The sequence below is a fragment of the Fulmarus glacialis genome, unplaced genomic scaffold (assembly GCF_000690835.1).
Source record: "Fulmarus glacialis isolate BGI_N327 unplaced genomic scaffold, ASM69083v1 scaffold711, whole genome shotgun sequence".
Classification (NCBI taxonomy): Eukaryota; Metazoa; Chordata; class Aves; order Procellariiformes; family Procellariidae; genus Fulmarus; species Fulmarus glacialis.
This window is the reverse complement of record NW_009194443.1, coordinates 1-50,597: the sequence shown is the minus strand read 5'-3', so window position 1 is coordinate 50,597 and position 50,597 is coordinate 1. Positions and strand designations below refer to the sequence as shown.

The 50,597-nt window shown below is 40.1% G+C and overlaps 1 long non-coding RNA gene across 1 annotated transcript; it reads right to left on the bottom strand.

The window, feature by feature from the left end:
* Window positions 1-13,700: 13,700 nt before the first annotated feature.
* Window positions 13,701-43,951, bottom strand: LOC104084040. The gene is made up of 3 exons (XR_683606.1): window positions 43,838-43,951; window positions 26,841-26,954; window positions 13,701-13,753 (listed from the first exon to the last, which is right to left on the bottom strand). It is a non-coding gene; the product is annotated as an uncharacterized LOC104084040 (long non-coding RNA).
* Between the last annotated feature and the right edge of the window lie 6,646 nt (window positions 43,952-50,597).

The following is a 50,597-nucleotide window of genomic DNA, read 5'->3' as shown; positions in this document are numbered from 1 at the left end:
CCCCCCCCCGCCCAAAACCTGCATGAAGAATGCCAAGAACATGATCACCACTCATCCAGACAACAGAAGTAACAGTTCAAGTTCCCAGAGGTCAAAAGACAGCTAGGTGCCTCCATAGCACATACACCAGGGCAAAGCAGCAAGATCAAAGCCCCAACTCCTGCCAGGATGCTCTGCTAAACACGTCTAGAGGAAAATCTGATGTCTTTTAACATGCCCATGCAATTGTACTCAGCACAGAGATAGTATCTTGAACAAGCCTTTTAACTCAGATACTTCAGCCCATTCTTCTGTGTTTATGGCCTTTTAAAACCTGGAATACATGACAGCCATTATTAACTGCAGGCATGCTACAATTAAAGGTGGATTTGGAGGGATACAGCAGCGGAGGGAGAAGAGGAAAACCAAAAGAAAACCAAGGAGTTCACTATGGAAAACACTACAGAAATAGTTACTCAAAATAAACAAGGAGCCCCGAAGAGTACTTCTTCTGAAGACTCTCTGCTGTCTATCACAACCCTCATCTACAAAGCTCACTGCGGGGTTCCCTGATCCTCTGTACGAAGGTGCTGCAACACACAGTGGGACAATTGCGCTGCACCTGGGCAGACCGCTAACGGAACGACTGTCAGGTGCCTGAGCTGTGCGGAGCAACTGGAACAGCGAAGGATTTGTTACACAGTTTGCATTAATTGTACTGGTAAATACACAGCTAAAATACCAACAGGTTCTTGAAAAATACTCAGCAGAAATCCCATTGATTTCATGACTTTTCAGAAACCCCACTTACAACTGTGTGCATGTAGCAAGATTGCTAGTCCTTCATTTACTCAAAAACTGTTGGCACATACTTAATGTTTCAAAAGAACATTGGAATAAAGTTTAAAAAGGTCTAGCCTCAAATTACACTGAAGAGAAAGCTGATGGTATAAAGAAATCAACTATCCATCTACTTCATGAGTGCATTTGGAGACACAAGAACAGAGTAAGAACACACCACTTGGATTATTAAAGCAATATGCTTTAAGTGACAGAACTAACACAATTCTTTTAAAGCTGTTTAGTTTGTTAAGATACGTTGACATATTGGGGTTGAAGGACATGTAGGAAAAAATTCACTTAGCTAGTAATTTTAGTTACGGGAGTATTATCTGCTTATTAACTTGTGCGTGCCATAATGAGAACCACAGTATTACCTGCAGATCTCATAAAACTTCATTATCCCATTCCCATTACTTTGGATTTTGCATTATCATATGATTGGGTTTCCCTGGACACATCTAGGTTTTTCATCCTAAAATTTCTATGTTTAGCCTAAGATTCAGGCTCTCCCACACTAACTCATTTGTCTAGAATTTGCCAGCTTTGCAGGCAGAGCAGGCATACGCCATCCTTTTCCTCTGCTCCCACATTGTGACCTCTCCCTTCTTTGCTCTGTATCTTTTTGCTGCATCAGTAATAGACCTATTTCAACTCTGTCATCTCTAATCTTCTACTGCTTTAAAAACTTAAAAACAGTTCCAGAAGAACGGACACTGTTTATTGTGCAGGGCAGAGATGTTTGGTCTGGGCACACTGAAAACACCGAATCTACAATTTCTCACCATCCCATGCAGCCAGCAATCAAGGCTTTCTCTCCAGAGAAGGGGAGACTTAGAGTTCAAAAAAGGCATTGCTAACAAATAATGCTTCTAGACATGGAACCTTAAAAAATAATTCCAACACTGCTATAGAAAACAGCTATTTCTGCATACATGAGCCTTCTCAAGCATAGTTTTAGATTTTCAATCTGTGTCCTTTATAGCTTTATTGACCTCACAGTAAGTAAAGAGTTTTGGACAGAGAGATGAAAGGCAGATAAAAACATCACCCACACAAATAAATACAAGAATAGAACAATGATCCTTTACAGACTTTTTTCCCCACCTTTGTAGACTAAATGGCACCTGCAGAATAAATGGTTTCCTTTCAAGGGGCAACATATATAATTAATATCTGACTATTCCAAGTTTCCAGTATGTTTTCAAACCACAATCCAAATACATTTACTTCACGATAGATGAACATATATGCTCACATTCCTTCCAGATCCTCCGTTTAGTTTTATTTTCTTCCCTACAAAACTCCCCTCCAGCATGATTTGTATCATGCAGAGACTGTCAACCATGTATCAGTGTTAGCTTTTTGAAGACTATCCTTAGAGGTCATCATCATCCTTCTGTAATTAAATGTGGGGCCAATATATTTCCCATCCTCCTTTGATTTGAAAACATAACCCTCCCCAGAGTTGGAAACTCTGGCTTTTCCACTCTCTGAGTGAAAGCATACATTTGTCACCCATGCACAAAGATGTGAATTCTACCAGATCAAGAAAACACGAGGAACGCAGAACATACTTTCAACTGCTGAAGTCTGGCAGTCTGTAGTGCTAACTGAACCAAAAGGGGACTGTGCCAAGTCAGACATGGCAGTCAGGATTTCCCCTCTGTTTTTCTAACATCACCTTCAATGTTTGCTACTCCACATATTACAATACAAGAAAAAAAGAAAAATGCTGAAATGCCTCTGCATATGTAGCTGTTCTAAAGGGATGTCGAAAAGCACTCTGCTGTCCTTCATAAGGACTGAGGTCTGTTTGAAGCCTAGCTCCTAGCAAGGACTCTACAGGAAGACTGGCTGCTGAACTCTGCTCAGCTGTCTGCTTTGCCCTGACACATGGTTTGGGTTCTCATATTAGCATTAAATTCACTCAGTTTGAACTACGTTTGAATTTTGGTGTGTGTCAAGAGTTATCTTATAATCAATAACCAAAGGATCACATTGCACCTCCAGCAGTGGTTTGATGATCCACCAACTTTGTGTCACAGGCTTAAGGACGTTGCTCTCAAACACTATTCTTGTTTCTCACAACTGCTTTCTGTCCCTTTAGAGGCACTGAATGATTCTGCATGGGGGCTGATCTCGCTTACACAAAACAACACTTCTTTCCACCTCTCTATCAAGACTCTCCAAAAGGCGGATCAGTGCCCAGATCCCACACCAAGCACACATCTTCACACAATTGTTTTATATAACTGAGAGCAGCGTAGAGGCAAGAACTTGAGCGGCAGCTATCATACTGTACTGCCACTGCCTTGCCTGAGGAGCTTCTGCCTTCCACCTCTATCACTGCAAGTTGGGAGCAATATTTGGCTGCAAAGAATCAAATGAACAGAGAATTTGCTCCAACCAAAGACTTTGTCTTTACCCATTAATTTTTCCACACACTGAAAGAATAAAAAGAATTATCTCTCTTTTGGAAGAACATTTTTTCTTTCTTCCATTCTGACAGTTGCTAGACCACAATATCAGTCTAGCCCTTCTCCAGCTCACAATGATGCTCATCCTAGGTTATTGGATGTATATTTAGCTAAATAGAGTTAAATTTTAAATCACAATGTAAAAACAATTTACCATCCTGTAAAGCATGCTAGATGTCGTACAGAACAGAGAAAGGAGGGTTACACAATTTTGGTTCTAACCAAAATCTACCTGAAGTCTTTGCTTTTGCTCTCCAGACAGCACGACAGTGACACAACTCCAATACGTTGTCGTTCTTCCTTTGGTCAAGTCACAGTTACTGTAGTTACTGCTAATTTGAAACAAACACATTTGGCTGTAATACTAGAAGACCTCTAAAGCAAAACTCCCTTACTGCTTGAAGTGGTATCTGGCTTTTCAAGGACCACTAGCACCACTCCAACGTTCCCAGTGGGAGACAGCAACCGTTACAAATTTCCAACAATTTACATCTCCCAATCTCATTTTAGACCAGCACTGAGTCATTTTTCACACTGAGAACCCAGAGGTCTCTCTGGTTCTTTGCCTTAATTGAAATTGCTTCTGTAGTAAATACACTAAATAATTTAATTTGTTTTTTCTATGATGGAAAGACAGTATCTTCCAGAGTGAGCAAGATTAATGTCATTTGGGTCTGACCAGACAATCATAAGGGAGACTATCACACAAGAAACAAATACCCTGCTTTGTATGCAGATGTTCAGGGTTCAATCTATCTCCTCAGGAGCAGCCCCTGTTCAGCCTTCTATTATTGAGTTCAAAGCCAAGTCAGTAGTATTTGCCTTTAAAAATGTTTACGTTTATGTTTCCTGTGAGAGCTTGCTTTAGAAGATGCACATTTTAAACCAGTCTGTGAACCTGAAACTAGGGATCGGTGTCTGTGGCTGCAGGTTTGAATCTACAGAGCCCTAAACGGGACTTTGGGAACGACAACATTTAGGCAGGATTTAAAAATCCATAACTTGTTCTGTCCCCTAAAATTAGTAACCCCAGCACACTTCAAATGCAGACATTTCTCAAAGAAATAAGGAATATATTGAAGTGGGTTGCATTTAATCATTAGTTTGATCACGTATTTCATAGAAGTTACGTTTCTGTATGAAATGTTACTACTTCAGGTTTTGCTGAGAGTGACTCTCTGGAGTCGAGCTACTCAGTTCATACAAAACACAAAGAAACACTGGTTCTTTGTAACAGTGCATGGAAGAAATACATATTCACAACAACAAAGAAAGTGTAGGTACAACAGACATTCCTACTATACAGACAGATAAAAGACTCAAAGAGATTTGTTTAGGACTGCACAATATCCAGGCATCTTAATGTTTGATAATCTTTTCCTTCCAGCAAGTTAGGAAATCCTATCTATGAGCCCCAGCCCCAACAACAACTACGTCTATGGAGACACCTTACAGGAGCAGAGACACATTCACCATCGTAGACTTGTTTTCTTGTCCTTCACATCCAGACTTTCATAAAAGCCTGGTTTAAGTCACAGAAATAAGATTCAAGACAACTTAAGTTTCTAGTTTCAAATCCACACCTTTTGGGTTTTACTACTGTTAAGCCACTAAACTTCACGACTTTTTTTTTTTTTTTTTTGAGTGAAATCTTATTTCTTCCATTTATTCCTCAAGTCAGGTGTGTTATTGATAACTGCTACAAAGCATAATTTAGCATATACAGATGTGTCAGGAATAAATAAGGAAGTATGGATTTATTAGGATATTAACAAAAGTTCACAATGAGACACAAATTTTCTTGCAGTTTTAATCAGACTATCTAAAAATAAAAAGGGAGTATTTACCTCAGCATCTGGAAAACCTGCAGAGGAAAGCCAATTTGACGGTTTTCTTTACAGGTGTTATTGAAACTAAACTGTTGAGACAAAAAGAATCCATAAAGTGGAAACAATCCAGAAGCCTTATCAAACATGAACATACTAACCTTTACTGAACTTCTCAGAAAAATACCACACATCATAAGGAACAATACCGTATTTGTTTTGGGAATATATTACTTAATAGCTCTCTTCAAATGTATTTTCTGTTATTCTGCGGTCTTTCTCCTTGAATTCTCTCTCATGAAGAGGCACAAAGACTAATACAAATTAGAACAATCTATGATGATGAATACTTATTATTCTTTGATTATTCTTTAACTGATATTTAAATGAATGTATTCTATCACATAGCACTTACGTAAATACTGTGCTATCGGCATACTTTAACAGGTGTATTTGAACATGAGCATTAAAAAAGATGAATTAAGTGAAAACACTTATTCAGTAAGACTTCTCAGTATGGAAGTCTCTCTTTTTAAAGAGAAATACTACATATAATATCTTGTCTACTAAGCAGTGTGTTTCACAGAGTGTCGTCTCTAGAGTATTCGCAGCAAGAATTTCCCTTAACAGGCTGACTACATGCTGCAGACTAACCTGCAGGAATTAGGAACAGATCTGAAATTTCGACCAGTGGAATCTCGATTGTTTTTAGGAGCTTGATGATCTGATCTGTTCGCACAGTTCACACTTTCAGTCGCAAAAAAGCTACCAATCCCCGTGGAAGTTGCTATGTTATTGTTCTCATAGCTGGACTCCTCATGAACTTCTTTGAATACCTCCAAGACACACAGGCTGACAAAAGAGTACTCACAGTGAGGTACCTTTGGATGCACTGCAGCTCAAAAGGGAACACGTTCAGGACTGCATGCTGTAAGCTGAGAAAAGGTAACTTGTAAAGGGCAAATGCCATTCTAAGAGTTTGCTTTCTTTTCCCCCATGAATATATGCATGTTTTCACAGCTGCCTCCTTTCTTTCTTTCCATTTGTGACTTACCTCCTGTTCAGAGGGACAGATAGTTACTCAAAACAAGAGAAAATAAAACATCAAAATTCACACTGAGACAAAGCTCTAGTCTGTCTCTATCACCAAATTTTCAGTTGCTCTCAGCACAGATGGGGTCCCTAAAGCAGAAGACAGAAAACAGAAAACAGTGGTAGAAATCAACAGAAATCTTCTGTGGAGAATGCCGGTTCCAATCCAAGTGAAAGTGTGTTGCACACACTAGGAAAAGATACTGCCCAGGAAGTGCATGATAAGCTAATTCACTACACAAATCCACAGCAAAGTGAGCATTCAGGTAAGCATACCGGCCTCATGAAAATCCAAGGCACACAAAAAAAAGCAGAGCTAGCTTGTTGCTATAGCTGAGTCTCTGCAATCTTCCTAAGTGCTACAGTATTTTTATTATTACTATTTTATTTTATTTCAAGTATTAAACTGTTCGTATCTCAACCCATGAGTTTTCTTACTTTTGCTCTTCCAGTTCTCTCCCCCATCCCACCGGGGTGGGAGGAGGGTGAACGAGCGGCTGTGTTGTGCTTAGTTGCCGACTGGGGTTAAACCACGACTATGTTCCAAAAAGAGTTTTACTGCTACATCTCTTATAAAGTCAGAATTGGTACAACGGTAACACAGACCTGTCAAATGTCAAAAAAAACAGGCCTGATAAACCACCTGATATTTTGGCTAGACAGCTCAGCCATGCAACCTCCTTTATAAACATAGGTGTTAAAGTGCACAGCAGAGCAGTGAATGCCAAAAAGGAAGTAAATTTCAATTCCAGAAAAATAGTATCTATCTACATAGGTATGTCATGAGGCCCTGAAACTGATGTTAAAGACAAAGAGGAATTGCCAACCCAAGGATAATGAAAGTCTGACACAAGTATGATCGTGTTTCTTCTAAGAGTAGAAGACCAAACGCATCAACAGCAGACATCTCAGAGGAGGGGAACAGGAACAGCTCAAACAAGTAAGGCCCAGTGCGGAAGAGCATCTCTCATCCTGCACGCTCCTCAGATGCTCCATCTTGAGATGTTTGAAAGCTGACTCCTGACAAGTCTGCTGCATGCCAAGCCAACCTGACAGGGCTCAAGATACAGGACATAATTTTCCAAACTGCAGGTCTTGTAGAATTTTGTTCTCAGTAAACTCACGGGCAAGACAAATGGGCAAAGTCCACTGTGCCTTCCTTATGGTCCCCTTTTCTGCAGGCAATGTAAACATGGCTGTCACCAACTACAGGCATAAATTAATGCTACTTGCCACTAAGCAACAGTACTGACTATGCTTCCCTTTGGACAAGGGGAGGTGCTGACTCATTAGCAGAAACTAATGAAACTAACCCCATAATCTGAATGAGTTAGGAATGAATTACTCATTTATTTGCAGTATCCATTCTATAAATCTTTAGAAAAGAGAGCCATAGTTGCAACAAAGGTGTATCTTGCTGATGTATGTTCCAGAACATAATTATTTTATCTGTGTAATAAGAAAGCGTAAGTGTCCTAGCTGAAACCATGGTTCCGCTGCACTGGATACATACCTAACAGGGGAAGAGGTCGTTTCTGTCCTGCATAATATTGAATTTAATTAAACCAGACAAATAAAAGTGAGATGGAAGGTGCATTATTATCCCTGCTTCAAAGATATAAAACTACAAAACAGAAAACAAAGCAGCCAAGGCTACACAGTGAGAATCTGTTCTAAGAGCTGGGAAGAGAACCCAGAGATCACCTGAAATGTAGCCAGTCTTCTGCATCAAAAGCTGTTTCAGAAGGTAACAGCTAAAAGAAAGTGATGCCTTTATTTTAATGAAGAGTGTCAAGTGGACAGTTTTAGGATACTAACTCTAAGTACCACTGAATCAGACAGCCGCATGGAAACGTAGAAAGAATTTAGGAATACACAGATAAAAGGTTCTTAACCAGCTTCCAACTACATCAAGAACCACATTATACAGTCAGTTTCATATGTTTATTGAGTTTTATCTTTAAAAAGGCAGTTTGATTTTCCATTTTCCTTCCCTCTCTGCTGTCATTCTAACTGAAAACCTATTCCAAATGCCTAATAGTTCAGAATTTCCCCCTTATTTCAATAATTTATTCAACTTACACCTATATGTTTTCGTGCCAACACTGTCCTGTGGCTTCATAGCTCTTCTTGTTCTAAGTTGTTTACTTGTTAGTATTTACATACATTTCATAACTCTGCTCAGCTTTCATTTCATGAACAACCCACACCAAGCTCTTCTACTCTGCTCTCATAAAGCTGCCTACTCATTCTTATCAGCCACTTTCCTAAGTACAGGTACAGTATTTGTATTTCTTCTCCAGTCATATGAGACCATTTTGACTTGACTGATCTGCTGAAAATCTTTGGTGTGAGGCATGAGACTGACAATTCATATGCTATTTCTTTCCAAATGCAGGCATGTCGATCATTCAGTCCCTTCAAGCTGGAGGGATGCCATCAGCCTTGGCTGTAGTAATTTCCACTCTATACTCGTAATCCTTTTAGCTGCCTTGCTTTGCCTTGCCTTCACAGATAATGTGAACATTATTATTGGAAACTTAGGCAAAGTGTTCATCTAGCCTTACGGTTCCCCCATAATCTAGAGGTTATCCTTACTTTCTACCTTTTCCTCATTCCTACTGCAGCCTCATTTTTTCTGTCCTTTTCTCTCATTTCTGTAAGTTTGATTTGATAATACGCCAAAATACACTTTGCCTAATCTATACTATTACTTTGAAATAAGGCAGTAAAACATGTTAGATGATGTACCCTAATCGGGACACACCTTAGGTCTCAGTATCTTGTCCAGTGATATTTTAACACCACCATTTACCAGTACTCTCACTGCAAATATCTTTGTTAATCCGGGGTCCAATTTATTGGCAGCTTTGGTATCAGATCCACTAAGAACAGCCCTATTATTTTACAGTTATATTACAATAATTAAGGCTAAAGAAATAAACAAAACATAATCTAAAATCCTCAAATACCACGAAGTTTTAGTTTATGCTTCATATAAAATTAAGATTATTTAAGTAATACTGCTCTGGAAAAGCTAAATTAAAAGCACACCAGACAGAGCCTAAGGGACTGAAAACAAAGCAGTATCAAAAAGGGGTTGCTATCTCTGCTATCAAACATCTAACACTTAGCTGCCCATCCAAGCTATCACAGCACTTGCTTGCTGTAGTTCTCAGTGATTGCTAAAGTACCTTTTCTGCACAGTTCTGCCCTCAGGCTCCTTCCTCCCTCTCTCTCTCTCTTTACAGAGATACTGAACACTGTCCTTTTCTGACAAAGCTCCCTGTATGATCTCATCCTGTCGTCCCCTTGTCTGGCCTCAGCTTGGCCTCCTGACAAAAGCAAAAGCAGCTACAAGAGCAATGAAGTTTAGTAGCTCGATAAAGTATTTTTTAAAAAGTATTTCAGAACAGAAAATTATTCCCTCTGTCTTTTTTTTTTTTTTCTTTTAAATAAACACTCTGATCGGTGAACTCTGTTTTAGTCGAATAACAGACCTTAAAATAAAGCTACCAAATGATTTAAAATCTTCTATAAGAAGGACAAAAGCAGAAGAGATCATGCTCAGAAAAGGTCTAAGCAAGCACTATTCAGAAAGAAGGTCTTTATCAGGCTTAAGGAAGAAAAACCGGAATACCCAAACACCCATGCACTCAGATACTAAGAGCGACTGAGGTTGCTGCAGTTTGAAAGCAAATGAGCAGGCAGCTAACCTGCTGGGCCATTCCCTATAGGTGTCACAACAAGGCAAAGGAATTTGCCGTGGAAGGTTTGGGGAGCAGCTGTCACCGAAAGAGGCACATATATTTTTAAAGGCTTTGTCATTTGTCTTCAGGGTGGGAAATGCTGTACTTGACCTCCTGCTGAGGCAGCAGCCCAGATGCAGCAGCATGGGCTAGAAGAATGAAAGCAGGCACAGCTATTATTTCAGGTACAAACACCAGAAAGCAGAGACAAAAGGCACAGTCATTAAATCATCATTACTATTTAAAAGCACACATGACAACTTTTTAATACTTTTCATGCCACACGGGTCTCCCCTCAAGGCATTCTCCAAAACAATTTGTATTAGCTAATTGTTAACTATCTCAATGGCCAAGTAAAACAAGACAAAAAAGCAGGACATCAAACACTGTCTCGGCAACACCAAACGATACAGGATGGGAAATGCTAAGGAGCTGACAGCTCTTGGTCTGTTCCCCTGCCTTCTCCCCGTCTGAGGCTGTGCCACCTGAGGAGAAGGTTGCTGTCCCACCTGACTCCAGCCTCTCATCTCTCCCTGCTTCCCCCCCCATGCTTGCCTGTACTCTGATCTGCCATCTGCAGCTCCTGTAATTACTCAACATCTTCAGCTTAGCAGGGAGCTACCACCAAAACGGTTTAAACCAACTGGGATGAAACAGCGCGGGGCCAATTGCATGACCCAGGGGTGTGGGTTTCCCATAGACTTGAGCCAGTTTGGCAGCTGGCTGCTCTGCCCTCTAGCCTCAGGCTCCAGCCCTCTTCCATCAGGGATAACCAAGACCTTTAGGCACTGCCACGGGGACCCTCACTCTCCTGGGGCTCTGCAGAGAGCCAGCTCAGGGAGCCAGTCAAACAGAAAACAAGCCATACCAGCAAAAGCTCTTCTGCCAGTACAGGTCCCTGAGCAAGCTCAGGCTGGGAATCGCCAGAGAACAGGAGCAGGACTACCAATTGCACTGGTTCAGCTGCTTTTGCAAACCAGCAGGCTTGGGTGGTCCGCCTGCTCCACACAGCAGAGCTGCAAAGCCTGCCAGCCACCACTGCCAGACCACTCCAGGCATCCCAGCCTGCAGGACATCAGTCAACAAGCCTTGTCCTAAGCTGTAAAGAGGTACTAATCGTGGATGGCCCTTGAAAGGATTTGGTGCAAATATTTTCACCTACTCAAATGTGTTTTAATTAGAAAAGGTTTTTTTTCTTCTTACATTTCAGGATGTCAGACACTAAACAATATGGATTAAAAATGCTTCCAGAGCGATCCCTTTGACAGCATTAAATTCATACTTGGAGGAATAAATTCAAACCATTGTAAATTCCCCTTAAGCCTAAAGGAAGGGAAAAACAAATGCTTATTCATTAAAAATAATGCCATTTGATATCTACATCAGGGGACCTCTGTAGGAAAGCGACTGGAAGAAGTGTTGAAGGTGTCTTTCAACAGATGTAACGGAAAAAAGAATTAGTTACTCAGAACAACATGCAAGCATCCTTGACAACAACTTAAGCAAATCATGAAAGGCAGCTTTCAATGATGCACACTGTTCACAAAAAAAGCAAAGGACAATCTCAACATTTTTACAAAAACTGAATGAGGGAGCAGAGTCACTGTTGCTTTAGAAATCAGAAAATGTTAATGCATTCAGATGCGGAAATTAACTCTTTCAAAAGTCACGATGGTCTGAAAGGACCTCACATTTGTAATCCCAGCCTGACAGTCTTTCAAGTTGCCCATTCAATGACGTACCTCTTGCAGATCGTATGTGAACATGACATCCTTAGAGTAGGAGCTATATGTGATATTTCACAAAATATGTTATGGTATGCCCCCAAATATGAGTATTTAATACAGACAATAAAAGCACCAAAAAACACAATATGGATAGGCATGATGAAATCCCTGGAATAACTGGTGAAACAACTGTATACATGGTAAAACTAAAGTAGTTGTGAAACCAAATATTTAAGATCATTGCAAATAAATTAGATGTATATGCAACTGGGGAATAGGAAGCAAAGTGAAAGACTGAGAAAGTTTTTAGAATACGCTGGGAGAAGAGCACATGATTTCATTACCAGCTTTCCCAGTATTGTGTCAATTAACAATGGAAAGACTGAAATCTGTACAGATTGCTAGGGTAATGAATTGGGGGAAAAAAGCATATATTCCCAAAAAGTAATTACTGGTAGAAATCAAACACTGACACTGGGCTTTTCTAGGACGTGATGACTGACCAGCGGTTTTCAAGACTATCGCCTCATCCAAGCCCCAAAGGAAAAGGACGACAACATGAAAAGATCCAAAGACTCACAACCTTACCTTCACTAACACACTGATAAGAGACACACCTCAGGAAGAATTGGCGAGAGAGGGCATATGACTACTTTTAATAGGTATATTTTCAAAGGAAATAAAGCTTTTTCATGTCTCACTTAATGCACTTATAGCTGGAAATCCTCATTTGACAAGCTTTTCTTAAAAAAAAAAAAAAAAAAAATCAAGAAAAAGAGATACGATAGCTAACTATTGGAGAAATTCAGAAAAAAGGGAGATCGTGCTAGGTCAACTGAATGTTTTATTTTCCACACAGTTTTCCCAGATGAAAATCAGGCAGTTTATTCAACATCTAGTAAAATTAATGATCCCTTCCCATACAAAACATAAATTAGTAAGTCCAGTGAATATGCCTTGATGTGAAAGCCACTTTTGCACGAGGAACTGCTTAGAGCACTTTGGACAAAAGGTAGCCACGAGTAAAGAAGTTTGGGGCTGATAAAAACTCAAAAGGAACATGAAAAGAAAAGTTAACATCCAATCAGTTGACTACAAATTACTGTTTTGAAAGAAGGTAACCTTTTCTGATGTTCTAAAATGGGGACTGCATACCAGTTTAGTACTGAGTAGAAAAGTTATCCATGCTCAGTCTGGAATGGAACAGTTATCTGCCTGTTTTCCAAGCCAGTGCACATTATGTTGACATTCATCAGCTAAGAAAAGGAGAACCAGAATTAAATGCTCCAGTTAAATCAAACATGTGAGAAGCAGAAAGACTGTAAAGTGCATTTTCTACTTTTACTATACAGAGAAGTAACGGCAATACATCATGATCAAATATTGCTACTTGATCAGAGCCCTGTAACAGATTATTGCTGTAAAATACTGAAAAAATGGCTACTTAACACTATACCAATAGCATTGCCACCTACTCTTGGCTCAAAATTCTAAAGCTAATGACTAGATGTACGAGAAACTGTGGTACTACTTCATACAGACATATGCAGTCAAGGAATAAAAGTTTGGCAATAGATATATCAGGGAGTGCAGAATGAATGTGAAAGAGCTAGAGGTTGACACATGATAGAAAATCAATGGTTTATCAAGATGGAGGGACCTAAGTGTGTTCATTCCCACCATGAAATTATGAACATCAGTGCTTCTGGAAGTAACATTTCATCTGTAAGATCAAACAGGGCAATGAACAGCACTAGTTGGGGAAAATACAAATTTCCAAAGTCATGTATTCTCAGAACAGCGTGCCATTGAAATGCTAAAAGCAGCAGCAATGTTACCACCAAATACGTGTTTGGTTTTGGTTTTTAAAGAATGCAAGACAGTCGCAGGTAGCATTTATTCAGAATATGACCATTCAAGAATCAGTAATACACCAAAAAAAGGCTTTTCCTACCAGCTGATTTTGGAGTGAATTTGTCCCTGTTGGCTGCGCATACTGCCAGTAGCCTGTATCCAAGATCCAAGTCAAATCCTTGCTGAGCTGCCACTCGACTAACCACCTGCAAAGGGAAAGAAAGAAAGCTTCATTAGGGGTTACTTGAGCTCTTTGCAAAGTCACATTAACCTGCTTATCAGCACTAACGTTAGGCAACTGAATCTGCTGTGATAGCCACAGTACAAACATGGTGTGAGGCATTGCTCTCCAGTAGTTTCCAGTGCAAGTACAGCAAACTGAACACAGGAATCTTCTGGTGATCTGGTTATTTGACCACTCACCAGAAGAAAGGCATAGTAGTTCCATGAAAGTTGGAGAGACAAAGCTTTTCCGGAAGAAATAATGCAAGAGAAATGTATGTAAAGATTGTATAGAATATATTTCACTGTACTTGAGACTTCAGGGTGAGAAGTCCCTAAGTCCCTATCTCTGTGTCACAAGCAGTTCCTGGCCCTGTTCTCAAGAGCAGTGCCCAGGTCCTTCAGGTTAAAATGCCCTCCTCCACACTGATGAGCAGTGTTCTCCCATGCTGTGATCAGTGTCACAGTTGCTGCATTTCAACAATACCGTATTGGGAAGCACATTTACTACAGTTTTAGAATAAACAGGCCTGTGCAAGAAGTATTTGCCAAACACATTAAAGAGGGAAAAAAGATTTTTTTTCTTCTTTTTTTTTTTTTGACTTCTCCTGGAAATGGGAACTCATCTAGAAGGACTAGCAAAATTAGGCAAATGGAAGTCTGGGGTTAAAGATGAAAAGCAGTCAACTGTTTCTCCAGGCCAGCAACTCAGCTATCAGCCAAGAATGTATCCGCACGAAAATCTGCACAGTATAAACACAATACTGCGGTCATTCTGGCAAACTATGCTGAAGTTATACACAGCAGAGCTTTTATATTGCCTTCTAGTGGCACAGGATGTCTTCAGACTCAGAGGCATAGATAAAACAGATGATTCTTAACATTGCCATTACGGCTTTGCATTGAAACAATGGTCAAAGAACTCCACAAGACACAAAACACCATTTCCTTGTGTGAGCCAAAAGAAACTCCCTATCCTAAATAGCTTACAATGCACGAAAATATCCTTTTCCCACCTCTATCTCCATCTGAAAGCTTCTTTCTAAATTAATGACACTGCAATTATCTATGTCCAGGACTGGTTCGCCCCATAAAGCAACAGTATAGAACAGAGCGAAGAACCAACATATGTGATAACCTACAAATGGTAAATAAATGCACTATTCTGCCCTATCTTCTCAACACCATTACATGAATCTTATTATGCTGAACTTTTTCCAATATCCACTTTTCCTAATTAAAAATTAAGAACCAAATTTCTTTCTTAGGAAAGAATTAGCATGGATAAAGTTCCCGGGTAGATTTTTGTTGCTTCTGTTTTTTCTATTAATTTAGAAATTACAGATTCACATTAATTTATCAAGTGGGAGTGTGCCCTCCCTAGATTTTTTTTAACCCTCCCAATCTCAAAATTGAGCCGTAGAGACCTTCATGGAAAAGAAATGAGAATTTGGTATAATCAGTACAGTAATATATAACCCTAGAACACACCTACCGCTTTATCTCCTGTTTCTCTTTACAGTTGTAAGTTTTAGATAAGAAAGAAAAAATAATTTGCGAGAAAGAACACAATTCAAAAAACATTTCCAACTTTTAATCCTTTACACTTAAAAGTCTGATTGTTGTTAATATCCTGGCTAAGACTCTGGGTCCAAACTTGCAAAAATAAGATAAAATAAAAAAACACAGGCAAAAGAACAACAGCAGAACAACAAGATATCTCATATTTCATGCTAAGTTAGAAATAGGAGTGAAGACTGGTGGGCGGCTATGAGATCTGGAAGACACAGACTTGGAAATCTAACTGTTCCCCTTTCCTACTTCCAGTATTGCCATAGTTCAGCCACTGACAGGTAGACGTTAGGGAAGGGATCAGTAGGAAGTATGAGGAGTGGCTGAGGAAACTGGGGCTGTTTAGCCTGGAGAAGAGGAGGCTGAGGGGAGACCTCATCGCGCTCTACAACTACCTGAAAGGAGGTTGTAGCGCGGTGGGTGTTGGTATCTGCTCCCAAGTAACAAGCGATAGGACGAGAGGAAATGGCCTCAAGTTGCGCCAAGGGAGGGTTAGACTGGACATTAGGAACAATTTCTTTACTGAAAGAGTGGCCAAGCCTTGGAACAGGCTGCCCAGGGAAGTGGTAGAGTCACCATCCCTGGAAGTATTTAAAAGACGTGTAGATGAGGCGCTTAGGGACATGGTTCAGGGGGCCTGGTGGTGTTGGGTTGACGTTTGGACTCGATGATCTTAGAGGTCTTTTCCAACCTTTATGATTCTATGATTCTATTCTAAGTAGACAGAAAGCTCCTCTAAAAAAACCATCTTATTAAAGGCTCCTGAGGGCAATGTCTCATTAATGTGTAAACATTATTTAAACGAGGCATCATCTACTGTACCATCATAGAGGAACGCATTTCAGAGTGCTACTCAGGTCTGTAAGATAAAGGAGAAAGGGCCCTCCCATTTTCTGTTTTGGAAAAGCACATTATCATTGAACTATTTATTTTGAAACTGGACAGGAACGAAGGCAGATACACCTGCTCGTCAGTGAGCACATGGTTAACTTAAGAAACACATCGTCTGCTTATATGCTTGGTTCATTTTAAGTCATGAAGCTACGAATACTGAGACCCTGCTGGCCAGAGGCCAAATCACTACTCTCAACTGACATCTTGCTAATTACAGAAAAAATTCTACAAGGTAACTCAGGAAATACAGAGAATCATAAACTCTGAGCCCACGAAAGCCAATCTATGACTGCAATGTCTTCACTGAACAGATCGCAAAGTCTGGATCAGTATGAGTCCTAACGACAGGCTGAGGCCTAACCTGTTACACTCTCATTTGATATCAGTTTCCTTTTCTTAATTCCCTCCATCAGAGAAAGCGCTGCTCTGTACCTCACCGTGGCCAAAAGCAGAGCTTCCAGATGCCAGGGCACGCAGCCCTGACACTGACTGCACCCCGATCGCCATGGCATCGTCCTGCTAAAGCCTACCTCAAAGTGGGTGAAGCTATCCCTTAGCAAGCACTGCAAGCAGAAGACTAAACACAAGACGGCGGAATCTGAGCTTAGAGAAGTCAGCCAGTCAAACTATTACTTATTGCTCAAGTTTTTCATGAAAAATGTAAGGGAAAACAAATTGCAAATTCATTTTAGCAAAAAAAAAAAAAAAAAAAAAAAAAAAATCTAAATTTGAAAGAAAGTGCTTCCACTGACAAACTGCACAAAAAACCCTTCCTCCTCTCAAAAGAACAACAAAACCGTCAGCTACTTAATAGAAAACAGACATTTCTAATAAAATTTTCATTTTGCCAAAAGTCATTTTCCGCCTAAATTTTTCTTCTGTGCACTCCGCTAAATGCGGAAAGAGGCTCTGTAAAACAAACTTGTCTAACCGTGCTCAAGAGGGCCTTCTTTGGGCCCTTCTCCCCTGGCCCTTGGCTTTTGTACACACCACTCCTCAGCAATCCCCTCGGTCAACACAAATAGGGTGGTTCACTTTTTAATTCCAGTTTCTTCAAAGGCTTATGAATTTTTGCATTAACTGTATTTAAAGTTTAAAGTTTTTCTTTCAATTGTAACAGCGAAAGACTTACTTTTATTTCAAAATGAAAGTCGAACAGAAGAGATCATTTATCCTCCAAAGACCCTGTTTCAGGCTGCCTACAACTGAAGGCAGACATTGCGCACTCAGCACTTGGAGGGCTTTCCTCCAGTCAGCGTGTATGCCAGGGACCTCCTGGCCTTTTAAAAAAGCACTGAGATTTCGCAGAAACAAGATGACAAATGCATCATAGGAATATGACCCAGAAAACGCAAAGAACTAACTACAAGTCATTTAGTAAGTTTAATACATTCAAGTCAGCAGACCCTGCTGAAATTTACCTTAGAGTGCCTCAAAGGAACTAGCCCGGGCAAACCTTGTAAGTGCTAATGATTATCTTCAGCAATTCATTCAAGGCAGACACCTTGGAGGCACATCAAATCTCTGGGTTTAAGACTGTAAAAAGGTGAATCTCAGAAATTACAGGTACCCAGACAGATAACAAAACAAATTACTAAATAAATATTAAGTGAGTAATAGAGAACATCATCATGAATCCATCAGCACAGTACAGTTTTCTTCTTTGACTACTTAACTGGCCTTGTAAGTGTAAGGAAGATAGTGGATATAACATATCTTAACTCTAATATGCCTTTTGACATTGCCCTATATGACACTGTCGTAACAGAGAAACACAGCCCAGATGACAGAAGTATAAATTTTACTCAGATTATTAATTAACAGTCCTCTATCAAATCATAACCTGTCCTGGACAGAGGTCATTTTTATGTATTCAATTGTGACTTGGACAATTAAACAGAGTAAATTGCAAAACTTCTAGATGATAACATGCAGAAGAGTCTGCAAACACTTAAGAGGACAGGATAAGAGTTTAAAAATCAGTCCCTGGAGTTTGGGGGGTAAGGGGATTTATAATAGAACAGAAAACATCTATACGACATCCCAGCTTAGGGAAGAAGAGTAGACGCCATGCTCCCTTAAGTCCGTCCCAAGCCAAATCTCATTTTTCTGACTGGAGCCACCCAGCTCTGTCTGAACCCTGTGCCAGGAACTCTCTCAGGTTTGAAACCTCCTCTGATTTTGATCTTACTCAGGTAACAGTGCTGATCAGATAGGATCGAGTCAACACAGTTTCAATTATCCATTCAATGTTATGGCTAAATGATACGATACCACTTGCAAACATACTCAGGCTTTCTCTAACCGCTAATTCAAGTTGAGCACATCAGCAGAAATTCAGACAACACGCAGGCGGCACCATATGTTCAACCATGACTTCATTCTGCAACGCTGTAAGCATGTATCTTAGTTGACCTACGCATACATGCCGTAAAATTCAGTTGAAAAGTAGTGCATTAAAAAAAGAAATAACAGTCATAGTTGCCAGTGATACCACAATCATAAAGTGAGAAGATAGCCCTTTATCACAGTTGAGAGAGGTGCTTGGCCAGCCCAAGGTTCAACACTTAATATTTCTCTATGTTATTTTACAGTAACGGTTTAGACAGTTAGACCTTATAAAAGCTAACCTATTTCCTACATATGCTTGTAACACCTAACTTTTATTTTAAATTAGATATGGTGCTGACAACTATTTCAAGCTGTATCTTTAAAGGAATATATACCTTATTTGCAAACAAACATTATTGTAAAATTAACCATCAATAAGAAAATCTGATCACCCCAAGCCTTTGAAATCTTTAATCTGAATAATATTGCATTCATAACTGAGACATTGCATTCACTGCCTGTGACACAGCTCTGCAGAGTTCCAGATGCCTGAACTCTCAGGGTTGTTGACAGTGAGGGGAAAATGATGAGAGTTAGGTTTTAATAACGTGAAAAGCAGAGAAATTCTGCTACCAACTCCTTTTCTGTTTGCTGATTTTAACTGCAATCCTTCCCCCCCCCCATTCTTTTTTTTTTTCCTTTTCCTTTCTCCTTTTGCAAGGCTAAGGAGCTACACCATGGAAAGCTCCACTCCCTGCCCTTCTTGTCATCACACCGCGAAGTACTGGAACAATGTACCTCTTAACCTAACAGGCCTGTTAATCAAGAGAGCTATGTGACTGCTTATTACACAACTCCCTTCGCATTATGTTGCACTTTCAATGAATCTCTTAACTAGCAGCAGTCAAGAGCACCCCCCCCTGCTGGCATCAGAATGAATTTTACCAGTTCAATTTGCTGGCTGCTCAAAACTAAAAAAGCCAGCTGATTGCTAGTTCAGACAGCTCTGTGTTCAGCCACTTGTGCATACTTGAAATTATCTGAATGCAGTTTGAAGACTACAGCAGAAATTTTGTAATTAGAATTCTGCAATGTAGATGGTAATTTTTCCCCCTCAGTAACGCACAAAGATCAGATAAACAGGAAGCAAATTGAGGAAATTTGCAACATGAATAGTGATCTGCCTCAAACGGGGGAAAAAAAAGTGGGGAATTGGAAGAAGAAATCCTTGTGATCTGAAGCCCTGGTCTGATGAGACTCTTGCACTCCAGTTGCAGGGCTGCCTCAACAATACAGACAATCAAAGCAGGTGAGTAAAGTTCTATATCATTAACTAGTTTCTTCTTTGATGCTTGAAAACAGACATTAAGTAGGTTCTGCAAATGTATGAGACTCTATAGAGCCCTTGTATTCAAACTAGGCTTTTCTTAAAATATATTTCCCACCCCATTAGGTGGATAAGGACCATGTTTTCAAAATAAAATAAACCAGTATCCCTGCCATCTACTACTTTCCTTGGCACGTGCTGCAACAGTGAAGTAAACCATGCTGAATAAGGATATCTCCTCCTTTACATCCTCTTCCTCTCCTCTGCATGTCTCTAACCACCATAAACACAGAAGAGAAGGTCACTATACTCAACCCTCTCCATCTCAAATTTTCTCCCACAGGAAAGATACAGGGATTTTGCTTTAATTAAGCCAGCTGATCACTGGGTCACTGCAATACTGTTGCCACCTGAGTCCTGGCACACTTTGAACACTGATGTGGATGAAACACACAGCCATCACATGAAGCAAGTGATACAGGAATTCCAAAAGCATTTTAATCTGAACAGCAACACATCTCAGACAAGTATTTTAAAGTTGTACGATAACCCATGTCTTGACTAACGAAATTAAGTTTAAAAAAAGGGCTTTAGGACACCAAGAGGTCATATGACAGCCAGTAATACTGAGTTACTTGGTAGCACTGTGAGCTGCTCTGAAGCAGAGTGTTCTGTGCCTGCTGGCTGTACTCTTGACGGTACAGCACGTACACAGCCCTGGAGTGCTGCGATGCACTGCAAACACATAAAACCACATGCTTAGCAAATGCAGGGAGAGGACGATGGAAGCAGAATTTCTTCCACGTGAACTTTTTGCTTGGGAAGTCTTGGATACAAAGACTAAATGCAACATTTCTAGAGCTCTAATGGGCAGCTGCATCCTGCCATTTTCTGGGTATAGATATGCTGAACCAACTCTTCCATCTGTAATTACTTACATTCAGATCCTAACCTGATTTGAAATCTGATTTTTGAATGTCACATGTTGATTTTGATTACATACTTTTCTGCATTAAACAGAATGAACCCAGCCTGGCGTGAAGTCAATGTAGCAGAAGTTACCTTGTGAACACATTAGCATTAGCTCAACTTTGGTGTTTTTGCTGTCTGAGGCATCCTGTTGTGGAAACTTGACATTATTCAAAGATACCATTCTTGTCCTTTTTTTTTTTTTTTTTAAATCAATTATATTTTTCATTACATATTGGATGAGCTAAAAAAGATTTCTATATCATGAAACTGAGAGCAGCTATTTGCTATTTTTATTTTTCTTAAAATGACCTAAAAAATCTCAACAGTCTCAATTCCAGGATTTTCCAAAGAGAAATGTAATTCAAAAGATTATGGTACCATGTATCAGTATCACTAAAAACCGAACCTATAGCAGATACTTCCATCAGTTTAAGACAGATCCTTGTTATTTCAGCAACTCCCTTCAGCAGTACAGAGATCTACTAAGAGCTACAAGCAGCACAAAAGATTTAAATTAAATCCATAATCTTCAGATGAAGTACAACTAGGACTACAGCTTTGAATGTTGCTTTTCTTTAATTTAAAGAGAAACATTTCTTAAACAAACATGGGTGAGTTTCCCACATCTGATGACTGAGGTAGACCCAACATTTGGAGAGGAAATTTAGAACATTAAAGATGGGGGGTGGGGGGGAAGGGAAAGGCATTTTTAGTGACCATTTCAGCATAGCTTTTTGTGGTTAAACTGGGGTGGGAAGTGCCATCTCTTGGAAGGAAAGAGAGACCCAGGTCCTAACCACGCTGGTCAGAGACCCCAGTTTTCACTAGAGAAGCTCTGTTACATTCAGTGCTTTGGCCAAGAGCCAGCTCACGAACGCACACCCTGCTTACCTAAATTCCTCCTACTGTCCAAAACCATTGTGCTACTGGATTTTAACTTCTTAGACTAAGGCTCTAGGTACAGTTATAGAGTAACTGCACTCAGCTGTGCTTCCCTTGCCCTTTTTCCTTTTCAGGCACGCTGAAGATCCCCAAAGAACGATGAACTCGGCGCCTGGTAACGCTGAAGAGAACAAAGCTGTCTCTTTATCGTCCTTCGCTGAAGACAAGTCTGTAAATCTGTCCATTTTGCTCTCAGCTGTCCCCTCATTTCCATTTTTGCTGCAGCGCCAACACAAAAGATAGCCAATGCCCTCAGTAAGATCATGTTAAACTGCTTGGCAAGAGCATACCTATGGGATGAGACTAGAGTGCATCTGAGAAAAGGCAGAAGAGTGTGAGACAACCTAGTCCAACCAAACTAGGGTTATTTTTTTTTAACTGCTGTGTAGCAACTGAAGCCGTTTCTTTCAGAAGACAGTAAGGTAATGCCATATAACAGTTCATTTTTAGAGAATTATACTCTTAAATTTATCAAGACTATTAGCCTTACCATAATATAATCTCATCCCAAAGTGCTTTATAAACCATGAACACTAGAATCAGAAACTGTTTCAATCACAATAAAAACATAGCTATGTCTGGTTTGTGGAAAGTGGAGGTTATTTTAATCAGCTCCCCCTAACACTATGCAAGAAGTAATGTTACATACCAAAGAACACCGTATCCATTGCAATTTCAATAATTTACAGAATCAATGATTTCAATTATAATTCAAATTTCCAGCCTACAGACAGTTCTATTTGATTTGAAAATAACTACTGTTGAAAAATAATACCTAGCTTTCCTTGGCAAATTAGAAAAGAGTTTACTGTCTCTGAGAAAGATGATAATTTGCTTGCATGAGTTCCATCAAAGCTGTTTAAGGGAACCTTTCTGTAGCTGTAGCTTACAAGGAAGAAAACAGATTCAAAGCTTAGCCATCCCTTCTTGACTTTTTATTTATCTGTTGAAATGCATACTCTTTATAAACTATTACCCACTCACTTTGGTGATTTTCTATAATGGGTGAGCACGAAAAGGTAAGCTCTAGAATTAGTGTCTGCCAGAACTGTTTGAACATAATGGTGGTGCATGTGCAGTCACACACATTTTTGCTAGAAGGGGCACAGCTTTTGGGGCTTAGTTAATGAAAAAAATAATTACTTTTTATAGCACAAGCCATAGGTTTACCCGTGTACCTTCCTCTTTGACTGTTTGCACTGCACAGAATTATTCCAGTTTTATTCATAGGCCTTGACAGCATCAGCCTAAGTTCTTTATCACAAGCAGAAGTTATTTCACCTCTAAAAGTGCAATAATTTAAAGTATCCTATACAACAAATGCGAAGTATTTAACTAGCTAAACAAAGCCTGTTTACAGGCCTTATTAGACACCTCTCTGGTAAAATTTCAGCTGTTGTACCCAAATCCTGAGTTGTTCTTGAGATAAGAAAACCATTTGTATTATCCTGCCTACAATGTCACTGGAGCCCATAGTAGCAAATTTAACTCCAGTAATATCAAGTACTGCTGATACATAGAAATGATTATCTATTGCTAATAGCCAGTACGTATACTGTGCACATCTATTATTCTAAAAGAGAAAAAAAATCACCAAGCAAAAATGAACACTAGAAACATGTTGACGTTCAACATGCTCTATCTAGCTAACTCATGAAATTTTCAAGTCATCAAGATTTCCGTAAGTGCTGGCATTACAATTTCAGCACAGAAAATAGCCTGCAACAGCCTATTCTATGTATTATCATCAAAAACAGTGATTCCGTAAGTGAAGCTGTTCCTGCTGATGCCCAAGCAGAATATTTCTAAGACCATTCTGCATCCATTCAGGGTCTGTTAGACTAGCAACAGGAATAAAAACATACTGGTGTTACAAAATGAACCAGATATTACTGAGAGTGCAGGTATGAAGATGGTGTGTAGGATAAACAGAACTACTTTCTAAGAACCACTTCTTAAAATCAAAGCACAATTTCGAGATTTTGAGCATTTTATTTCCTTTTTATTAATAGGATTAAATCTAATTGGTTCTTTTTTGCAAGAATATTATAGATAAGACTTAAATGATGCAAAGAATCCGTTACACCAGACGTACCATTAAATTGGCTATTCATAATACAACAGATGTGTTTGATGCTCTGTCATTACATCCGATGAATTTAAACTTTGCAGTGTATGAATGGATGGTTTGTTCATTCCTGAGAGAGCTTGCCTTTCAGCAGTCATGACATATTAATATATTTCAATTTGGATTAGTATATACCGTGTTATCTGCTGTTAGGATATGATGATTTCATATCCCTTGATGGTTCCAGAACAGTTTAGCATACCACCTTTTCCCCTGGTCAGAGAGCTAACAGAACAGGATGTCATAAAAGAAAAAAAATCCTTCTGTACACTACAGAGGAGGAGCTTATAAGCAAGCAAGCATTTTTAGCACTTGTAGAATTTCTGGATTAAATGCACTCGCCTTTAGGAATCCACACAGCTCAAATGTTGTAATGATGGTAGAGACTACTTGCTTTAAAAAGCATATCCAAAAATATGGAAGTTTTAAGGGAATTTGTTTCTGAAGGTCTTTTTAAAGACTGGCAAAATAAAACAATAATCCTGTTTTAGTGGTTGAACAGACTTTCATACTGATTTTTCATTTTTCTTTTAGCATAATCCTCAAAGAACAACATTGATAAACTTTGTCAGTATTAAGAAAAATCGGCTCCTGATACTATAGAGCATGCAGCTAAGCAAGCTAATGTTAAATTTACTCATGATATTCCAGTATTTCAGCTACCTTTCACTTATTTGCAACTTTCTGAACAATTTCCCTGGAAACAGACTGAAGTTCTATTAAATGTTTGTTAAATAAAGGTAGATAAACACATTTTCCTGTAAGAGGACGACAAACCTCAACGCTGACCTTTGCTAAATTTTGAAGAAGAAAATATTATTTTAGAAAAAAGTTATATATGAGCAAGCTCAGATACAATGAATTTTTAAAAGAAAAAAAAAAAGGAGACCTTGCCCACTGTACTGCTACATATTAGGAAGAAATGGGATGTGTCACCCTCTTGGGGTATAACCATATAGTTAAGCCTGTATAATGGGAAGCAGGAGGAGGGATGTACACAGTGAGAAATTAGAGAATACCTTCCTTAGAGGGATTTTAAAATTAGGAACAAGAAACATTTCAGTTTATATAGATTCTGCAAATCCTGTGTATTTATCTAACACAAAACAAGCCAACTGGTTAAGTTCTTCTGTTTTTCCCTTGTTAGGAATATAATGAGATTTCAATATGTGATAAAGATGCTGCTGCCAGCCAGTCCTACACAGCAGATAGCACGCTCCCATAACAAGCTTGGGAAAAGGGGATTTCATGCCACCCTGTCCAGATTTCAGGGAGGAGTACGAAGCAAAGCAATACATGCTGTTCAAATCTTAACATTACTTAGATAATAAGGAGTTTTTTTTTCTTTCATTCTTGTCAGAAGAAAGATAGTATTTTCATTTCAAGAAACTTTGATAACCAGGTATTGTGTGTTTTACCTCACTATTTTTCAAGGAGCATTTCCTTCTTGCTTTCCCTATGCTCTGTGAAGACAGTAAATCACTAGCAGTCAGACCTTATTTTGACCCTGCACTTGGGCAGGGCTGCAGGTCTGCTTATGTAGAAAGAAAAGATTTAAACAGCAAGGAAATCGCAGGTCAGATTTACAATGTTCTAAGCAGAGGTCTGCAGAGAAATACTGTGCGCAAGCTGCCTAAGTGTACTTGAGCTAAACATCTCCTTTCCCAAATGCTAACATGAAAATGCTAGCAAAGTTTTAAAAAAGTATAAATAAAATATATTTATGGCCACATCAGATCCTATGTACAGTTTTTAATGACTGAGGTTATATACTGAAAATAACTTTCACTTCAAACAGAATCGTTGGACTCTACTAACACGTCTAACTTTCTTTAATTTTTTTTTTGATTGGAAGAATGATATGCACCTCCTTAGATCACTGGATTTATTCTAATTTTTTGACATAGAAATCTGAGGGATGCTATACACTTGAGCACATTAAGATGGAGCTATTCCTTAACATTTGGATTTCTGGCAACTAAATCTTAGTCTTAGTGTCTGTTTTATAAACATCAGCTACATAGTGCATGAAAATAATCCACGCACTTCTGCCCCCCCAACAAATACAATGATGGTCTCTTCATTAATAATTTTAAAATTTCTATCTCCTTTGTGACTATTTATATGAACTTATTCTGCAAATTGCAGTGAAGCTTTTGAACACTCCTACTTCAGTCAGAATTTAATTCCTCTAAAGTCTTGACTCCACGTAACAATTTTGTATTGGATCCTGCTGCTGGGTGCATGGGAAAGAAAACGTTCAAAACAAAAAAATGCTGTTGTGTACACAATAAAATATATTTTCAATGCATTATAATGAAGTTGCTTTAGGAATGCAGTGGTCTTAATAAAGAGTGAATGGAAAGAAAAGCACTGAAGTCAATAAAACTGTTGGAATTAGTATGTCAGGATTAGACCTGCAGTCAATATATGTAACAAAGTTAAGCCGAACAGGCATGTCAGAAACATTGTTTAGCTGGAACTACAGCATATACTTAGGATAGAAGACAAGTAGCCCTCCAATCCCACCAAAAATGAGCAAAGGAAAACAAATGCCTGAAAAGCCCATTAACTCCATAAGAACATAGCTCACTTAGCGATTTCAAACCATGAAAATAAATATTGTATGTGCATATCAAGTAACCTAGCCTGTACTCTTGTAAGTAATCTAACTACAAATGTTCTTCCCTTTTATGATTTAACTTCTTGTTACCTCATTTTGTTTCCTGTTAAGTAATGGAGTCAAATAAATAGTTGTTAGGATCTGGCTTCACATGTTTAAGATAAAACGACAAAAAATTCCGCAAAATGCAGATTCTGAAAATCAAGTTCCCTTGGCCACGACAGACTGCATACAGTATAAAACAGAGGATAGGAACCACTGCCACAGAGGGAGTGGACGTACCGTCAAACAACCCATCAGGCTCTGCTCAAATGGTCTCTGGAAGGCTCTGGGGTCTCCGCACCAGTCCAGGAGCTCTGTTGCTGCATTATGGAAGTTTGCAGGGTTCTGTAAGTGCTGGAAAGGGAAGATGAAGCAACATGGTAAATAACATACACAAGGGCTGACATAGTCTTTTCTACATCATATTAATGCAAAGTTTGGAAACTAGGAACAGCATATAATTTGGAAGCAAAACTTTAAATTGTACAGTGAACACAGAAAATCCTACTTTGTTCATATTAATACTTATGCAGATTTTCTAATTTTCTGATATGAACTCATTAGTTAGAGGCGAACTGTAGCTGAAATACCAGAGCTCCCCTGAATTCTTCCTTCCATAACATCACCTCTCCCACCTGCAAACCGTAATGGATTCTACTCAGAAACCAAAACTGTCCGAGCCCAAACTGAGGGAAATTTCAGTCTTACGTTCAAAGTCTTTGCTTTGGGCTTGTGCCCAATGGAGGATTACTCCTTGACTGAATTGTGGTGGGATACTGCCATGACCGGAAATGTTTTCATATGCACAGGAAGCGTGTAGAAATTTCAGAGTGGAATTCTACCTCTCCCGAAGAGGCTGGCACAATTTTGAGAGAATAATCTGGGTTTGTTTTGAAATTTGCATTGGCAATGCTATTTTTAAACTGTTATATTAATCTCTGCTTTTGTACTGAACAACCTGTAGTCCTCTTTTTAGAGGCATTTAGTAAACTTACCTGATACTATTATTCACACTGTCATCCCTCACTGTGCTACACAGCCAAAGTATTCAAACATTTTAGTAGGAGCAGAGGGAGGGCACAGGAAAGAGGGAATACAATTTACATGAATATTGCTACTAAATTCTCCAGTTCTGGTGATGCTAGATGTTTCAGTGAAAACTCCAGAAACAAGAATAAAAGAGTGTATTTTGGAATTGTCAGTATCTTTTTAAAGAACAGTTTTAGAATTCTTGGGATTGCTGAGAAAAACATGAAAATGAGCTGAGCGTTTTATCTGGAAGGCACAAACCCAAAGGCATAATTTTAAAAATACATCATTATTTTTGAATCAGTTGCATAATTTGGGAAAACATGACTGCTCATTTCCAAGCTATCTGGATTAATAATAATGTTCACAATCTATTTTTTTCCCCTCGTCCCATGTGCCTGAGAAGCCACATATATTAATTCTACGATAAATAAAGGAAAAAAAATTCCTCCCATGCCAGGTTTTGAGGAGTTCCTCGTCTGTGAGCTTTTGGATCACATTACTGTAATTCTTATTCAATGAAGGCTCCTGGTCAGAGGCCTTGTTTTAACAAGAGATGACTGACATGCGGGGCACGGGTTTTTAAAACAATAGCAGAATTTGAAAAAGCAGACAGGCATTGTGCAATGCGATTTTCTTCCTCCGCTCTACAAACACGGACTATAGCTCATGCTACCATCCAGTTTGATAGCTTTACCTAGGCTGCATTTCAGAACAACACTTCCTTGCCAGCTGATCATCTAGTTGTCGGAGGAGTCAAATTATTGCATATACAAATTAAAGAGAAGAATCTAAGTAAATAAATATAGGAAGCCATATTTTAAGGCTTCTTGTAAAAAACGTTCCATGAACAGAGCCAGCAGTTTGGGTTACGAATCTTGGAAGTAAAAGGGAAAAGGATGCCTTTTTGAAGGCTTCATTTAATCCTCCAGAGAAGTGATTGCCTGACACCAAATCTCTCAGTGTATACTGCTCCTTCCACACACCACTTTCATCTGCAGGGTAAACAGAAGCTGGTTCAAACCCCTCTACAATAGCACATGTGAGCTCTGCTACTATCAAACATATGATTTCCAGAGGCAGGAAAGGTGCGTAAGCTGGTGAACAAATCGCACAATACTGAACACATACTGCACCGGTAGGACACACATCACAGATCTCTCAGTAAGGAAAAAAAACCCAAAACCAAAATCCTCTTCCACACAGAAATAACATAAGGAAAAATTCACTGAAAGCTACTCAATTCTGTACTTGAAATAGTCTTTAATAATCCTTCCCTCCTTGGGAAATGAATTGAGATCTGCTGATTAAAAGCCCTAAATAAGAGCTAGATACTATTTATTTTCACCAGTGTTGCTGTTTGCCAGCGACACACATGACATCTTCCACTAACACTTACAATGAAATTTCCCCATTGAGAAAGAGACATTATACTTGAATCAGAACAATTTTAATAGGTTTAGGCTAACAAATTAAAAGCAGCGCAGGACCTTACTTAAAATTTTCAGTTTAGCACCACATAATGCCAATTTTTACTTACCATGACACCACTGAAAAGCAGTATCCCTTTCCTACAGTAAAGGTCCAACAGATACTAATTTTGCACTTCCCTGTCGAAGAAAAGGCTCCTTCTACCTGCCTGTGTCAAAGCAGGGGTGACCTCAATGACTTGATTTGTTTGTTCTGTAACTCTCCATCAAGTTACTTCATTGCATCAGGACTGAGCACTGAGACATACTAGCAAAACCCACATCTTAAATACAGAAATCCCGACTTCTTAAATGCAACTACGCAACTGAAACTAGTTTACAAACTTGTTAGGCAAGATAAGCAATTCTAGTAGTTCCATTATAGGCTAAAAAGCCCCAAACAAACCATAAGGAAAAGTTGTTAGAATACCAGTGGTTTCCATCTCTGTGGAGTAGATTTGAGTAGTTTTCTGGGACAAGAGAAAAGCTGGAAGCTGGTCCTGCAGGGACACTTCTAGCAATGGCACACGCAGTTCTGTCTGGAACATGTTTCTCATAGCTTTCTGCCTTTTTAATATTTTTAAATTAAGGTTTTCCTCTCATTTTTCTTTTTCAGATTACAGAGGGCAAGGCTACTTTTGTGGAAAACAAAGAGAAGGTCCAGCATGAACCAAAGCATGAAGGCAGGTGCAATTCCTTCCCTGAGTTATGCAAGAAGATATTCCAAATTCCTACTGTGATTTTTTATTTATTGACAGCTTAAACACTACACCCAGGGCAAAAATCCCCGATGTCATTCCTCACAACAAAAAGCCTGCTTGAGAAGAGTATTACATATACTATATTCATCGAACAAGAAATTGAAGAGCTTTTTTTTTCTTAGCTCTCGATCCAAGAACAGAAGTACAAAACAAAGCTTATGCTAGATCCATCCATCAGCTTTATTGTGAAGCATTTCTCATGCATAGCTCCATTCTCATCAACTGAAATTATTGGCAGCGTTCTGACAGTAGCAAGGCGTGTGCCTGAAGAGCCTAGTCTGAAACTGCGCTTCATGTAAACAAGGAAAAAAAAAGAAATCACCTCGTTAGTAGGTGGTTTAGAAGAAAGTGACAATGAACCAGATCTTGCTATGACACACCTTGGTGTATCTTCAAAGCTACTAGTGAAGGGCCACCTAACACCACCATGCTTGCAAGCAATGGTGTTTTCAACAAGAGGAGAGGATTTGTATGAGTAAAATCTGGAGCAGAGATGAACAAAGCCAGTGAACTGAATGAGTCGGTTATTTACCAGATTGCTTTCAGTATCATCTGCTTTTTAGAAGGCTATTAGTGAAACATGACAATTTCCATTATTTCAAAACCTAAGAAAATTTTCAATGTAATGATTTATAACTCCAAAACCCTAATATTTTCTTAGCCTGAATGGAACAGAAATCACAGAAATACTTGATGCATGTGAGTGTATCATTATTGGAGGGATCACCAGGTAGTGCTTTGAAGAGACAGTCTCTCAGAGTCATTTATTTCTGGTCTTGGAAGGAATCTTGTTTTCTTTGTAGCACTTCAATTAACAGTCTGGTGTAGGGGGATGGAGAAAACAGCAAAGGACTTTGCTCTCCACTTTACTATATCCAACAAGAGTGAATTGTACCAGCAAAGCCCCTTTTGAGGACTGGGCTGACATTTGGGCTGGATTCCAGGGAAGACAGGAACATCTACCTGCTGCTCATGACCACCTCTGGCTTTTATTTACATAAAGAACAGACCATCTTTGTAAATTAGAGTGGACATATAGGCAGACACTCAAGTTCATTAGCTTTCACAGCAACTGTCTGTGTGCCTGTTCCATGATTTGTTCCTATGTAGTCACCCGAGAGGGGAAAGAAAACAACATTCAAATGGGAGTTACACACAACAGCTAATACGCAGCAATGTTTGGTGCAAACATTTCAAAATACAGCCACTTCTTGAAATTGTTACTCCCTTCCAATTAGACAGTGATCAAAACGACTTGATATGCAATAAAACTCTGCAATGGGCCCAAAAGTAGAAGCTTTATACCACATGTGAATTCAGGCCCCTATGAGTGAAATAGACATATGTAATAAAGATCTTATTTTTAAAAAGGATACTAAAGCACAATCGAGTACTTTCAGTCTACACATCCACACCGAAGTGGGTGCAAACCACTTCCTGCAACCAAAGACTCAATATGATTTTAGAGACAGAAACCAATTATCCACATTGAAATATGGCAAGGACAACAGCCTTATCTCCTCTAAATATAGACGACTGCAACCCAGATGTACGCTCGTGTATCTTAGACAGAACAGTCTAGTAAGTAATGGAAGAATAACAGTCAAAATTAAGAGCAATTACAGAGGGCTAAAGTTATCTCACGCATATCAAGAAATGCTAACATGACAGCAATGGTATGGGAAGTGAATCATTTAAACATGGAATCCATATGTTCCAGTTTGTTGCTATAGAAAACAAATGTAGAATTTCAATTTACAAATGACATATCTCTGGTGGAGGATTTTTTTTCCTCTCTCTTTTCCGCGGAATACATCAGATTGAAGGCACAGACCTAATTTGCCACAACTTAACCTATTCAAAATGAGATGTCATGCAAATAAGTTTTTGAGCAGCAAACTGCTTAACTATGCTAAACAAGTTATTGCATTTATTTACGTGATGTCGCACCAAATTATGAAGGCTGACTCAAGTTGTCTGTTTATTTTGCCGAGTTACGTCTGCTCTGTGTCTCACTCCTTGATTTAATTGAGCTGCTGAAGATAATATAACTTATCATACAGACACTATGCTATGTTGCTAGATTCTAGGTTAATTAACAGTAGCCTACAGTCACTGAATTTCTCACATGGTTAGCCACTTGGACCCTGTCTACTGTCTAGCTTCACTAATCAACAAGTCTGGGAATTTTACATTAGCAATAGAACACACTAGCAACATACGGAGCTTTTGACTGCACAGAAGAAGAAAACACAGCTAGATGGTAGGTAGCCTTTTCTTCACTCTGAAATTAACCCATTCCTACACACCATGTGGCAAGGCTGCACGTTTGGCAAAACTAAATCCAGGAGGCAGCTGCTTTCCTGCAGGATAGAAAGCTATGGCTGCTGTTCCACAAGCACTGCCAGTGAATGCAAGCACCAGCAGCTGCCAGCCCTGAAAGGCTCCTGCCTCTCACGGCTCTGCCTTCTCCTGCCTGCCCTCCCGTGCAGCAGAAGGGGACGCATGGCTGCGTGGTGAACTAGCCTCATCCTATACTAATCATTTCAGCTGGATTGGCTCTCCAAAATGGCATGCAGTGCAGCTCCTTGAACCTTAGCACTAGCAGGGGAGAGAGCAGCAGTGTGTGTTACTCCAGTGGCAGGCCACTCAGGAGCTCATGGGAATGGTCACGGGTTACAGTACATCATCTTTTCATGCCAATACTAGCCTGAAGTTGGCCTAAAACTAAGGATACATTTTCTTGACATGCTTAGTCTCATGCTAGGCTGCCCCTGAGAGTTTCTTCCCCAAACCACATACTTCCACCACTTCCAGTGCATCAGACCACGCTTGCTGTTCTGACCGTGAACTAACCTCCCAAATACTGATTTTCAGTTAGTACTTACAGTGAGATTCCCTGTGTGACCACACGATCATTAGACCTGACTCAAAGAAGTTGGCACTAAACACAAGGTAGGGCTGGGAAGGTACCAGGACTCTGCTCTCAGCAGCCCACACTTTGGATTAAACGCATCACGAAACTTCTCCCGAAGGTGGAGCTATACCATCAACGTAAGAGGAAGACAAAGTTAAGTTCACAGTATAAATACTCCTCCTGCCTCACAACACCCCCCCTCCGTTTTTAAAATAATGGTATTTTTGACTATTTTAATCTAGAGAAATATTTTTTATTATTGATATTCCTCATTATTCTCCATAAAAAGCAAATAATGTTTTTCAGTGTTCTGATACTGTACATATTTACTCTGGGGTTAACCCTCAGACTTCAGCCAAGTTACTGCTAGTTTAGACAACAGGTTCATCTGAGTCTTGCAAAACCCTGCAACAGGCCCAGAATTTCAAGTGATATAAAACCCAGTACCAAACCCATATTTTCCAAATGATGAGCCAGATACTCAGCATGCCATAAATTTTGCATAGAGCTCGTGACATTTCAAATGCATGTATACAACTCAAGTTCACGTGATCTGCTTGCTATTTTCAGCTGCTGGCATGCAGGTTTTCAAGCCTTTATCCACAACAATGAAAGTTAAAATTCTCATATGGTTGTAAAATCTAGGAATTTAAAGGCAAAATGAAACATACAGCAGTTATTGAACTTTATATATAAAAATAAGGATGCTCAAAACTATTAATGCAGAAACCATAGTTCCTTTGGAACTAAAATGATTGATACTGGTTTGAGAAAGGAGCTGACCCACTCTTTTCCATGCCTGCATGACTTTTCTAACTCTGGTGCATACCTGCTCTGACCCTTGAGAGACAGGACTTGGTTGCTTTGGCAGTTTCTGCCAGGCAATTCAGACTTTTTTTTTTGTCTATCTTAACATTCATCCAGACATGCCTACAATTACACGTAAAGAAAATGCATTGTGGTACTGAAGGGGGGCAAAGAGGGGAGTAGGAAAGAAACGGACCAGGAAAGGGAAGGGACAGAGAGAACAGAAAGAGATTACGTGCCCTTCAACTGAAACAACCCAGGAGCAGAATTACCGTGGTCCTGCATGTTGGGCAAAGGGCGTTCAGCTCCCAAACGAAACCTATCTAAAGAATGTAAACAGGATTCCTGGTCAGACACCCTTGACACAGCATAACCAAGGGGAGACAAGGCTGGTCTCTGTGTATTACTCAGTGCACAAGTATGTTCCCACTAGACCTAAATTTGATAGCTCACTCAGCACCATAAGCAAGCAGAAGAGGACCTGCAAATCAGCAAGGGTCATTTGCTGTAATACATTAATAGAGCCTTTTTTACTTTAAAACCTGAACAGGCTCCGTGAGTGAGCCCAAGCACAAGCCCCTCTCCCCTTTCCATGCATAGGCCTCTACTTCAGATCGCTATCCACCAAGAATTCTCTCTCTCCCTGGCATGCCCTCCACTGGCTGCAACAGAGCTCAGAGGGTGTTAGAGAAATACAGGACATTAACCGAGGATACGCTTTCAATGTAGGAAATGCTGTAACCTGAAATGGGTAGTTTCTCTATTACTATTTTTTTTTTTTTACAGTCAGGTGTGATTATACAAAGGCCTTATCCACAAGCAGCTATACTCAGTATATTAAAAACCCATCTGCAATGAAGATTCAAAACAAATGGTCTTTTTCTTTTTTAAGAGGATAGAGGGGAGTATTGAGCTATTTTCTGTCTTTTGGGAGCATGATTTTTGTTTATCAGGATATGGTTATATATAGTTCAATTCTCCACAGTCCCCTTGAATATCAAAGATTGTTTTATTTATCAAAAAATTAAAAGGCTCAAGCAGTGTATTTTGTATTCAGATAATCCCCCCCGCCCAATTTAGTGTTTGTGAGATTGAGAGATCCCTAATAAATAGAATTATCTTGCACTTACATGGCTCATTCCATTGGAGGCTTGATAAATATTTTATTAAGCTCACATTTTGAGAAGCACTAGATACACTGAGAGAGATATTAAAACCATGTTAGCCATGCCTACTTACAAAAAACAGAATGAAAGGGAGTCACCTTTGCCCCATTTGTCCACTGCAGCTTCTTTTGCAAAGGAAAACAGTAAATACTGAGCAAAGACCAGCACCTCTTTATCAGATGTTTTAACTACATGAAAACACTGGGTAAGATGAGCAAGCAAGTCAACACTAAAGACAGGAGATCACATGCTAAACAAATGAGAAAAAGAACAAATAAAAACCACGAGCATCACTGAACTGCAAAAAAGCAAGTTGTCCAGTTCTGAGCTGTAAGGGAACAAAACCTGTACTAATGCAGATTTCCAGGAGGCTTCTCTCATACACTTTTAGTATAAAGTGTGTGTATAAATCAGTATTGATTTCAGAAAAGGTGAATGCCTGGTAATTGAATAGCCTTGTTCTGCTGCCTGGATCTCCTATACCATGAGATCTGTGAGGAAGATTGTACACCTATGTGCACATGCTGGAGGAAAGATATTGCAACCTTGGCTTGTCCGTTAGTTTTACAAAAGTGTTAAGAGATGGACTCAACATCTTGATCCTCAAGCATTATACAGAAGTTAGAAGAGCTCAAACACTCACACTCACTCCCTAGCTCTGCTGATCAGAATTACATTGCTGTCTTCCTGCTCTGTACCTTTCATATCTACATAACTGGAGTATATTTATGAAATACTTTGATATACCTTTGTGTTATACAAGGGAACATGCAACAAATCAAACTTCTTTTGTCACAAACCCATCTACTGCTGTTCCACCTCACTCCCCCCTGCCCAAGAGGAAACCGTGACTTAGGGGTCTGAAGGCTGTGATGCAGATCTGACTGAAGATGGAAATAAGGCACACTAATGGCAATATGTCTTTTTGTTCATCTGTCAACAAATGGAACAACAGTGCCCAGTCCAATCTTTGTACCGTTCTTACCACCAGCACCTGGACTGCTATTATGCCAGCTGAGAGCACTCAGAACAGTACAGTTTACAAAAGACACAAAATAATCAGAGGGCTCTGAATTATATTTCCTTAATCACTCACAAAGAGTGATTTTACGGGAAAAAGTGTCAAGAAACAAAGGTACAAGCGTTTGTTCTTTCTCTAAGGCCATGCTCAGTGATGCAAGGCTCCAATCTATCTTTAAATTTGCAATTACAGCTCAACTGAATTATGAAATCAGTTTGCCTAACCAGTTCACTCACTCCTTTTGGCAACAGAAACAAGCCATTTTCCATTAGTATCTCCCTGTCATAACATGCTAGCATAAGATGCCTCTATATGCGACTACAGCAACGATGCTGAGGATTCTTTAGCTTTATCATTCCAATAGACAATGTAATGATACAGGAGCTTTCTTCTTTAATGCCCTCGTGATTTTCAGCAAGTAGTTTCAGTCCTAAATATCTCGACGTATCAAGGAGTTAATTTTCTCAAAGCGGTGGCCATGCTCTTTCGCTTAGAATACTATTGCGCTATTAGAATAATGATCTAAATACTTACTTAAATTGTTAATGGTTTTTATTGATGAAAATAGGCTTATTTGTCCAGACTTGTTTACCTACCTTCTTTAAAAAAAAAAAATCTAGCTTCACAATGTCTTTTAGTAAAAGATCAAGTGAAGGATACAGGCAAAGTGGGGCATCTAGATAAATAATTGTGTTATGAACGATTTAATAGTTTGAGAACGCGTTCTGAAAAGTTGGGGACGGTGGTTTTTTTCATGTAGTTCTTTCCATATCAAGGTGTTTTAAAGACATTAATGAAGCATTAAAACGTCCCTTGACTGGAAGATTATTATCAATAATGCATCCTTTAAAAAGAAATAACGCTACCCAAGAGTTTAAGGTGAGTTGACGGCAAGGGGAAAAAAAAGCACAGAATCAAACTCCCCTGACTTATGTAGTGAACCAACTTTTAAAAATGCATTTAAAATAAATACGTTTATTCATTTTCCAAATTTCAGGAGAATAAATGCACTGATTTTGAAAAATAACCAAGTCTTCAGTATACCCCGTCAAACAGCAGCACATTTGTTGGGACATATTTTGTTTTCCAATTAATTTTTTTGATTCAGTTGAGTAATTTATTTACTCACCGATTGTGCTTTTTATAGGACTTTTTATCAACTGACTTAATCTTTATTATTTTAATCTCTTAATCTATGCAGAGATAAAATCTCAAGGTGACTATTTAAAATGACCACTACATGAACTGAACCACTGTGGAAGATGTAAAATTCACATAACCTATTCTCATGGGTCCTACAAGCCAGCTAGACATTACTGAGATATTTCAAAGTCAAAAGGAAAAATGTTTCCCCATACATCTTTTTAATTTGCATGTGCTTACAAAATTGCCCACAGTACAAGCTTTGTGACCTGCCTATGTACAACGTTAGCGGCTCTTCTTGCATAGTGCACAGAAGCAGTAAGGAGGAAACACCACCAGCAAGCAGAGTTTTCCTTCAGTAGATGATGGTAGAGGTCTGCACAGCTGAAGGCTCTTGGTATTAACAGTACTATCACCACTTCAAACAACTTTTCTAGAAACACCTTTTGCTTTTACAAACATCTACAATGGTCCTTAAATGCAAATGCTGCATAAGTCATACCTGCTATGGATTTGCTGTTGCATGAATGCACACAACAGAAGGAACTCAAGTAGCAAGCGCGTACGTATGAAGGAAGAGCTAGAAATGGCAAGACAGAAGCTAGAGACATGTTGCCAGCTATGTCACATGTTCACTGCAAAGTTTGACCCAGCTGCTGATGAAAAGGATTTCCTATCCTCATCTGACACCAAGGTGACACCATGGATCCAACTTACAGATTTCTAGAATTTTCAAATATTCATCCTTATTTACCAATAGGCAATGTTAAGCAATAGGCCAGATTAGTTAGTTGCACGAAAAAGAATAAAATTATTCTAAATACTACAGGTACTAGAAGTTTTAAGTGTAAATTTAAAACATGTATATTTTCTCTTCGAAAACAGTTAACAATACTAACATCCCAGCACTTGAGGACAGGTGCTGCAGTGAAACAAGCAGCAGAATTGGGAAGGAGAGAAGTTACCTACACCAACTTTACCGGCCCGCCTCAAAAGATGATGGGTTATATTCCACCCACTGGAATCTTGTCAGATAAACAAACCAGACAAATACTGCAAACATCGAGAAGGTGTTTTCTTCCCCCTCCCTTCCAGAAGTGCTCCTAGCATTTTGCCTTTTTTGTGGCTTCACTGCCTGAGCCAGAGCAGTCCCTACCAGGATGCGGGATCTAACAGGGCAGGAATGTTGATTGACAAGTCTCTAAATGGACTAGAGGAGCCAGGAGAGCTGGTCTGCCGTCAGTTTTTCCTGAACATAGTTAACTGTAGCAGAGGAATATTCCAACAGACTGAGCATGAAAGCAGACAAAGAATTTGCAGCTATGGGTGTCAGGGAAAAAAAAAAAAAAAAAAAAAATATATAGCTACTAAGACAGCATTGATGGACCATTCAACCAATAAGCTAACACTTGAGGCTCATCAAATGTCTTTGTTTGGAAAAGAAAGGTCTTTTTCACCATTAGCCTTATGCTGTATGTTATTTAATATTTAGCTGCTACAAAACCTGTAACACTTATATGGGCTACAACCAAAGAAATATGTATTCTAAATAAATGTGCCCTTCATAAGAATACTTCTCATTTTCAAAGTTCTTGAAGAATGAAATTTTCAGCTATAATTTCATACCAGTCCATATTAACCAGTCCAAAATATATTAAAAATGACACGTTTAGGATTGCTGAGCATTTACACGAGTCTGTAACAATAATATTGAAGAGCAAATGAATTAGTTCAAACATTTCGGGGCTTAAATGCTAACCGTTATGTAAATATACAAAGAATTCTATTTTGCTCTGAATTGCAAGCGACCAAAAAAACAGTTGCTGAATAATGAAAGAAATGGGCCTGTTTGTTTCCAGTCTGAGCAAGAAAAGATCAACACAAACACACAGCAATTACAACTTTTAGCATATCTTTCTGAATGGCTGGGGAGACATTATAAAGCATCATAACTGCAGCAATTCAGCAAGCTTTCTTGAAGGAAAGATGGGAGAAATGCTAATCTGCTTCTAGAAATCAGCTATGTGATGTGTGCCTCCCATTAAGTGGGGTTCCCTGAGCGATCCAGCACCATTTGATGATATTGCTCCATGTGTCCTGATGTTACGTGTCACAAGCAGCAGAAACAACCTTCTCTGTTCCCACCACGACCAAATACTTTTGGCGCCAGGGAGCCTTTTCATACTTCCCTTTAACCTGTTACTAAAATTTCAGCACGGCTCTAGTATGAACCCTGACAACCATCCTCAGCACAGCAGGAAGATATCATGCACTATTCTGAAAGGCGTGGCTTCTGTGTAACTTAAATATAGAAAGATTTTCTCCATCTTCCTCTTTTCAAGAATTTCAGAAGAGATGTATAGAAACCTTACAAACTGACCAACAGCAAACAGAGACAACAAAAGGTAGAAGTCCCTAGATTTAAAATAGCTCTAAGTTTTGAAAGTAGACCCATCAGGGTAAGAGTAGAGATATGTCGTCATGCAACCCACTGAGATTTTGCCTAGTATTTGCTCGTATCACATAAGGAAAATAATGGATGGTGTTTGATTAAAGCCACACCTCTGGCCTATTTTGAGGAATGGTTTAAGAAAACCAGTCAATTCTCTGTTGGTAGTTCCTGTACACTAGGAGCCAAGTTGGCTCCTTCAGAAGGCTGTGCCTGGGCCCTGGGCACTAGGGAAGCCCTCAAATTCAGCTCTGTGCCTGCCCAAGCCAGCTCCTGCTGCCCAGGAGTTCCATGGTGGACGGTGCATCAGAGTCACCTGAGCCATGAGTGCTCAGCAGATAAACAGATTATTACCACAGCCTCAAACAGGGCAGTTCTCAGGGGCTATCAGACCTTCTCTGAGCACAAAATCATTTTGTGTTTTTGTTTGTATGGACAAAGAATTAAAGAAAAATGTCTGTACCCTAAAGATCCAGCCTCCTTCAATGTACCCTGAAGTGTCTCCTGTGTCATGACAAACTAATTGCATGTGTTAAGGGAAGGCTATTACTTTGGCTTTTTCCACTGTACATCAAAAAAACTATGTTTGATTTTAAAGCACATACACTTACAAATACTGAGGGAATCAGCTAACAAAAAGACCACACAAGCTGTTCCAGTCTTCCACAGAAGTCTGGGGTTTTTTTAAGCGTAAATACACAGCCACCTCTTCAGTTTGCCCTTTCATCTATTCTGAAACACTTCTTAACACACACACTTCATTTTCTAACTAGCTGATCATATACAAGTTTTGGGGTTGTAGCTTTAAAGCGTTAAAAAAGATGAAGGTAAAACACAACCTTGATCCTGGAACAGAAGTCAGCAAGGATATTGTGAGTGTCTCACAATCACAGAGCTGGGAAGAAAGAAGCCTGTCCTGACCCTGTGTTGAAACCTGATCTAGTTAGAGAGGCACATGGATTACCATTTATAGCATTTCTCAGGGGCTGGGGTGAGGAGCAAGGAGGGTGGCACGCAGCTCTTGGTCTGGCTGCATGAGCCACTAGCTGCCAGCAAGGTTATAAAACATGCAGATGCTGGGCGCCAAGGAAGGATGGTTTTCCTCCCCCTGTTGCAGTGCACCTTCCGTGCCACTGCTGTGTTAACCACCCCAAAAGCACAGGTCTCTTCAGGAGAACAGCAGTACTGTTTGTTCACAGGCTGGGAAGAAAGGATAAAAGACTGGAGATTGGGGAAGAAAAGGCAGGCAGATTTTTGTCTGACCCTGCAAGTTAATCCCCCAAATTGGTGAAGATACATTGATATGGCCATACAAGGTACTGCTTTGCTCTCAAAACCAACGTGCACATAACAGTGTGCGGTCCAGTTCTCTATGGGTGAACTGGAAATTACTCTTTGTGGTACCACATTAATTTTGGCAGCTAATGACCTGTCTCAAAGAACAAGGTAAATGTCTCCAAGCTGGAAATTTATGACCCTGTGACAGAGAGGTGAGTCTCCTCCAAAAAGCTAGTCAGAGTCAGTTTCTGTCTCTTTCTCCAGCAAAGGTAACAGCAGAAGATGTTGGAACTATGAAAAAGCAAAGAACAGTCTCTATGCTAAGTTCTTCAACAACAACAACAAAAAAACCGCAGCCATTCCTCTCCAACAAAACTGCAAGTATTGCCACTTTCACAAAAAAAGCTTTCTGCTATATATTTTTGGTGTTCAGCCACTGTCTTGGTTAATTACGCTTTTTCATGAGTTGAAAACAAAAGCATCCCTATTCTCTTATTCAGGCCTGTATAAAACACAAGCACCATGAATTCACAAGCATGCCCAGGTAGGATACCTGGCATCCTTTGCTATCTGACAGAACAGAGCAGCTATACAAGCATGCCCCGGCCCACCAGAAAACCCTGAGCTTTCTTCCAGACAGGATCAAACAAAACTGAGAATGCTCCATGAATGCTCGGAATTCTGACCTTCCTTCCTTCCCCTCAGCCTTCATCGCTGAAGAAATATCCTAGCTGCCTATGTAAACCAGCACTATGTATAAATGAAGTTAGTGGTTTAGCTGACAGAGTACCCATTACATAGCAAAAAAATCTCTTCAATACTGTAAGAAATGTAATTCGATATTGTCTTATCTAATTAAAATAATACAAATTCTCTATGCACAGAAACCAACAGTTCTAGAAAAAGGAACTGAGCAGCATCCTCCATTTGTCTCCACTTGATCTAAAGGTCTGTTCTTACAGCTGGAAGGTTAAATTGTTCTGCAAGTCACTTCATTCTTCATCTTATGGGCTAGGATGGCCAAAAAGAACAGCAATTTGTGCCAGCCAAGAGCATATGTTTTTTCTGTACCAGACAGTTGTTCATAAGAAACTGGGATGAAATTCCAAAATTCCTATTTTCTTCAGGCCTCTAAAGGGCCATGAGATGCATTAAGTTTCACCACAGAGTGATGAAAGAGAAAGAGCCACCACAGACCAAGGCTGGATTATGACCAGCAATTCCACAGGGACAGATTCCTATTCCTGCTCCTTGACCTACGAACTAGCTTTGTTTGATTTATTGTGAAATCATCTCTTACAAAGGAAACATGGAGAGAAAAATCAGCTGGTTTAGGCATAAACTCTATTCTTTTTTTATATCCCCCAAAGCATCTGCATGGCCAGACTTGCAAATAAACACATATTTTCTGTTCTTTGCATTACAACACATTCTATGAAGTATAAACCTCTACTAATATCTAGGCAAATATGACAAAACATAATGATGGAGACTGCTGAAACGAAGAGAATGGAAAGAGAGAATCACAGAATCGTAGAGTATATCAAGTTGGAAGGGACCCATAAGGATCATCAGGTTCAACTCCCTGTTTCCTGCAGGACTACCTAAAACTAAACCATATGATTAAGAACGTTGTCCTGAAGCTCCCTGAACTCTGACAGGCTTGGTGACATGACCGCTTCCCTGGGGAGCCTGTTCCAGTGACTGACCACCCTCTCAGTGAAGAACCTTTTCCTGATGTCCAATTTGAATTTCCCCTGACACAGCTTCATTCCATTTCCTTGTGTCCTATCACTGGTCACCAGAGAGAGATCAACACCCTGCCCTCCGCTGCCTCTCGAGGAAGTTGTAGATAAAAGAAAATAAAAATAAAATAAAATAAGTTTTAAAATCTAGACCAATCCAGTACCCCATGCTTATTTTTTATCAGTTCCTTTGATTTAGATTGCTTGTGTCTACAACACAAAGAAATCTATGAACAGGGAAATGCTGCACTCTCTCAAGAAGCAATACGCACATGTCCCACGGCAAAAGTAGGCAGGGTACGCAGGGAGTTTTTTAACTTAGTTAATACAAATATAGAACTGAAACAGCAGGACTCTGGCCGCTAAACATGCTGTGGCCTGAACTGACAGAGAAAACTGCTCAGACAACAGGGAAAAATGGTTTGGGAACATTATTTCACAAAATAACATCTTTCTGTTTTTCCAATGTAATGCAGAAAACTTCAACCAGTTCTGAAGAGATGAACTTTGGAGCTCATCTCATGGATCCAGCTGGGATAACCAATCTTCAAAATACCTGTGTGCTGCTCACATTTCTGCACCTGTTTGTTGCATGCATGCATTGGTTTAGAGATGAAAAACAGGAAACACCAACATGAGAAACCATTGTCTTGCTCACCTCCTCTACACAAAGGACCATTGCTACGAATTTTCTGTAAGGATTCTTGCATGTGGAGAAGAACGTTAAGTGAAGGGAGGATACATGCTGCCTGCAACGCCAGAGAACAAAGCTCACTGAGAAGGGTAAAGCAGGGAAAGATGGCATCTGCTCATTCCATCCTTGCCTTTGTAGTTTCACTTAGTTATAAAAGCATTTGCAAGCACAGTTACAGTGGGGAAATCTGTAAATGAGACTTAGATCCCACTGCCTTTCAGTGAATTATAAGAGCCCTTCATCTTCACAAACAGATGCTTCTGAAAATTTTACCTTGCAAATATAAGTTTTTACATCTCCGTGCAAATCGATTAACCTGAGCACTTGCCAACCGTCCAAGTTCGAATCTCCAGGTAGTGCAGGTCTCAGGTCAGATACTGGATTAGAATCAAAACTGGCCTGTCGAAATTTTGGATTACTGTGCTCAGAGCACAAGTATGATGGCTGCCCGCTGTGACACCTTCAGGGCAGAGCTGGCAGGACTAGCACTGCTCTGCTTTCAGCTGAGACAGTGAGCCGGTGAGTCTCCAAGCTGAAGATTTCTTAGAAAGGTGAAAGGGAAAGTTTGGCTTTTGAGGTTTTTAAACACCAGCTCTTGCAGCAAATACTCTTCTCTTCAATGAGATTACAACGTCTCGTTCCTACCCTCTAAAAGGCAAGGATATTCATTAAGCAACAGGTAACCATAATGCACAACACATCCTGCCACACAATACACAATGCTCGTTTAGCAACAATGATCTCCACCTTCAGCTTACCTGTTTTATGCACTGCAGCCGGTCATTGGTCTGCTGTATGTGCCTGTCCATAGAATTCATTTTGATTGTCTCCACTTGGCTTCTACCTGAAAGCCATTAAAATCCCTCGATCTGCAAGACAAAAAGGACAGTAAAGATCACTGAGCACAGCCCATGCACTTCTACCACCTAAACAATCAAGCAGAGCCACTTGCAAGAAACCCCTGAGCACATTGCGAGATAAAATAGTAATAATCCCAATAACAATGATGGTCTGGCTTTTGCAAGGACAAGGGCATGGATTCTTCCTAATCTTCCTCCAAGAGAAAATACCTCCCATAAATATTACATGAATCAGATATGGCAGAGTATTATGTAGCCAAAAATAACACAAAATGTGTGTTATGAAGACTCCGGATTTCTGTATTGAAAATAAATAGGTATACTTTGGACTCTTCTCCGATCTTAAAACTAGCAGACCTATTTAATGAGCCCTTGAAATGGCCCAGATGACAGTTAGTGAAGGACTGGGATTCACAACTCATCCAAGACTTTCAGAATGACTAACATTTCCAGATGCACAACCCAGTGTATATGGAAGAGGCCTGATGTTCAGACCAAAGGGCTGTGCAGTTCCTGCCTTCTGGAAAAATTGGGCTCTTTAAGGTATCCATAGCTGAACAAACTACTTGTTACTTCTAGAAAAACATGTCCTGCATTCTTTAGGCCCATCTCTAACAAACTGTGTAACTTAAAGCAAATTAAAACTTCCCCATGACTTTAAAAGAATCTAGAAAATGGAAATGAAGGTTCAGAGTGGTGTTAGGAGTTTTAATTCACATTGCTACAGCTGTGTAAAATCACCAAATGAAAACTGGCAACAAGTTATGATGATCTAGAGAGCAAACTCGCATTCCCCTAAGCCCACCACAGATGCTCATCATGCCAAGTTACGTTTGTGGATACAGCTTGGTACACACTGGTGCCATCAAGACGAGCCCTGCTCCGTGTATTCGTTAACTCTTTTTCAGAGCCATGCCTTACGTCATACTCCATGATCACACATACGGGGCTCTTCAAGATACATGCATATGTCTGGAATCAAGAACAATGCCTGCAAGAGGGGGAAACAGTAGGTGCTAAATCAACACGCACACATCACGCTGAATTTGCCATTTATCTCTCCCTATCCCTGTGTTCAGACTGGGGTAAGGCGTTAGCCCTAGCACAAACAGCTCTACTGATCTGATAGGCAGAAATGGCCAAAATGCCACTCAAACTTGGACCAAGAGCAAGACACTAAAAGCACAACTAAGCAAAAGTAAGCCTCCTGGTGTTTGCATTTCACTGGGCCCCTTTCACCCATTCCCTCTCTCTGGCCTTGCCTTCTAATTTTCCAGAACAGCAGATCATAAAGACAGAAGCCAACAACTAATCAACAGTTTAAGTCCATAATACATATTACCAAACGGTTTGCACTGTGACTTCTACTTTTTTATGCTTTAAGCAGAACTGCACGAGACTCCAGCCTGTACTTAGTAAGCTGAGCAGTTTTAAGTGCTTTTTTCTAGAATCCATTTCTCAGAGGCACAGAGATGTTTCACATTGTGCTGGTTTCTGGCTGGGATAGAGTTAATTTTCTTCATAGAAGCTAGGATGGGGCTATGTTTTGGATTTGTGCTGAAAACAGTGTTGATAACACAGGGATGCTTTCGTTACTGCTGAGCAGTGCTTACACAGAGTCAAGGCCTTTTCTGCTTCTCACACCACCCCACCAGCGAGTAGGCTGGGGGTGCACAAGAAGTCAGGAGGGGACACAGCCGGGACAGCTGACCCCAACTGAAGGGGTATCCCATACCATATGACGTCATGCTCAGCATGTAAAGCTGGGGGAAGAAGGAGGAAAGGGGGGACATTTGGAGTGATGGCGTTTGTCTTCCGAAGTAACCGTTACACATGATGGAACCCTGCTTTCCTGGAGATGGCTGAACACCTGCCTGCCGACGGGAAGCAGTAAATGAATTCCTTGTTTTGCTTTGCTTGCGCACGTGGCTTTTGCTTTATCTGTTAAACTGTCTATCTCAACCCATGAGTTTTGTCACTTTTACCCTTCCGATTTTCACCCCCATCCCACGGGGGCAGAGTGAGCAAGCGGCTGTGTGGTGCTTAGTTGCCGGCTGGGGGTAAACCATAACACACATGTACATATATATACTCTGCTGTTTCAATCACTTCCATGGCATCTAAAATGGAAATTAAACCATAGATACTGCACATTGGAACATGAAAACAGTCTTTGCCTACAAATTCCCATATCCTTTTACCGTGACAGAGCAGTACAGTCTAAAAAGTTGTATCCTCACGCTTACGAACAGGGAGTGGGCAGAGATTCAGAAATACATACCTAAATGCTCTATTTATATAAAACTTTATACTAGCACAAGCAAGGTCCCAGACTTACACAGAAACTTCTCCCTCATGAACCTCTTCAGTGGCACTGAACAGTTTGTTTTTCAGAGAGCTGTCCATGACAAATCTCTTTTCCATTCCCTACCTACACATAAGAGACAGCAGATTTTTCAGGTAGTTGCTCAGTTCGAGAACGTGGCCACTCACCACTCCTACTACACGTGACTCAACATCTCTTCCGTTAAAGCACCTCTACAAGTCCGGCACTGTCTGTACTCAACACCCAGAAGGAGAAGAGTGGTGGGAACCCTAACTGCCTGGCTGTCACGATGAGACAGACTCCAGACCACGGCATCCACGTGCATCCTACACACCTGAGCTCCCTGAGATTTCTGTACCTAGCTGATAATGTTCTTCCATGGCTCCTGCCGGATTAGACTCAGTGAAAGAAATCTTTCCTGCTAGACAGCTAAATGAGGTCTTGTAACAGCAGCTCAGGCTCCTCTTCGCCACACTCCAGACACAAGAGGGTTCAATAAAGCACTCCTGTCAATAAATTATAATACTTATGAAATGGAAAAGCCAGTTTCACATACAAGTATTATTGCTTGATTACGCCATTGCCACCTTCTCAATAGCAAATGCCATCCACAGGCCCTTTAGCAAATGTAAATTGATGTATTTTATTAAAAGCAAGCAACACAGCCTTATCTGCCTGTAAGACCCCCAAACAGACCGCAGGAGTCATGAAGTTTAATCTCTCAGTGGACAGAGGTATTTATCAAAAGATAAGCTAGCCCAAACATGACACTGCTTCAGCAGTGATCCATCTTACAAGCTGGGACACATTATCTGCATTTTAATTGAACATCAGGACAGACGGAGAAGGGTATGTTGAAAACAAATACAAATGTATACATGGACATAGACTTTTGTTGAAATATTTGAAGAAATGCAAACTGAGGCTTTTTTTTTTTTTTTTAAAAGAAGTCAGGACATTTTTGCTTAATGAACCAGTAAGCAAAATACCGTATTTCTGGTTGACTTTGTAACACAATTTTTGTCTATTTTGGCATTACCTCTTTAACCTCCTCAGTGCCATACAGCCACATAGAGAAACTGGGAGCCAAGTTGAAAGGAGTATCTATCCCAAGCAACAGATACATAGACATATTCTACACTGCCAGAAAACACAATTCTTGAGTAAAGCCAGATACACCAGCACCCAGACTCATGGCCAGTGGCATCAGGAGCTGCCTCTGGTTACATGGTTACTGGCAATATACTTCAGGGCTGGGAGACTGCAGAGAGATTTTACAGAGACAATGACTGGCATTCATGTACTGTCACTCATACCAACAAACTAGCCTGCATGTCAATTTATGAACTGTACATATAATACCATGCCAATTCTCTGGGGGTTAACCATAAACAAAATCAAAGGTTGCTGTCAGCTACCTGAACCACAGCTTACTATTGTACTTGTCCAAATTGTTATTTCTCCCACACAGCATAGCTTCTCAAAGCCTGCCTGGAAAAGCACAGGACTAACTCGCACGACTGAGCAGAAGCCCAACGGGGCTCTTGGAGGCAGGACTGGGAGTGCAGTCCCCTGCTCTCCTGCACAGACATGTCATACAATTTCTGTTGTAAACTCATCAAATTCAGTCTCAAAAATAGTTCCACTTTTAACACCCAATGGCTCCCATTAAAAAGTGCTCTCTGACTCCCACCCTTCCCCTAGTAGCTAGAATTATTTTCACTTCCATCCTCAACTCCACTTGTTCTCAAGTCACTAGTGCTCTCTGGCTAAAACAGCCTTTGCCCTGCCAGGCTCCCTCCGCCTCTTCCCCCTCACTGCATGGACGGACACCCACCGCCGCCGGTTTGCGACTTTCATCAGCCCAAGCTCATTTATTCTCTTCTGGTCAAGAGAAGCCCCTCCGTCTCCTAACTCCCCTGAGCAGTAAACATTTGTTGCATGAACCAAACAGCCAAAATTGTACATATGAAGCCTCACCACATACAGTGACATTAACGCTTTGTACTTGAAATATCCTGCCTCACCCCTGCAAGACTTATTTTTACCTTTTTCTCAGATACATCATAAGAGCATCAAATAGAATAATTTTTTCAGTGAGCATACTGGCTCAAAGTCATTTCTTCTATAAAAAATACGGAGCTCATTAGTGGGAAACCATTATTATCTGAAAATTATTCTTTCATAGGCCTCAGCAAGAATTAAAAGATTAAATGTGGAAAGTGAAAATTATCATATGGATCTGAAGTTTTACCAAGGCAGAATATGCATTTTTACACCAGACCATTTTGCCTGGAAAAAACACAGCAGAATTAGACTTCCAGTAACTATACCTACTACACAGGTACTGCTGTACACTGGTCTCGTTCCCCATGTGCACATCCACATCCTGAAATTTAAAAAAAGGCCCTTTTTGTCGATCTCACGCTGTTTTAAAAGTAGTGGCAAGATCACCTTACTCGAAAATAATGGTGCTTAAGATACAGAAAGGCCAGCAGGGCCAAATAAGTGCAGAGTTCTATTCGGCTAAGTGCCAAGCACTTATCAGGTCACAAGCGAAAATGACTTTGCAGGGCCCCTCACTAGCCTCTGGTGTACTGCATTAGAAACCATGCTAAGATTTAGGTGCTGCGAGCAGCTTTGGAGACAGCAGGGGATGTTGCTGATCGGGATTAAGGGTACTGGCAGAGTGGGATAGAGAAGGGAATTTTACCCAGTGCTTTGTAACAAATCCCGTACGCTACTGCTTTATATGCTAACTCCATCCAAAAGGGTAAACAAAAAAAGAAGTGTTCCCAGCACTTTCTGGTAATTCAGCAATAAAAAGCCCCGTTCTTCTGCTGTCTTTTCTGAGGTAAAGACCCAATCTCTCTCTCTCAAAAACAAAAGAAGAAAAAAAATCATGTGAATTATTCTTTGCCTTCCTTCTTCCCCCCCCTCTAGCACGCGAGTTTATAGTCCTAGGCAGTAATTAAAGAGCTCTCATTTACATATTTATGATGTCTCAAAAATGGAGAATGTGTTTTTTTAAAGGAACAGATGTATCGACCTGTTAGACTTTTTTTTAACCCTAAACGTCCTGAATCTTTTTTCTTCAACAATTACTACAAAACCCTCTTCAATATTGAAAAAAAAAAATGAAATTATGTGGTGGCTATAAGAGAGAGAATTTCACAAGATTCTGCTATGCTCTGTGCTGGTTGAAAGTTCAGGTTAGGAGTTTGCAATTATTATATCAGAAATTGGACTTCCAGTAACGCATTTAAGATAAGCAATTTAGTAAATCATGGTCCATAGTAGTTCCTAAAGCAGCCTAATCAGCCTCTTAAAAAAAAAAAAAAAAAAAAAAAAAAAAAAAACTAAAAAAAAAGAAACATTTCAGCACTGCTTCAAAACACTGATATACCTAAAACCGTACTGCAGTTTGAAAGTAAGCGTGGTTTCAGTTCTGCTCTGGGATGAGCTCTCCTCACAGCCAGGGCTGCCATCCACAGCAAGAGCTCTGCCACCTCGGGACCAATGGACCACGGAAACCTGCTCGCCTGCGGCCAAGGGAGACCTGAATCACCAACTGAAACAGGCCCGACCTTCTCCCGGAGTTTAGAGAGACTTCTCACACGGTGTTTTTTGCCCTTCCTCCCCTCTCGCACGCTTTCTTCCCTCAGAAGTAGAGCAGAGCTCACTGGAAACATGTCACCTGCTGCCCAGCCGAGGGCGGTGCAGGCCCCACAGCCCGACCCAGCCTAAGCACTGCCACCCACCCCTTGCCTGAGCAAGAGAGTGCCATTTCTTGAGAAATCAAGTTTTTAGTGACTAATCTTTCCACCAGAAAGCCATTTTGAGAGCAGAGGAGGAAAGGCAGACCTTCCAAGGAGACAGGCGAGGCAGGGAAACGGCCGCTGTGAGAGGGGACAGCAGCACCGAGTTACACTGGGTTTCCATTTCCACGGGGCACAAGCACACTGCCAGCCACCCTGTGGGGAACTGTGGCTGCTGTAATTAACAAGATCTAATTTGGAGCCACTTCGAACCACTCAATGGAAGAAGGACATGAAAAAAAAGACACACAAAAAACCCTCATCAGTCGAGAAAGTCCTTTTTTAACATTACTGAGTAGGGTGAGAGGAAGAAAACTGTTCCCTAAGCACAAATTCAACAGTTCTCAATCGTCCCTCTTCCCCTCCCAGGCCCACCCCACCACACAACAGCAGTTGGTTAATACTGTTTACTCAATCAGCTAAAACTAATAATTTCCTGCGTGTCTCCAGTATGCTAAGGGTCGTATGAGAGGGCAGATTATTTTTATCTAATAAATGACTTCGATAAAGCAAC